Below are 70,599 nucleotides of genomic sequence, written 5' to 3'. Positions count from 1 at the left end.
TTGTGTGTTTGGTCTAAAGAGACAGAGACTTAGAAGAGGAGCTGCAGCAATGGACAGTAGGAGTTGGGTGTTTTCTCTTAAAATTATGAATCTCAACAAGTATCCGCCTGTTCGACAAGTAAAAGCCTGTAAAAAAATGTTCTTACCTCCCACATCCATCTTTTCAAACCTTTTCAAAGTTTGCAGTTCGCTGGCTTGGGTGAATCTGTCACCATAGCAGCAGTTGGCTGCGCGGCCCGGTCCAGTGCTGTGAGGGGCCACGTGTGTGTTGACCCTGTGAAGGTGGACGGCAGCTCGTTCCCCACAGAACTAGATTATACACACACAAACCGCATTTATCAGCTTTGATTTGTTCCTGTGCTTTCTTTTGAGGTTCTCGGGCGGGATGCTCTGCCTTCGATTGCATTACAGGAAGGTTCTTCTATTATTCAATAGTTTTGCTTGATCTGATTCCACACTGTCAGGCCTTCTATTATTTATGAAGTTGAGATGATACTGTGTGTGAGCTGCCTCGCAGTGCTTTCCAGGAAATTAGATTTGAAACTGTTTGCAGGTTAAACAACATTATCTTCTTTTTATATATATACAGTCTCCATCTCCATTCCACTTCATTCTGCTTTCTGAGCACGGCCTCTGACTCTCATGCCGTTATTTTGGGTGTCATGGAAATCCTCAAGCATGACGCCTCATTTTCTGGGATGTCACAGAGCAAAGAGAAATAAGGAGGGTTAGCCCCCCCCCACCACCACCTTTCCCTCTGCTCGGCTAGACGAGCGTCGCCATAGCAACCGGTCGGCACGCTTCCCGCTGCTTGTCAGGCGAAAAACCTTGCACCTCTAAAAATGTCAATGTAGTAAGAGCAGAGAAGAGACGACTTGTGAGACTTGTAAATTTCCGGGTTCGGACACGGTGTCAGCTCGACTTGCTTGTGAGAGTTTTCACCCAGAATCCTTTAGTGAAAGGTAGAAACTGCACGTACGAGGTTTTTACAGATGAGGTTTCCAGACTCTTTGGCGGCTCAGCCTTCCCAGGTAGATAAATTGTGCTCCTTCTCACCCCCCTCCCTCCTCCCCCCTACACCCGCCTTTAAGGCCTCCCCTGGGTAATAGCAGGGATTATATATTAGATGGCACCAACCTGCAATCTCTACTAGAGCTTGAGCACAGCATGCACCAGTATTTCCTCATGTAAACAGACCTACATTTTGCAGGGATCAAAATGGATATGTTCATAATGTGAGAAAAATAGGTTTGATATTTAAAAAAATCTGCAGTGAATCTGAGCGGATGTAGATATATCAAAAAAAACTAAATATCTTAGTTTGTAAATGAGGTTATCCTGGATGCAAAGTGACTTACACTCTGATTCAGTGGCTGCTGGATGTAGAGGACTAATTTGCATTGCAGGCGCACTATAAAAGCCCAGCCCCCCCCCCAAAAAAGAAAAATAAACCCACTGAACTGCTCAACTAATTTAAAGTCTTTTTCTTCACCATGGTTACATTTTGCAACCATCTGCATATCACCCTGGGGCCCCTTCTCAGACTTTGTCCCATCTCCACCATCTCGACACTGAGGACGACTTTCTGAATTTCCCTCAAAGCTTAACAGCCTCCTCATGTATGAAGAGTACAGACAGTCTATGCTGCTCCACTGGCAGGAACTACATCACACCTTACCCTTCCTCCCGCTGCCCCTCCCTGTCCGGCTCCTCTCCTTTGCCGTGTTATTAATCATCTAACATGCTGTCTGTCTTTCTCACTCTTGTTAAAGCTAAAGGTGGTGAGCAGCGTTCCCTCGAGACTCGCAGCGCAGCTCTACTTCAGGCAGACTGCTGAGCCGCTGGAAGCGAAGGCCCATAATTCATCGCCACCCGGATCCCAGGGATCGTCTCTCCTCCCTGAGCTCAGAGGCAGAGCTCGCCCCCCCCTCCTCCCCCCATCACCACCACCTCCGCCCTCGGTCCAAACCTCTCACCGAAGACGATGACGACAATGTGACCGCTGGACTCGGTCAGCACCATGTGACCGGCTGTTATGGATCTGAGAATCAGCACACATTGAATCAACGCTCATCCAGGTAATCCAGCACACCGCGGCCTGCATACACAACACGGCAGGAATCTATTCACTGTGGTCAGCTAGTCTCCCGGGCTCTTCAGGTGGAGACAACTTTTCTTGTTTCTTTACACATTGATGAACCTTTATATCTCTAGATCCCAGCACATTTTCTGCAGGAATTCACTTCCTCAAACTGTTGATGTTTTTCCCCAGTTTGTCGTCTCGGTCACCTGGTGGAGAGGACTGAGGAACAGGAAGTGTAACTATGGTGTAAAGAACCGAAAACTGCACAACCAAGGGCAGAGTAGTGAAAACAACATTAATTTAACTGTGCAGGGTGCAGCTTATTTAAACCAGAGGTAATGTTTGGAATATGAAATGGTTTGTGTGTGGGTGGGATTTGGACTCAGTGCTGTAGTTTGTGCTGATATTTGGATCCTGAGAGACCTTGTGTTGATTAGTTGTTGTACTCATTTTGTGGTGCCCTATAAAAAGAAAGCATTTGCATTTTCTCCCTCTAGCCTCAACCAAAGACTTAAGTGCAGTCGCCGTTCCCATGATACTTCTGTTAACATCACAGAGGCTTTTACTCCAAAAAGGATGTTGGGACATTTATATCGACCAAAATAATTACGACTGCAGACTAGCTTCCTACTAGGATCTCACAGGAGCTCACTCGGACATGATCTGAGTATTAACCCATTGGTTGACTGGAGAAACTCAGGAAAGCCCGGAGCCTGTCACATTTGCATTCTAGCATACAGCCCCTCAGGAGAAGGTCAGGAGATTCTCCAGATATCAGTGAAAGCAGCTTATTATCAAAAGCAGACAAGTGGAAGTAAATCCTAACTAAAACAATCAATGAGTGAGCATAATTCTTGTTATTACAAGCCAATGCTCAGTGGCTTATAGCAATTTCAATTCATATTTAGTGGTTTAACAGCTGCAAAACGCCCCTCGACACCCTGTTTTTCACTTCCTCCATTTAACAACCACCTTCATTGTTGTGTCAAATATTTGAGTCCCCACCAAGCGGTTTCATGAGTTACGGAGGTGTGAGATCACGATAAAGCGAGGACAAAGGCAGCGTACAGTAGACGGAGGAGCCGCTTGCGTGAGTTGTTTGTGTTGAAAAATGTGTGCGACCGAAATCGCTGCCTGTCTTTGCCGCGTCCGTGTCTGCGTGTGGAGCGTATCTTATCCAGGGTTTTTTCAGGAGTGTGTTGCGAGTCTTGCTCCCATTTCCCCTCCGGAGCCGAGCGGCACAGGAAGGCTGGTTGGCTGGCCGCACAGGAAAGGAAACGGTCTCTATCTAAGAGCAGATGGAGGACAGCATGTGCTTACACTGCAGAAACACACACACACATACCTACACCGAGGCATGCAGTCACACAGCCTTACACACACCCAAGGAACTATGCGCAAGTACAGTAGCTTTTATTAGGAGTGTGACCCAGATTGCACATCGCAAAAGTCAGCTCGGTAGAACGTGACGTTTTCACAGAGTTCTAGTGAGAGGAGAAGGGTCGAGGACACTATCATGTTTTAAATGAACTTTTCAAGTATTTTCACAACAGCCAGGACATTTGTTTTTCTTGCGTGGAAGTTGTTTTACCCTCTTGACTCCTCAGAAAACGACTTTTTCACCTCCATTGTATTTATACTTTGCATATTGCTGCAGTCCCTGGTAGCTCCTCAACCGACCTGGGAGTTAAGTTATTTGCACACAAGGTCTTGTTTTCACTTGCATGGATGTGCTGGCAGGAAAAATCGGATTATGTAAGGTGTGACTTTGAAACACTGGAAACCTCAATCCAGTGACCCCAATCTGCCACGTCCTTGTTGTGAAACAGGCAAATATTATGAAATTAGCTCCACTGTTAAGTTTTCTGTTTCAGCTCATAAGCTGCTTGCAGACATGCACTCAAGTCTGGAAATTTCCCTTTAAAGGTAGAGTGAGTAAGATTAAGGTGAAAGGGATCTATTGGCAGAAACTGAATATAAAATAATCCTAGCGATGTTCTCACTGGTGTGTTTCATCTAAACAGTGTTTCTTTACCCTAGAATGGCCACCTTTATATTTACATCGGGAGCGGTTCCTCTCTACGGAGGCCGCCATGTTTGTTGACCTGCTGTAAACAAAAACACATGATCTCCCCCTGCCTCCTGCATGCTCTACCCACAAGCCACTGCCCGCCTGAAAGTTTCCTGTTGTCTCGAAACACGTCTAATCCGCACAATCTCCTGCTGCTGTCTTCATATATGAAACTCTAGCAAATGTCTTAATCTTATTTGCTGTTTTCCGGAGTTTCTGTCTGAAGGCGGTTATAGATAAAGACGTTAGCAGAGCTGATATCTTGCCCCTCGAGTTACCTCTCTCGCTCCTGGATCGGCTTCGCTGCTGCTGAAATTTTTCGTGACACCCAATATGTCATCGCCTTGTCCTCCTCCTGGCTGGTGTGTATGTCCAGGATTTCTCATGCCCTTTCATGCCTCTGCCTCTGTCAGGAGCTATTAAGGTGGGACGGGTCTCCCCCAGCATGAAGGCCTTTCTTGGCTGCAGTGTGTGTGTGTGTGTGTGTGTGTGTGTGTGTGTGTGTGTGTGTGCGTGTGCGTGTGAAGACTGGATGTTGTACTTCCTTTTTCCAAGAGGGCAGCGAGTTCCCCGAGACTTTCGTAACTTGCTCTCGGTATGTTCTGCGTATGTGTGCTTTCTCATTCTTGCAATAAGCCTGCTTATGGGGAAGCACAATGGGGCTCACCATGGTGCCCAGGACGTCGCTGCATGACTCATATTCCTTTAGAATTCAGCAAAGAGCAAACAGCAACGTCACACGAGCTTAATCAACAAGGTACTGCTCGCAATGTGCTCTGCAGGGCCTGAGAAAGGATTGTAAAAAATGTGTTTGGGGCAACACAGCTCCTGATTTCGCTTCCAGTAGGGAAAACAGCTGTTGTTTTTGATTTTATACTTGCTTGTCAGGCTTGGTGTTTCTGGCAGTGTGATAGGAAGCACAAAGGCGTTGTTATTCTTTTTTGCTTTGGCAGCTATAGCTCTATATCTCTGGACATTTCAAGAACCGGGAGACGGAGTCCTCGTATTCCCTTTTTATTTTACAGCGTCACAGGTGGGTTTTTATAGGCTGCGTCAGCACCGGGCAGACAGACGGGTCCCGCTGTATCTCTGCAGAGCAGCACAGGCAGCGTGGGCCTGCTCACTCATCCCTCGTGGTCCCACATCTCCTCTTCCCTCTCTTTTTTTCCTCCCTCAGAGTGAAGTGGCTTTTTGTTCTCCAGCAGCGGTGCTTATCACTCGTTTCTCCACCGCTGGCCCCCTCCGCCCTCCTCTCAGGGAATGAAAGGATATTTTGGGCTATAGATCTTGTCTGTCCTGTGCAGAGTGCAGTTGTCTATGTCTGAAAACAAAATGGGTTTAAACAAGATCCCCCTGTTTCCCTGTGCCTTTCTGTGGGTGAGTCTATTCAGCTGCTGTTCTCGTGTCGCGCTGAAGTTAAATAAATCTAATGCCAGCAGAGAAACTTTGTGGATTGTCATCATTACAGGCAAAGACACGGCGATTTATTTTGAGTGATTTCATTTAAGTGAAGTGCGTTTCTTTGTCCCGCTTCTTTGTCAATGGCCTGTTATTCCTCCGCCTGAATAACATGACAGATAAATGAGCCATTCTCAGGGGAGACAGTCTGGTTGGTTGTAATAGTCTCAGATCAAGCCTCCAGACGGCATCTGACTCAGCTGTTATGATTCTGCATGGAACTGCATTTGAATCTGTCTAATCCTTTTGAGTGACCATAAAACTTCAAAACAAACCTAATGTAATCCATTTAAGTAGTGATTTACCCATAATGTGACAACCAGTCATCGTTTTATTTATTGTTTCCGGTTTGTCCTGATGTGTAAACTGAGTTTATGTAATTCCAGAGGCTTACGTTCAGAAACATTGTGGTTACTAAATGGCTAATAGCCTGTTTGTGCATGGTTTCCTGTCAGTAGATGCACTGAAAAGTACCCACACATTATAAACTCCCTCCATTAGAGTCAATATTTGTCAAATTATAAAGCATCTTGATTTTAAAAAGCTGACACATTTAAAGGGAAATTTGGTTTCCTGGATTTCTGTATATTTTTGTCCATTACGACGTTAGCTGATGATAACGATTTACTGATCGGAGTGAGAGTAGTATTAGTGGATCCATTTGCTTCCAGATACGAGTCTGCACAGTTTCTATTGATCAATAGAGCTGCGGTTGCCAGGTCCTGTTCATCATAATGTGTGTCCCTGTTTTATTGCATCAAATAGTTACTTAAAATCCAATATACTGGAACAATTTGGGATAAATATGACCTAAAATCAGAGAAACTGCTGGTAAACACTTTTTAGAAATCTTAACAATTGCCATAATGGACAAAAACAGGATCCTAAATGGATCCGACAGGAACTCAGCTCATGACGTCACTAAGAACTATTAAATCTATTTAGTCCATCACTATAGCTCCATCACCCAGCTATAAATTTCCCATATGTCAGTTTTATTCAAATCATTTCTTCTTCTTATCCCTCGTTCTCTCTACACGTCACACACACACACGCCAGTACCTGCTCGTCGCCGGGTGCCGGTAATCACAGGGCGCTGGGTGATAATGGGAAGTGTCACAACACTGGTTTCGTCATTTTCAGCCCAGCTGCCGTTCATTACGATGGCCGTCGATGGCTCGGATTCCTGGCCGTAATTGCTTTGCCTCTGAATAATTGAAAGAAGGGACGGTGGTAAATCCCAGAGGTATCAGGGGGGAGAGAAAGATGGATGCCTCTGTGTTCAACGCTGTCGGGCTGGGAGGTGTAAGGGGCTGAGAGGACATGATTAGACCCTGACTGTGGAGATTGTCTCACACACACACACATACACACACACACACACACTAGTTGCAGATGATGGACTACTGGGGGAATGATTTCTGCTGTGGTGGCCCTCAAACAGGCCCTGGTTCCTGTATTTCCCATGTTCCCCCGCTGTTGCATTTGTCCATGTGTGTATTTCATGCAGAGCAGACAGACAGTGGTTGTTGCTTTTCATGACAATTGCTAGCAGATCTGGTGTAGAGACATGTGCATGTTGTGTGTTTGTGCAAGTGCAAGAGGTGATTAAAAGTACAACTGTCTTACACATACACAACCATGCAAGCAGAGACCAAATGGCCCTTGAACCAGCCGACCATGTGTAAGCTCAGATGTGGTGTTTGCTTGTGCAGATTAGACTGTTGCCACTATTTGACACTACTGGTTTCCATGCCTTACTGGAATGCGATGGTCGCTTATAAATGCCATGAACGCTGAAGACAACAAGTTACATGCCAAATGAGAGCTGCTCTCAAATGTTACAGTTATGGCTGGATTGTTTTTAAGAGGATTATAATTAATCGCTTCTCATCTAGTAGCATGTTATTTTTTTTTAACTAATATGCACCAGCTCAAAGCTGTAATTTCTATTGAGGACTCCCGCTAATGGCAGAGTTTTCAGGGTCAAACACGGCTGCCGTCATATCTGAGTTGACAGGATGTTATGGCCTAAACCTGACAGCTCCCAGTTTTTTTCTACATTCCTTTGTTCTGTTATTCCGTAAATGTTTCTTCTCTGCATGCAAAACTAATCAGAGGCATCCATAAGCACATATGCATCTCTCTCGCACATTCAGCCAAGATCTGTGCGGGAGATGCTCCACTCGTTCCCATTGAGGTGGAGGGCTGACGCTGCAGAGCGGAGCCAGCGGGCCTCCAAGGTCATTACCAGTGCCACGGCGTCTGGGCGCCCTGGGACAGAGGCAGGGAATTGATTAATGACAATGCTCGGAGTGCGGGAGGGGACGAACCCGGAGTGTCGAGAAAGTAGAAACTCTGCAGCAGAGGTAGATTTGTTACTGTGGGATGAGGCTATAGATGGAGTTAGTGGGAAACACTGCAGCTTGACACACTTCTACAACTACTCCTGATAACAATAATGTATATAGCTCCAGCATGCTTTATTAATTTGAGTTGGATCTGCAATAGCGTGTGGATATGTGCGAGGTGGAGACAGGAAACAGAGTCTTGTGCTTGATCGTGGCCTGAACTGCTCTCTAATCTGATTGGAAGAGTTTCAGTTGGCGGTAAAAGTTGGGTTCTAGGTCTCATTCTCTGCTGAAGTTATCTGAGATGATAAAATAAAAAGTTTTTAGCTGCTCTCACTTGGTAATAAATTGAACACCCAACTCAACAGAAGTGAGTTGACTCAAGTCTTTCATGTGCTGGGGCTGCATGGTTCATACCATCTCGTTTTGTGCATTGTTGGATCAGAACTTGAGGCTTTGTCTTAAAACTTAATGCCAACTAAGTTTTTTGGTACTTTTTATTTCATCAAAATGAATGAATTCGTGAAAATTTCAAAATATGTATCCATCTCCTGGTGTTAAAGGAACTGGATCCGCCAACTCGTCAGGATCTGCCCTAAAATGTAATGAGTTCTTCTTTGTCCCATTCTTCCACAAAATTCCATGAAAATCCGATCAGTGTTTTATTGCTGACAAACAGATAGATGGGTGCGAAAATACCTCCCACACAGAGGTAATTAAAAACATCCAGTTGTCAAACCTATGCACAGTATTCTCTCATTTATGGTATTATGACATTTTTACCTGCTTAATCGGCTCTGAGAGCTTTTGTGTGTTTTCCTGGACCAAGGTTTATGTAACAGTATCACAGTTTTTCAGGACATGTAAACTCAGACAAAAGATGGAGTCATATCAGGTTTTTAGTGAGTCTGTATCATGGGTTTCCTTTTTTTTTTTTCTTGTTCAACATCCCACAGGTGCCACATTGATGGCCTGGTTACCATGGCAACACATTAAGAGGAACAGTGGTACGCACATTGAAACAAAAATATATCATTCAGTGTGTGTTTCTTTCAAACTGGTTTCCATCAGATCAAATGAATAATGTGTCTCCATTAGGAAACTGGTGTCTGTGGTTTTATTTTAAATAATAGAAACGTTCGCTCGGGCCACACTGTGATACAGTCCGATTGGGGGATGATATCTGTAGGAATGGTTTTTAGTTTAGAAAGAGCAAAACTGAGCACCTCGTCCAACTAGGTTATATGGCAGGGGAAACAGTCGCACATCTCTCAGAGCAGATGGACACCCAGCTTCATTTCCTCAGTCACGGCTGTGAGTGTACTGCCCTGTCCTTTAAATAGCTAACCCGGCCCAGGTTTACACACTGCAGCTCCCAGAAGGCAGAGAGCAGCGACAGAGACGCGGTGAAACGAGGACGACCTCCTCAGATAGAGAGAGCGTGAACTTATTCAACCTCCCACAGCGATCAGGTCAAAACTGACTGATTACAAACTTAACGTAGCAATCCTTTTCTTTTAGAAGGGGTTTAATAAAATCTCCCTCACTCAACACAGAATCTCTCAAGGAAAGTGTCTATAAAACAGGATATTTCACAAAAAACGACGGCTGCTACATTTCCTGTAAAAAACACAACTTACGAAGGTAATTTATTGAAGTTTTTAACTTAAGTGGAACACTGTCAGGTATGACCAACCACAGAAAATATATACAGTCTCCAGAACTAGAGGCCTTATGCTGAGAGAGCCTGACATTTTCATAATACACGACCAGTGGCGAACAGAAGCCAGGTGAACTGAGAGCAGATGCGTTTCAGTGCTGGAAGTGGTTGACTACCGCAGTGAGAAAATGCAGAGAAGGTTTCAGATCACTGGTCGTCTCTCCTAAAAATAAGCCGTCTAGCAGGTTTCAGTTATATGGAATAAAAAAAACCATGTGGCCTAAAGGGTAAACAGTCCGGCAGCTTCCTGCGCAGAGGACACAATGTACCTCCCTCCCGCTCACCCTGTCACATCGCCCCCTACACCCACAATCCCATTTTCCAAATACCCCAGCTGATGTATTTGAAGAGACAGACCGACTCTGTGCCCAGAGAGGCCGTGCGCAGTGGAACTGACAGCGCTCTGTCAATGGGAAGGCGCGATGCTACGGGGGGGGACGCTGCGTTTCCTGTCGGGAGGCCGAGACAAACCAACGCCTCTGTCTCACTGTGCGGAAGGTTGGTCCTGACTGACAGGGAGGTGTCTCTGGGTAATTAGTGAGACAATGCAGGGGTATCATTATGTCAGTGGTTGTTTTTTTTAACACACACAGTGAAAGAATGACAGAGCGGTGAAGCAAAACCACAAGGACAACACAAGTCCACAGAGAGGGATAGCTCATGCTCCAAAAACAGAACACAGTCATGGAAAACTATTTATCAGCTTCCTGCTCTGGGGAATATAAACTACAGAATTCCCACACAGCTTCTTTTTTTTTATGTTTGTGCCCAAAGAAAGAAGCAAAGGGAGGCCTTGTGTTCTCCGTGTCATGTGACATGTCCATATCTGCACACATACGTAAACATGTGTTTATGTGCATGAGGTATTCAGGTACTCAGAGGTGGCAGGTTGTAATCGCTGGAGACAGAGCCGTGAGTCACACAGTGCATACCAGGCGCCGGAGGTCTCACATCGCACATAACAGTGTTTAAGTGTTGTACAGCACACACACACAGCGCTGTGTGCAGGTTAAAAATAAGGTTGTGTGGTTGTGATCTGTGTTTGTGTTTCTATGCGTTGAATTCTAAGCATTTTTGGAGAAATGTTCTGTGGTTTCCCTGCTCTCAGACTGTTGTGTAATTCTGTGTCTTCAGGTCTCACTGCTGTTTGCCGCAGTGTCATACGAGACGCTCGTTCAAATCCCACACGAGGTTGATCTGGTTCTTGTTCTCCTTGTGCTGGTTCAAGGCTGCTGCCTGTCTGGCTCTTAATGCATCAACAAATTGAAAACTGTAAATGTCACTTAATGAAAGAACACTTTAATGGAACAAGTTTTCCATTTATGCACGTGGTCCCTGTTCAGACCAATGCATCCTGAAGGTTTCTCCTGTGACCACTGACTGGAGCTCACTTCCTCGCTCTATATGCAAAATAAACAAGCACATCATTCATCCACCATCATTAGATTAAGATCATATAATACCATGTAAACCACTAAAATTCAAAAATATTTTTCCCAAATATAGAAAGTGGGCCAGATTACGTTTTCAAATCTATCTTAAAACAATAATCACGTGCTCATATAAACACTGAGGTAGTTTTTGGAATCCAGCTTGGATCCTGCCCCATTCCAAAGAGGTCATCCCTCCACTATCAGTTATCTATGTTATAGATATAGAGTCTGACCCTGGCTAAATGATGTCTAACACTAAAAGTCTAATTTGAGACGTGTAGTCCAGGACTTGTTTTTGCTGAATTCGGAGAATTGTTGGGGGGGGGAAACAGATTAGATACCCGGAGGAGTAGGAAGCAGTGTTATTTATAGTTATGCAGGGGACATTTCCCCGCCAAGATAGAAGGGAGGAAGTCGGTGATCTCTCCGAAGAGATGCTGAGGAGGTCAGGCTGGAGAGGAGGGGGATGAACGGTCTGCGGTCCTCCAGGAGCAGTTGAGCGGAGGTCAGGGGTCAAACTGTGACGGGGGGGGGGGGGGGGGGGGGGACATCTTCAGTTGTGATGGAGAGGAAATCCAGGGATGCTTAAGCAGAAGACAGAGCTGTGGGGCTGGCTGCGAGCGCTCTGCTGGGTGTCTGTGCTGCAACACACACACTCACTCACTCCAAAAGGAAGCGTATATGAAATTCAATGCAGCCTTTGCAGGGGAAAGTCCCAAACGGGTCTTTCATGAGTGTATTTCCACATCAGAAAAAGAAGTCCTCAGGCCTCGCACAGAGAGTCTGACTCTAAGGATTCACACACACTGTACCAACCCGGCTCGATATCCTCCCCCTCACTCAGGCTTGTGACATTTGCAGCGAGAGCCTTAAAGAGGGAGGGATAAAGAGGGAGGACAGTCGGAGAAAGGAGCGGGGGGGGGGGGGGTGGTCCTCTCCTCTCCTCTCGTCTCCTCTCCTTTCCTCTCCTCTCCTCTCATTAGAATTCTCTCATCAGTCTTCCCCACGGAGCGGAGGCTTGACACGTCAGGGTTTATTAATCGCTCCAGGAAATATTATTGACCTGCACCTTCTGCTCGCCCTCTGCAGTCGGTGTCTCTCTCTCTCTCTTTCTCTCTCTATCCCTCTCTATCCCTCTCTCTGCTCAGCTGCCTACACATTCCTCCGGTGTCCTGGCTGGACACATTACAGGACACTGCGGCACATCGTGGAGGCTTCGACACAGTCTCTTCATTCATTTGGCTTGGCCTGGGTTTTCCTATTCACTGCAGCTGCAAAGCAACACACACACACACACCTACACACACACCTACTCACACACACCCACACCTGCAGCCTTGGTGAGACAAAGCACACAGCCCTGTTTCTTGTATGTGCACTCCGCATTGGATTCCAACTTTCACAGTTCTTTCGGCGTAAATAAAAGAAACATCTTTCATAACTGTATCTTGAGGCTTATGGGTTTTCATACCTAACCAGGAGGTGGAAAAGGAAAATAAGGATGCTTCAATTGGAGTGACGCTAGAGCCATTTTGAATGCTCACACACGAGAATCAATAGAAGATGCTCCTTTATCCTCCCACATATTTACTCTTCTACAAGAAGAAAATGAGGGGATGATTTATTATGGAGTCATTCAGCTAAGACTCCTAGTGCGTGTGTGCGTGCGTGTGTGTGTAAAGGGGCTCTGGACAGATATCCCCGCGGCTTGGGTGTTGGCGTGCACCTGCTTGTGGGTGTGTACCTGCTGCAGATCTTCATATGCATGTTTGATGGGCTGATGTTATCTAAGGGCGGAGTACGAGGGTGCGTTAAGCCTCTTGCCGCTCGACTCTAGATTTCCCTCTACATGATCTGATGCGTCCGGTTGAGCACGGCTTAAGCAGCACTCATTTGTCAGCTGATTTCCAGGCCTTTCCTTGGCAAGCGTGTTTGCATGTTTGACTGCGTGTGTTGTATTTTCTTGACATGTAGCACATCAACACCCTGCACATGCTATATCCTGGAAATCACACATTTCCTTGCGGCAGAACAGCGAGAGGAAAACAGCTGCTATTGGCTCCGGGTGGCATCTCTGATAAAAGACAGTTTAAAGATTGAGTTTATAAGCGTAGTAAAATATTGCATTGAGTTGGGGGTGAGGACATGTATGTCACATGCATCAAACAGCTTTTGCATTTTGATACAAATTTAAATCAGAAATTTTTAAAATAGCTTTTTTCTTTCCTGTCCTGGATGTTATCTTTGCAATATTTTCTCAATGAGTCTGAGGAGGCAACATGTTCATTGACTTGGTGTATTGCGCCTCCAAGTGGACATACCGGGCATTACACCGTGGGTTTTAAGACAGGAGTAATGAATGACCAGGATATGAGTGTGTTGTTCCATTGTGTCTCGGTGAACTTTGCACCGATGAGCACATTCCTGAAAGTGACCGTCATGAATAAAGTAATATGCCTCAGATCTGTCAATAGCTTTTGTGTCCCCCTGAATGGTGATGATTGTCCCGAGGGCCGTGTTCTCATGAATCCGGACTTTGCAGACATGCCTGGCGCAAAATTGAATATCCGTCTTCATTTTGTTTTTCTGCAGTCACAATGGTCCCACTTCTGTTCTTGGTGGCGACCACAACAACTTCCAATTCCACCGGCAATGGAAACCACACACAAGGTAAGAAAGTCAGGCATGCACCTCGACATGTGAGGCCGAGGAACGCTGAACAACGACATCTCTCTCTGCCACCCACCACAGTCATCACTTTTCCTGAATGATTATCATGTATCCTCCGCTGCACATGCTTGATAATAGCCTTTTTTGTGAAGCCTTGTTATTACTGCATCACAATGAACCTCTGCAGCCCCGGACAGCCATCTGCGGCTTACTGTGTCTTTATAAACACAGCTAATGGCTGCCTGCGAGGCTGTGACTCTTGGCCGAGCCTCCTTTCTTAGAGCCTCTCGTTTTCTGTTAGACAGGACGAAATGGGCTGATACTTATCGCTGTAGACAAAATACAGCTGGAGTCACTTATTAAATCTGTCCCGTGGCCAGAAGAGAAAATGGAAGGTGTGACGCCGCACTAAGTATTAATTTAGTTTTATCTCCCCGTGCAACACACACAGTCATGAACACAGCCAAGCGTTTGCACACACAAATGTATGCCAACCCCGCTTCCTGCTTCTGTGTTGACGCTGCTCCCTGACCCCCCCGCCTCTGCCTCTCCTTCTTCCTCAGAAGACGTTTCATCCCCCAGCAACGCCATCCTCCCCACCGTGCTGGTCCTGTCCCTGCTGCTGCTCATCATCGCACTGCTAGCCTGGTACTTCCTCAGGTAAAGAAAACTAGTTGTGAGAAATCCCCCCCCCCCCCCCCGTGCAAGGACTTACCCGCCTCACCCTCCGACTGGCTGGGCGTGAGCCAGACTCAAGGGGGGGAGGCAGAGCTCAGGGTGACAAACACTTCCTCCTCTTTAGTCATTGAGGCGGAGCCCCCGTCAGGAAGTGCTGCTAGTCCACTCCCTGTCATGCTCAGTTAGAAGAGAACAGGCTGTGACAGTGGACTTGGCAGCAGGAGAGGGTGAAGAACAAATTCAGAACCACATTCAGACTCAAGCTCTGTGTTTCCAAGACATCAGCTAATGAGAAAGAATAGATTCTCAAGCTTCAGATGGTAGGACGGACAGATTTCTCTTCTCTGGTATCTCGATCCTCCACTGCAATAATAAGAAAATGTTATTTCTCCAGGACTTCATCTGATCTGATCGTGCATTTTCTTTTCCCATTGTTTTCTAGACTGAATTTCATTTTATATTTTTTTCCCCTGGCAGGTTAAAAAACCAGACGAAACCAGTTGTCACGACAGTTGACAAGAAGATACCAAATGGCATCCTGGAGGAACAAGGTAACGTTGTTGTGAGTGGAGCCGTGTTGTAGGCAGAGAGACAGGCCGTAGATTGTGAGAGCGACAGGTCGGCGGATGCAAGGTGCCATCGTGAAAGACAGAAACACGCGGCAAAGAGAGAGAAAGAAAGAAAGTAGGAGACGAGGGGGAGGCTGCAGAGTTTCATCTGAAACTACTGCTGCAGGTTGTCCCACCATCGCTCTGTGGTCGTCTCATACTTCCTGTAGATATTTATATCACCGCAACAACTTTGAATAATTTTTTGACACTGCATGTAAAATGAGTGAACTGGTGCAATCGTCAGTGTAGTGCTCTGAGCTGCCTTATTTAGATGACATGTGTGAAGCATGATCGCAGCTGTTGGACTTCTACAGGAAGCAACATGCCTCAACGACCTGCGAACGTTCTTTAGGAAGTATTTTCTTATCTGACAATACCGAGGAATGTACAGAGCAGGTTGTTCTCTTTGGGAGAGGAAATATAACCAGGAGATTTGGCTTGAGAGGCACAGCAGAGTTACAAGTTACATGCCAACATGAATAAGATATTGGACAAGCTGCTGATCCCTTGTGATTGTAAATATGACATATTATCGTCTTAGGGATTTCTGTATTTGTTTTGCACTGGTTTGTTAGACTTGGGCAACATTGCAGTGAATTAAGATAACGTTTTTTAATCAGTTCAGGACGTTTTTGTGTATTAAATCTACAACAAAAAAAATCATAAAATCGAAAAGCACATATCCTAAAAAGGTTTTATTGAGAATGAAGTGCTACTTATGGTTCAAGTGACCATGTCTAGTTGATAAAGTCAAGTTGCATTGTGTCAAAGAGAATCAATTTGCTATTTTCAGTGATGGTATTGCTCTGTTCTCTGACACCTGTATGTTTGCTGTGTGTGTTGTGTTTTAGACTTTGGATACAGTTCTGAGTCCTTATACACCATTGTACCCCCAGGTCAGGTATCCAGGGTGTCGGTATCAGGAGCCCTCGTGTCACTAACCCTCTCTCAGTCCGTTTGTCCACCTCGTCTTTTTCCAAATTGTGAACGCTAACAGAATGCTCTGTCGGGGGTTGTAAGAGAAGTTTCCTTGGCTTTTCCCTGGGGTCCTTGGGTTCTCTAACACCTGTTGATGTCCATTGATTATCATTGTAATCGTTTTTTTTAAATGAATCACTTAGGTATTAGAAAACTCACAACAACCCGACATAAAATTGGAAAACAGTTTTGATAATTATAACTTTGTGTGTATAAATCCCTGCGGAGTAGTTCAATACCGTGATTGTCTAACTGACCGATTCCCAACCAGAGCTCCTTGCACGTCATGGTGACGTAATGTAGAAATGACAATTTGATTCGCACACGTATATCGAGTTACCTTAACACTTGTATATGAGAGTGCATTCAAACTTATTAACATGTGAACGTAAAGAACTGTGCATGATGGGCACTAACCTGAGGGGGGATTTGAGTTCATCTAACAGGGGAGTGGGTATGTCTGATAAAAAGGTTGGGACACTGGTCTAATTCAACCCGATGCCTGTCATCACTGTAACTTTAACTTAATTTATTAGCACAATTGTTGCCAATACTGAGCTGATTTTCTAACGTAGCAAGTAATTCACCATCACCACATTCGACTAGATTAATGCAGCAGGGTTGATAGACTGGTTGTTCTCCACCCAACAGAGCAACAGACGGTGGTCCTTCTGCCTCGATCCCCCTCCACCTCCAAGACCTTCTTCCCCATCCTGGTGGACCACCTCGAGGACGAGTACCGGCTCCGCTCTGCGGACGACGGCAAGCTCTTCAGGGAGGAGTTCAATGTAAGCATCCCCCTCACCTCCTCTCCTCCTGGTGGAGGTTAGGGGAACAGATGTTAAGTCACACAACAATATGCCATTACAAATCCAAAGCACTCTGTATCTGTAGAAAATAAGGAGTTCAAGGGATTTCCCACAATGTGCTGTGTGTTCATAAGTAGAACTCCATGACTAATACGTATCAAATATTTTTGAGGAAACCTACTTATAGATATGTGTCACATTGACAGTGACACATGCTTCCCTCGTATCCTCGTGCCCTATTTGTGATGGAGGATCTGAGTCAAATGAACGCGTGTGACTCAGGTTTCGTGTACCACACCTAGGTGAGATTTTATTCACAGACTGTTTGTCAGCACTGACAGAGGAAGTTGCAGGTCTCTGCTTTTGATGGAGCACTGTTTACTGTAGGTAGCAGAGGAAGTGCCTACATGGAGGCCGAGCAAAGCCCCTCCCCCTGCAGAACACAATGCGCTGCTGAAAGTGGAGAGTATTTTTCAGTATGTAAAAACAAAAAAACTTTGATTTTGTTTTGCAGTCGTTGCCCGGGGGTAATGCCAATGGCACGTACGAGGAGGCCAACAAGGAAGACAACAAGGAGAAGAACCGATACCCCAACATCCTCCCCTGTGAGTTCTCTGTGCTTCTATAGGAACCGACAATTAGTTTAGCTCACACTGCAGTTTCCTGTGTGATTGTGTGTACGCGTCTCTGAGTCTATTAAAGTAAAGATACAGTAGATCACCGCAAATAGCACATACACACATTCACTATGAAAAACTACTTTGCCCTCACCACTCTTCCTTTTACAGCCATTGCTAGCAGTTGTATCTGTCTCCATAATAAAGATCCATTGTTGACATTTTTTAACTATTCTATTCCTATGTGAAACTTAAAGGAAAAGTGCATTTCTTTTGAAAATAGGTTAAGAACGTTCGCTCTTTTAAATAGCCAGAATCAGGCCCTGTAGAAGGGTTATGCCAAACTTTAAATCAGTTAAAAATATCAATAACTCTAAACTGAGTTTGGTGTATTTGTTACAGTAGCAGCTCCTCTGGTTCAGGAAGCCAAGGGTCATGTGGTATATCAGAACTTACATATAACCCTAACAATAACCTGCATAGTTATTTAATCATGTAGCATTGACAGACTTATTTAACCTGTCCATCCTCCACAGATGATCATTCCAGAGTGGTGCTGACTCAGCTGGATGGAAACCTCTGCTCCGACTATGTGAATGCCTCTTACATCGATGTGAGTTATACTGTACTGTTTTCATGAGCAATTTAAGGGCCAATCATTCATGTAGGTTTCAAATTGGAAGTCAATTTCTTGATCTTGGTAAAAGTTCACCCCAGATTTATAAATCATCTTTAAAATAATCCTCTTTCCCCGACAGGGTTACACGGAAAAGAACAAATTCATAGCAGCACAAGGTAAAGCTATAATGTATTCGAAAATGACATAAGGTGTTCATAACTTGATTTTTTGGAATTTCACATTTAAATAAACGACTAAATGTGAATGTTTCAGGTCCCAAAGAAGAGACGCTGGCCGATTTCTGGAGGATGATATGGGAGAAGAAAGTAGCGACTGTTGTAATGCTGACGAATCTGAAAGAAAGGAAAGAGGTGAGTGATTTCCTTGTTTTTCTGTCCATGAGAAAAATTATTCCTAAAAGCTTCAGGGTTTCTTCTCCAGCCAAGTCCCTGCTCTGACGTAACTGTGAAGGGGGAAGATTTCACTGCTTATGGTCACATTTAAACTCAATTTCACACCTGTTATCTCCCCTTTGACATCTGTTTACTCCTGCTGTAGTTGCACAGTCTGCACGGTAAAACTGAAAAGGGTAGAAGAGTGAGAGAGGCTCAAACCGATCAATGAGGAGAGAATTGGAAAAGATTTAAATCAGCGTGTGGACGGGTTTAAAATCAATGGAGCAATAATGTGTAATAAAGTCCCCGAAGGCAGTTTCATAATCGCCAAGCACAGTCTCATATTGAGCGGTTTCAGCCGTCTTACTTATTAATCTGGACTGACTGGCTGTGAAATTGAAGCATGTGTGTTGTGCATGTGAACTACTTTGTCTCCCGAATGGAAAAGTCCTTGAATATGTTCCAGAAGGAGCTTCATTTTATGAAGGGTTCCATTCCTTGATTCATGGTTGTTATTTCTCCTCAGGACAAGTGTTGCCAGTACTGGCCGGATCAGGGCTGTTGGACCTATGGGAACGTGAGGGTGGCAGTGGAAGACTTCACTGTCCTGGTGGATTACACCATACGCAAGTTCTGTGTACAATATGTAAGTTGGCAATCGAAAACATGGCTTGCTGTGTTATGTGTGAGGGGGGAGTTGCTGCCCAGAGTGAAGGAGTTTAAGTATCTACCCCCACTTGTGGTCATGATTCACAAACTCTTGGTAGTGACGGAAAGAACCACATCACATAAGCAAGCGTTCGCAATGAGTTCTCAGAGATAGGGATGAGGAGTTAAAACATCTGGAGGAGAACCGCTGCTCCTTCATGTTGAAATGACGGTTTAGGTGGTTCAGGCTAGTTAGGATGCCTCCTGGGGGCGTCCTGTTAGAAGTTTAACGGGCACGTCCAACCGCGAGGAGCGTTGTTAGAGACCAGCAGATCCAGAGCCTGCTGGATCAGGCCTGGTGCCGCCTCGGGATCCCCAAGTCAGAGCTGGAAAAAGTGGCTAGGGAGAGGAACATGGCGACCTCCATGACCCGAGCCTGGATAACTGGAGGTGGATGGATCATTTGAACAGGGTGTCTGTGGGGTCTAAAAGGATGAGTGTGTGGAATTTAGTGACATCTAGTGGTGAAGTTGCAAGTTGCAGCGGAATACCCCTCACCTCACCCTCTTCTGCCAAACATGAATGTGTTTAGTTTGACTAGTTTGGACTGTAAAAGACATGGCGGCCTCCTTAGAGAGGACCCACCCCCGATGTAAATATAGAGTATTTAAACATAAAGGTTCCATTCTAGGGTAATGAAAGACAATTCGTACAATTTATATATAATACACACTCGTGAAAACATCACTAGGATTATTTTTTTTCTGATTTCTGCCAAAAGATCCCTTTCCCCTAAATCTTACACACTGGACCTTTACATGTCATTCACGGAAGTCTTCAGTTTAATTTTAACCGTGTGCCAGTTCACTTCCTTTTTCGCAGGAACCTTACGAGACTGTTTCTACATTAGAAGAGTAGTTCCTGAAAAAAGATTGTGCTTCGGGCCACAGGAAATGCATCCAAGCTGTTACTGCTGCTTTGATAGTGGAAGCTCATTAAACAGATTTATAAAAAACAAACACTGCCCGGGGTGAATTCAAACACACTGCTGCTGTGTTAAGTGTGTTGACGCCCGCTTGTGTTTGTGTGTCTGTGCAGCAGGCCGGCGATGCCGCTAAGACGCCGCCGCGGCTGGTGACCCAGCTCCACTTCACCAGCTGGCCGGACTTCGGGGTTCCCTTCTCCCCCATCGGCATGCTCAAGTTCCTCAAGAAGGTCAAGGCCGTGAATCCGCCCTTCGCCGGGCCGATCGTGGTTCACTGCAGGTACAAGACAGTGGCGACAAACTCATTGTTTATTGTTCTTGTTGTTGTTTACGAGGATCCAGACTTTTCATTCCTTCCAAATGAACATGACTCTTAGTGCTTTTCATTAACCAAATTGTTTCTATGGAGATAAATGTATTTAGGGCTTAAAAAAATCCTTGTTGTGCATCTGCAGGAAGAGCAAACGATAGCAAAACATGGTTTACGAGCACAGATGCCTCCATTTTTCCGTCCTGTTGTCGATGAACAGGCGGGTGTCAGCTGACGACTGTGGCTCATTCAGTCTGTGGCTCATTCAGTCTATGGTTAATTCAGTCTGTGGCTCATTCAGGCTTATTCAGTCTGTGGTTAATTCAGTCTGTGGCTCATTCAGTCTTTGGTTTGCTCTGTGTCTCTGCAGCGCTGGTGTCGGGAGGACAGGAACCTTCATCGTAATAGATGCCATGATCGACATGATGCAGCCCGAGCAGAAAGTCGATGTGTTCGGGTTAGTCACCAAGATCCGGGAACAGCGCTCGCAGCTGGTCCAGACAGATGTGAGTTCCTCCCTGTCTATATCTTTGGATATGTCCCATTATCACTCGACACTGAATGTGAAAACCTGCTGATAATGATCCATTTACAAGTGGATTACAACCCCCTCTTTCATCTTGAATTAATCCCTCTGTGTGTGTTCTCCCACCAGATGCAGTACTCCTTCATCTACCAGGCCCTGCTTGAATACTACCTCTACGGAGACACGGAGCTGGACGTGTCGTCTCTGGAAGGACATCTGCAGAAACTCCACGACACCTTTGTAACCGGCGACCGGGTCGGCCTAGAGGAAGAGTTCAAGGTGAGAAAAGTTATCTCACCTTCTGTCCCTTAAAAGAAAAATAAATCAAGCCTTCTGCACTACTGAAAGCTCAGGAATGATTATTTAGTTTTGTTTAAGAGCAAACTGGATTAAAAACAAATATTTGATACCCCATTAATAAGTAGACAAAACCTAGGATCTAGGATCAGAAATGGACATTTGGAGGTTGTTTAACGTTTTAACCTTTTTCTCCGCCCAGAAACTGACCAACATGCGAATAATGAAAGAGAACATGAGAATGGGGAACCTTCCTGCAAACATGAAGAAGAACAGAGTTCTGCAAATTATTCCGTGTAAGAGAGAAGGAAAAGAACAATCTGTCCTGGACTCTGAGGCATTTAATAACTCGGGCTTTGTTCTCGAAGAGTTTACCGTTCTGTTCCCATTTCAGACGACTTCAACCGGGTTATCCTCTCCATGAGAAGAGGTCAGGAGTTCACCGATTACGTCAACGCGTCTTTCATCGACGTAAGCTGATTGTTACTTTCTTCTTTCAAGCACATCTGTTTAGTTCATATTTGATTCTGCAAATATGAAGTGCATGATCAACCTGTGTGTTTCTTTTTTCCCCACACAGGGCTACAGACAGAAGGACTACTTCATCGCCACACAGGGCCCCCTCCCACACACACTGGAGGATTTCTGGCGAATGGTGTGGGAGTGGAAATGTCACTCCATTGTCATGCTCACTGAGCTCCAGGAGAGGGAGCAGGTGAGCTGTGCTAGCGGATCTCTTCAGTTACGACCGAGCAGCAACATAAACTATCCCTGTGCTGATTCCCTGCCTCTGTCACAACACGGCTCAGTTCGTGTTTGTGCAGTATCTCATTCTGAGCCTAACTACTTTTTTAATATATGAGCATCTAAAATATTCCAAACTGCAGTTTATGCGTCGCTCATCACCGCCGGTAAACAAACCCTATATTTCATGTCGTCTCTCAGGACAAGTGTTGCCAGTACTGGCCCGCAGAGGACTCTGTCACGTACGGGGACTACACGGTGGAGCTGAAGGGAGACACTCTGTGTGACACCTTCAGTCTACGAGACTTGGTACTCACCTTTGTCCCGGTAAGCAAATGAACCTCGTGCTATCACACACCAGCTGCAATGAGTCATTAAAACCACATAACATCAGCCTGTCGATAAAAAAAAAAACTGTTATAAAACAATTCAGTGGACTGTGTAACTGGGGCTGAGCAATAAAACAATAATTATCACAAAAAAAAATATCAATAGCAATATATAGTACTTTATAGTACTAAGCACAGTGAGGAGGTATACCACAGAATTGATTGATGAGAAGTGTTTTGCTCTTTATCAAATGCTTGTGAATCTCTGTCCACAAAGAAGAGTTCAAAACAAAAACCTTCTGTCAATTTTAGACTTAAAGGGTGACCTTGACCTTTGACCTCAAATAAATTAATTTTTTAATCCACATGAACATTTATATACACTTAACTTCTGACCATATTCAAATTCCCATTTTTTTGCACAGCTCTAACATAACTGTCTCATCACAGGAAACAAACAAGTGAGTGCTTAGAACTCTTTTTGCGGCTCCAGGAAAATATGGTGGGCAGGAAGTATTCATGATTTTCAAGTGGGAGCCTCCCATGTCCTATATTTCATTAAATTTGACCCACATCACCCCTCAGAGGTCCGGCAGTATATCCCGGCCTCCCGGAGCAGCACTTATCAGCCCCGCCACTTATCTGCCGCACACTTAACCTACACTGACACTGCACCTGCCATTACGCTGCTTATAAATCCGATTTGAGAGGTATCATGATCTTTTGTCTGCCGGTGCATTTCCTCTCACAGGAGAAGCAGACGCGGGTGATCAGGCACTTCCACTTCCACGGCTGGCCGGAGATCGGCATCCCGGCCGAGGGGAAGGGCATGATCGACATCATCGCGTCGGTGCAGAGGCAGCAGCAGCAGTCTGGGAACCATCCCATCGTCGTACACTGCAGGTAAACAGACAGATAGATCCCCCTGGGTTCTGCATAGGAAAAATTAAAAGCTGCGATGTTTTGAAACAACCTCTGTGTGTTTGTGTTTTTGTGCTGCAGTGCTGGTGCAGGGCGAACAGGTACGTTCATTGCACTGAGCAATATCTTGGAGCGAGTCAAGGCCGAGGGTCTGCTGGACGTGTTCCAAACTGTGAAGAGTTTACGCATGCAGAGGCCTCACATGGTCCAGACTGTGGTGAGTGAATTATCCACAGATCCAAAGAAATGTATCTTCCCCAGTTTATTGCTTTATCTCCACTAAACCCAAATTGACAGCCTAATCCACGTGCGCCTGTCTCTTTCTTTTCTCCACAGGAACAATACGACTTCTGCTACAGGGTGGTACAAGACTTTGTCGACATTTTCTCAGACTATGCCAATTTTAAATGACGAGATTTGCCTTAAACACGCGTTTATAATGTTGTTTTCTAAAGCCGGTTTTGTGTTTCTTTTAACCTCGGTCAAATGATCTTCTATTTTGCTATGCACTTGTCCCACAATTAACTCCAAACTCCATCCTCGCTGTAATATAGTGTATGTCAGTGAATGAAAAATTGTACATGGGAAAAAAAAGATAAATAATGTATATTTCACATCTTGTATGATAATTATTTTGTCATGAAGTGTGTCAGACATGGTCTCTCATTTCACTTTTGTTGTATAATATTGTACTTAAAAATGTTTATCTAAGTGTTATTTTCGACTGACCATGTCATATTCTTCAAAGTTGTAGTTATTGTAAATGTATTTATGTATTGACAATGACATTCCACTCTTTCTTGTTTGGAGGACAGAAGGTGGAATGTTCAAATTTGAGTTTGTCTTTCTTTGTGTGTGTGAAATGCATCGATTAATAGATGACTTCTATTTGAGATTAGAGGTGAAGCTGTTTTTCATCGTCCTCAAGCTCCATGCCCGTCACGACTGGATACTTTCTAGTGGAACTGTCGTCAGAAAACGAATGATTCACTTGAGCCATAATGCAGAAAAAAACAAAGTTATGCAACTTGGGCTGAGGTGACCATGCCGGGGTCGATTTCCAAAATACGTTGGTGTAGAGCTTTCACAGCTAAGACGCATCACGGGGTCATGAAACTGGTTTTTGTACCTGGGAATGTGGTGTGCAACTGCATTTAATGTGGATGTAATGCTACAACAGGCTGCCTTTTGTCTGTAGACGACAACAAAAAAGTATTTTGCTAAAGTGACTGCACATCAAAAAAGCACATGACTAAAGCCTTTTTGCCAAGAACATGCAATATTTATTGCTTTATTTCTACGATAGATTAGAGATTTTTCACAGCACCATCACCAGTGTACCTTTTTTAACGACATGGAAGAGTAGAACTACTCTGAATTGAAAGCACTGACGGGTGATCTAGGAAAAGGTCAACGTGTGGTCGCTAGACGATACAACCCAATGACAACCTGTGGCAGATGTTAAGATAACTCACAGGAACGTATAGATAGAGTCTTGAAATGGCAGAAACCTTAAAGAACCACACCAGACTCACAATGTTACTGGTTTTGGATTGAACAGGTATCTGAACTTCTCTTGTGCATCAAGTCTTTGCAGTAGTCACATCCATCTGGTACTCCGACATGAAACCAAACATCTTCAATGACCAGACCCTGCTTTGCTTTAATCCTCAATGAGGTGCGTGATTCTGTTGACTCTGTTTGTACATACTATATGACAAAGTGCTAACATTTTTCAAGTGGCGAGGAAACGTGGAGCGATCGCTCACGTTCTCTGTGCTTCGTCTGTGGGAGATCTGAGGAGAAGCACGAGAAGAAAGTAGAGACGTCAAAAAACGACCCGAGTCGGATTTCCCTCGGCTTCTACTCTGTCTCAGCTCTTTGCCTTTGCTCTCTCGCTCTCTGTGGGTGTTCTATCCCTGTTTTTGGATTCTCAATGTCTTTGAAATGCAAGTTGCAATATTAAATTCATCTAAAAATGCTTTGTTGTGCAGCCATTTTTCTCCGGAAGTCTTCGCTGCCGTCATAGAGCCACTGCAGCTGCTTGTACTGGTGTGAACTTTGAGGGGAGACATTATGGGGTCAACTCAGCCTGCTGCTGCTACCATATATAGACTTAAACCAACGTCCACAGGATATTCCTGAGTGATCCTATCCAAGGATACATCACCTACACTACTACGTGACATTTGCCAGAGATCATGACAGTTTCCTGAGAAATGCCTCTGTTAAATGACAACAGCAATAAAATAATCCAGTGTTCGTTAATGATCTGCAAACGTTTTTCATGATTAATTACTTTATTATTTGATCTATGAAAGGATGATTAACAGTGACGTCAACAGTCTAGCATATACAGATTACTCTGTTTACTACATAATACAAAAAAGTTTTCGACGATAAAAATATATTTCAGTGAATTAATAAACCATTAGTTTTAATAAACCATGAGACTTCCTCCTCTTTATCTTCTCTATTTGTTGATCAATAGTGGAGCCAAAGTATCCTCAGATTAGCCCCATGCAACAAGATGAAAACATGGGATTAAATACCAGCAATGAAATCAAACACTTGAGTATCATAATCATACATATGCACCTCCACTCATCAATGGTTATGTGACAATTTGAGACGAAAAGGCCCATTTCTCGATCTGTGTAAGTAAATGCTTTTAGCCAACAGGGGGCGATGTACGGCAGTCTGTATGTAGATGAGCAATTCTGTTAATTAAAAGCTCAAATTCCACCAATAACAAAATCAATCAATATCTGTAATGTCCAATACAAATATCAGTGTACTTTGACTGACTGTGATAATATGACTGAATAATGCAACATGATGAGACAGAAGTGTTTCCTCCAGATTCCACATAGCTGGAAAAAGCAGTGGCACCCAGAAACACAGTGAGCAAATAACTTAAAACAATCACAGAAATAGAATAGTGTCAAGGCTCTAGACTCAAAGGAACATCTCTGTATTGCATCGTGTCAAAAGTTTACGACACAGAGGTTTATTCACATTACACATTTTCATATTTATGGATATTTGCTTTTATTTGTCGTCATATTATTTTGGATTTTGTTAAAAAAAATCGACTCTGACAAGGACCGTTCTGTTATTGGGGGAAATCATGTCAGTTTAACTGCAATTGCTCAAAAGTAGCTCATGCTTTTACGAGCAAACAATCAAGTTTAGCTGATATCAAATTTCACATCAAGGAAATACAATCGGTCGCTTCTGTTCCGAAAGAAACTTTCTCCTTGTGGTCGCCACAGGATTCGTGAGGAGCACATTAAAAAGTGGTCTCCTGCTCCTAAACATAAATGTGTGTTCAAAGCCTTCATCCGTGTGACCGTCACCAGTCAATAACGGGGGGGGGGGGCATCTGGGCTATTTCTTGCCAAACAATCATGTTTCTCATCTTGCAGAAAAACACCAGCGACAAAAAGACTCTTTGTTGATAATTTCCACTTCCTGGTCCCATGGTAACGCTCCTCAGTGGGAGGGGCTGCGGCCCAAAAAAGGTCGTTATGAGTGGGGAGGTCATATGAATTATGTATTAACCCAAACCGACTCCCGTATTTTGATTGACCCCGTAACTAATTCTACTTTGTCATTCACAATGCTTCCCATTTTCTTTATAATATATTATGGAACATGAGCCTTTTATTGGCAGCGTGGCCCGAGCTGTGACCCCGTGAGGAAAGGCTTTCATGTGTGTCTTGGAAACTTATTCCTGATTACACTGTGAATGTCAAAGTCTTCTCACATGTTTTGCCTGTGACTCCATCACAAACACAATGTTTCCTGGACTACAAACAGAATGAAATATCATGTAGAATCCATCCTTTAAATTGTTTTTCCGAGAAATATAGGCCTACCTAATATGCACTAAGTCTTTTAATTTATAATCACAAAGTTGAAGCGGTGCCTGCTTTCTCCAAATTAAACACGCCATCTTCAAGACAATTTATAATTGAATGTGTTCTTTGGACAGATCACTGCAACACAAGAGAAAAGAAGTTATGCCAAAACAAACACACATCTACAAACGAGCGCGTCACTCTGTACTTACATTGAGCCAAAAGCTCATATGATCATGCAAACATACTCCCAATGGAATTGGTGACAAGCCAAAGTTAAGCAGGTACAATGTTTGCTATGTTTGCGGGGAGTTAGCCTGCTAATATATGCTAATCGCCACAATATACAGAAGCTAGCGGGAGAGTATTGAACTATTTGAGCAAGTCAATTGCGGTTTGGTCAACATGAAGGTTAATGCTACGAATTTTCATTGCAGTCCATCCATCACAAAATCACAAATGTCAAAATTATGTTCGTGCCGAAGGAATAGTCAGGGAGTTTTCATGGAAATCCATCAAATGTTTGTTGGAAATCTGTGTTTGGTCGGGACCATATGGGGGACTGATAGACCGACTCACAGGCCATATTGTCCTGCAGCTGCATGGCTAAAAACCTAAACACCCCCTTCATGGCAGATGAAATGCATTTATATATTTATACAGCAACAATCCTGTTTACAGGGATTCAATACACAGCCCTTTTTCTTTCACAGTCCAGTTATACTGGGGCAGTTAAGGGTTTCCATGTCTTGCCTAAGGACACTTAGGGGATCGAACCACCGGCCCTCTGGTGAGTGGAAGACCTGCTCTTACCTTTTGATGCCCCTTTCCGCCCAGAGATTTGAACAAATCCTGTAAACTACAAAAGTGTGGTCTCTAAGATATCAAGCCCGACCATGTGAGCCCACTCTCGTCTCCTCCCTCATTGCGGTTGTGGCTGATGAAGAGAGACAGACACGGCGTAGTGTCTCCGTCAGCCCCATGTTGTCCACTTCACATCTCTGTGAGTGCTCGTTGGCTTGATAATGAGTTATTGTCAGATCGGCTCCCCCACTCTCTTCCTGTCTCTCTTTCACGGTGCAGCAACTTGCTCCTCGGGAAACATTCTCAACAGACACTTTACGACTTACCATAATCCAATCAAACAAACTCTTACCGGGATGTTAAAATGACACGATGCCCGCAGAAATGCATTAGAAGTGTTATCCTATTCCTCTCATGTTCCATCAATATGCTTCTCAAGCTTCAGTCTCAGGAAATCCAGCTGCTGCTCTGAGGCAAGTGCTTGGCTTGGACCCAAAAAAAATGAAGTGGAGATTGAAAGGGAATGATATAAACAACACCACAATCGTAGCTGGTCATTCATGTAAAATGCTGATAAGCCTGACGCTATTCTTTAATTAGTTATTGACAGAAAACTTAATGAAAAGACCAAAGCCAACATTCCATCAGTCGATCTCTTTGCTTTGCCCCAATAATGGCTCCTAGCCACAATCACATTGATTCCTGCTGAAGAAATGAATCTCTAAAATGTGTCAAATATACAATTTTTTAGATAACATAATTTCCTGGAACAGCGGAGCATTGATCCCCTTCTTAGCGTTAATATGAATGGCTCCAAAGTTGATTTGAAATCCAGCCGATTTAGTTATACTCAAGGTGGCGCAGGAGCAAGAAGGCCATTCAGCCAGAAGGCCAGATGTTTCCCATCTATGAATGAAAAACATTAATGTACAGCTGGTTGAGGACACATCTGATGGAAGTTGTTTACAGGGCAATAAATACAGAAAACAGAATGAACGCTTATTGCTCTGTTAATACTGTTGATGAGATACAGCTTCGATGAAGCATGGAAACAATCAGACATATGGACACAATTACCAACGCCAAGGGATTTTGAATGCTGTTTGTTTGTTTTGTGTCAGAAGGATTACTCAAAATCGACCAAACCCATTTCCATTCAATTTTGTGGAGGGGCTGGGAAAAACTGAAGGCAGAACCCCTTCCTGTGGAGCTGATGAACAGGCATATCCAGGAAATGGTCCCACACTTCCTTTAACAAAAGCACATTATTTCTCGTATGTAAGTGAAAGCTTAAGTTGCTTCACAGCAAACGGAGTGGCTGACCTTAATCTTGTTAGATTGCACAGAAGGTGGCAAGAGTTGATTTAGTCGATATTAAGTATTCGTCAATCCAGATTGTTTTAGGATGAAGGACAATTTTTTTTTTTGTCTATAGTCACATTGGACTCTTTTTATTTTAAATTGTTCAAATCAATTTGTATCCGTTGTTTACTATAACTGTTTATATATCAAGGAAGATAATTGAAAATGAAAGTAAGACTAAGATATGCTGAACCCCTGAGGTCCCTCTATCATGCACATCATCACACTGCTTACTGGAAACACTCGAGCTTCCTGTGTTAAACAGCCGAGCATCGAGAACAGTCTGGTGCGGCGGTCTGACATCTCAGTCAGAGGTCTGTGACCACAGAGGAAGCACATCTCTTTGATGCATGTGTCATAAAGGGAGTTAATAGAAGCACGACTACAGCTGAGATGCTTCACAAATGACCCTGTCTAGCCCTCTCCTCGCTTCAGGAGAAGTTATGTCTCTTATGTCAATAAATACTTCCTAATGCAGTATTTTAAACCACAGTAGGAAATTACAATTGATGTGCATTTGAAATAGTTTAGTTAAGGTTTCCTGGAGAGAATCACTAGAGCCGGGAAAAAAACCTTATTAACTAAATGCTCTCTGATAAATCATCATTTGTGTTTAAAGCTAGCACCGTGAGATAAGAACCATTTCAAAACCCAGTCATCACTTACTCAGCTGTCGGTCAACATTGCACATGATGGCAGCAGTGACCCTATAGCAAGGACAGCAAGAAAAACAAAAGAAACGTCGACCAATAAGATGGGATTCATATGCCTTGAACACCAGCCACTGTCTGCTGTGAAATATTATGTGTATGACTCATCCCTGCTATAGTCTGCCAGGGCGTAAAGATTTCCCTGATTTATGGATGCCCTGTAACTTGTGTCGACAGCCTTTTGAAGGATGGCGATTTTCTTCTGCAGATTTAAATCATGTGCTGGGGAAAACAGCAAGAGATAATGGTGTAAAAACCTCCAAAAAGCAGCAGTCTGAAAGCCTGTGCTCCATCGCGATGGTGGTCAGTCAGAGGTGAGAGAACTTAAATCACGCATGCATGCATATCTTGCTTTGGCCTGAATAATTGCTGGAAAGAAATACATTGGTTAGGGAGTTAAGTTAGTTAAGTAAAGTGGTTATTTTGCAAATCACCAGATTGCTAAATTGTGCGTATTGTGTTGTGCTTGTGTAGCAATACACAAGATTGCTAAATTTGTTATTCTCCAATTTATTTAAAAAAAACAACAGAGCAAGTGTTACAGGACCTGCTGTCTCCTCAATCAAGTATTTCTGATGATAAAGTGTTGATTGTTACTGTTGAATTTTTGAACGTCCTCACACATACTAAACTGTATATGCCACTATAAATTATTGTATATTGTATATTACACATCATATCAGTACAGGAGGATAGTGCATATTCCATGGATACTCATTTCTATATCTAAGCATTACCCAAGGTCAGGTTATATATAAAGGACCAACCAACAATGCATCCTTATTTCTATGTTGAAGGACGTTCATTACTAATTCAGATGTGCAAGACAGAGAAGCACCAACTTCAACTCTCACCAATTTTATTTCCTATGTGTAGTTTCCCAGTGGCAAGGCATAAGGACACCATGTGATTTAGGAATGCATACTTTAGGCTTAACTATCCAATAGGATGCAAACACCTCCATGTTACATAGAGAGTGACAGCAGTACTAGCCATTCATGGATGTGCAGTTAGAATGGGTGACACCAGTAGAGGGAGATATACTGGGATGCTGTGGGAGACATCGTCGGTCTTCGGGGTGACAATTGCTCATATTGCTCTGTAAGCGTGTGTCTATTGTTCCACCTTCTGCTCTCCTTCATCCATCAAATCTACATTCAACTTTTCTGCATAAGACATCAGCTGCCACCTGAGTTCTTCTTTCACTGGCTTCCAGAAAAGTTCAACAACAGTTGATAATATTCTTTCCCCCCGATTGGTTATCTGCCCATAAAAACACACATCTGCGGTGTTGATGATGTTTACAAGATAAGCACATCAACAACACTCGGTAAATAAAACCAAGCGGGAAACATTCATTGACTCTGCAGCTCGTTGACATCTTGCCATTAGAGTGACCATATATTTACGACCTGAGTAATGCAGGGGGTTTGTTTTTAGGGGATCAGCAGGCGGAGAGTAACAGAGGACACTAAACATGAAATATATGTTATGGTTGCATTTCATTAAACACCACTCTCTGACTAAAAGCCATCTGGAAAAACAGGTCGGGAGAGACGGCCATAGCATGAAAAAGTTTGATTTACGATTCTCATGTTTCATTGACTGCTGATTGAGTTGTGTTTGTGGTCCAACAACCACCTCACAGGGCTTTCCTGGCAACCGCTCGTCTGTTGATCTGTCTGTTTGTCCCTGTTTCTCCGTCTGTCTTCCAATATGTCCTGAGGATGTTGCATTAGTTCGCTATTCATAGAAAGAGGAAACAATGAGCATTGTGAAAGGCCTTAAAAAAACGATCACTCCCTCTTCCACATTTTGCAAAAAAGGAGTTCAGTAAGTCTGTACTATTTCAGCAATGTCATTATTTACAATTCTGCTACTTTTCACGCTAAATCACCATCACATCTCGTTTTGCTGGTATGACTGGGAACTATTTTCTCTTAAATGCTGAGCAAGCCTTCGGTGCTTTACCAGAAAGGGTGATTCCAGTTGTCACGAATTTGCCTTCTTATTAATATTTTCTGTTTGTCTGTTAAGTTCTGTATACTAATTCCCTTGTCATTTCAGAACTCTCCCACTCCCCTCCCGCTCTGCACTTCCTCATTCCTCTGATCCCTTCACCGGCTCAACCCACAGACGCACCTGTCTCCCATCTTCTCATTGGTCTCCCCTGTATATCTGCCTGCCTGGTTACCTCCTGACTCTTCTCTTGCCTGACCTCCACCTTGACCTTCTCTTGCTTGACCTCCACCTTGACCTGCCTGTTTTTCCCTGCACTCCTCTTCTGCCTGCCACTTGTCGGATCTGTTTGTATCGGACTGACTGCCTGGCTCCTGTTCCCTGCTACGTTTCAATAAACCACGAACTTAGCTTATTCCCACTCTGCCTCATTGTCGTTGCTTCTGGGTTCACGCCTGCCATTCTGCCAGCCCTGACACCAGTAAGGTTAACACCAATGGCGTTTAGTTCAGCTTAAGCTTTCCATCATAACATGTTCATCGTCATAACCTAAAACCCTCACATATACACAGATCAAATATTGGTCCGATTATCTTTTTGCTTGTTTAAGGACGAGAGGGTGTGGTTTTATGTGCGGACACCAGTCTAAAAAGTTCCTCCATCATGAGTTGAGCTAAAACTTAACCTGCCTTGCTTTTGAAATGTGTTGTTGTCTGAAGGCTGGAAAAATCCCTGGTGCCAGTGTCTCTCTGCCTGGTACAGACACATCTCTGGCTAAGTGCGCACAATGTGCTGACTGGTTATATGACTGTGGTCCACCGTGTTTTCATTAACACAGTTTTAACCCAGGTTGCGTGACCCCGGGCTGTTGTGTTAATGCTAATAGTTGACAGTATTTCCCATGACTTTTTCAATTAGTTAAAATTGGAAGGTCATACCAGCTGTTGGAATGTTGCGTTATGTTGTGTGTACATGTCATTGTGTAACAGTGTTGCTTTATACCCAGAAGTTTTGCAAGGAGGGGAGCCCAAGTATCAAATTGGCAAAGGGGAAACCCATTGTGATGACATCTACTTCTTGCCCGCCCAGCTACACCTGCAACCTGCACCCATTGGACGGTATTAGATGTCAATCACAGGGTATACATGTCCCAGTGCATACTGTTCGTATTTGAAACTTGCAATTGAGAGGATAAACCCCTTGGGAACATTTTTACTTACTTTAAAATCAAGTGAGAGGTAAGGACATTTTCTTCTACAGTTACCGTAGAAGAGTTCTGAAATGAAGTCGAGCCCCTGCTGGTCATCCGAGAGAATACAGGTTTCAGACACTATCTATTGGCTTCACTTCAGTTACTGGAGTCCACGTCCATTTTTATTCACGTCTATGATCCTAATTTAAACTTAACAACTTTTTCCATTACTTTAATTGAGTAAATTCACCACGATGAGGGACACAAGGACCAATGGAGGGGATGTATGTAGGGGTGTTCCGACTCAAAGAGAAAGTAGCGAAGGCAGAAAATCCCCGGCCCGCTGAGCACAGTTATTTTCCTTGGCTAATGATGATATTCATATTTAGTGACAGACTGATGGAGCGTTGGTAGATTCAAGCAGAGCATTAGGACATTGCTGCCGTCTTGAAGGAGATACTTTGCATGTCCTTCAAAATATCAATCAGCGGGGATTAGCGTTGCCATAATAATGTGTGTTTCCATTCCCAGCAATGCACGAAACACTGGGAGAGGTCCACAAAGCATTCCACAACACCACTTGTGCAGATTGCTCTCTGCACATTAGCATGCATACTGATCACACCCATATATTAACCATATTCTGCTGATGGTGGCAGATTATTCTCATACAACCAGTGCTGAGGAGTGGAGGTTTATTACCAGGTTGTATCCTGCTGTGTGAATTGGAATTGGACTTAAAAACAGATTGTTCAGCCTTGATAAATATGTGTAACAAGCACGTGCATACACTACAGGTGGCAGCGTCCATGCCGCGTACCTGGACTCAAGGGATTCTTTATCATCCTGCACTGAAAGCCGCCTGCTGCTCCAGAAACCTTACTCAACAGCTCTTAAAACGTAACTTTAGAGGCTCTGCATTTGATCTCAAAGACTTCCTGAGAGCCATTAAGAGGCAATATTCCCCCCCTCGCAAAGTTAAGATTAGATCTATAAAAAATGAGGGAGCTGGGTATCAAGAATTGAAGCAAGAAGACTTTAGTTCGCCCGCTGCTTTTTCTCCAATATCCCTCCAGCTCCGGCTCCAGCTTCCATTCAGATCTAACACTGCTTTCATGTTTGACCCACTTTACAAGACAGAGACAATGACAGTGAGAAAGAGAGGCAGAAGGAGAGTGATAAAAAAGACTCGTGGAAGAGGAGAGAGATGCAGAAAGTATGGAGGGGGAAAAAGAGCAAATGCCGGGGCGAGGGAGTAAAAAAGTGACAGAATGACAAAGGTGTAGAGGGAAAGAGAGAGAGAGAGGGGGTGAGACAGAAGGCACAGCGAAAGGCGCTCGTGTAGGAGGGGAGTGGGCTGAGCAGGAGGGAGGAGGAAAGCCGGTGCCCTTAATAAGCGAGAGTATGTGAAAGGAGGTGCTGAAACAACGTTACACTGGGGAGAGTGAGGGCTGTGTTACCAGAGAGAAAGAGAGTGGAAGAGAAAGAGAGTGAGAGAAAGAGAGAGAGAGACAGAGAGAGAGAGGCAAAGAATAGAAAGAGCATTGTGTTGCTGCTGAGAAAGAGCCCATGTCCGCACAAAGAGGTAGGTGTACTGCTATGAATGGCACATGCACACATGCACACACATACACACACAAACACACAGGAAATCCGTATCTCCCAGTATCCAGCAATAGGATGTACCAGCAGTCATGTTTCAGGTGAGTGTGTGTTCTTTTGTAGAAGCAGTGTGGGGCAGGTGTGTGACTTTTCCATTGCATATGCCTGAGTGTGCGCACCGGTGACATAAGCAGGTGCCTGTGTATTTGTGTGTGTGTGTGTGTGTGTGTGTGTGTGTGTGTGTACATGCAGGATTTAGGAGGGGGGGTTGAGGGTCTGTGTTATTCTTTGACTCAGGATAACCAGAGCAGTTTCAGTTCACACGGGGGTTTATGGTGGTTTATCAGGTAAAGTGCATGTGACTGAGGGTAATTGTGCAACATGATCTGATTGATTCAATGCTTTGGGGGGAGGGTTAAAGTTTATATGTATCTGACGATCCATCAAGTGCTCCATAAAGCAATTAGCTAATTACGGTTCCAGATTTCATGCTCGGTATGAACCATTTGTTGACCAGTGTCAAGTAACATTTGTTCATCCAATCAGGGAAAGAAACAGTAACTCATGTGACGTCTGCGACCTCTAGTCTTCTGTGTGATCGACAAAAATGGAGAAAAAGACTATACCTATGTTTATTATTAAGTTAACTTTAAAAAAAAAAAATGGTTCACTTTTCAGCTGAAGGGATCGTTCTGTGAATTCAAGAATTGGAAGACAGCAAAAAATGCAAACGTATAAAAGTCACTTTTGGTCATTGTGAGCGACAGATGTCTGATCCAACCTGTCAGGACAAGGCATCTGGTTCCTGATGTAGGGATCAGTGCAGCAAAATTATAAAGATCAAATTTGTGTTTTGTTTTGTGTGACATTATTTTATTTCGTATCATTTTATTTAAAAAATATTTCTGTACCAAACCCAGAACAACATAGGTGAACCTTATAGCTGTGACCAATTCAAATTCAAGAATTTGAGGAAGAAAATTTCAAAACTTGGACAAATTAAACTTGGTTACACATCATTTTTCTGATTGTGCTGCCGCAATTTGGTCGACTCTACCCTTAAACACCATCTGAGCTCACCTAAAAAGGTTTGTTTTAGATAACGTGGATATCTATGAATTCAAGGAAGTTTGGATAATCTCAAACATGTATTCTAAAGTCAAACTTGCTTATATTACATGATTGATGACCATTTCTAAACTGTCAAGATAAAGCCACTGGTTCTCTTCGAAAGTAAACACCATTGTGGAAATTAAATCAGATGGCGGGGCTATTATTTCATCCCGGGGAGGGATGTTCAGCAACACACTTGAGAGAAACACAGTAAATGTGATTATTTTTCCTCTCTGCTGAAGCTTAGGGTCAGTGTGTCCTGTGGGCGAGGTCAAACTGGTCTGAACACCACTGGGGACAGGACCACACTTCCCTGTGACGAGCAGAAACGCTTCCCTTCGTGTCCCGTGATTCCGTCTAGAGGTTCCCTTTTTACAGGAAGTGTCCGACGGCTTTTCTCTGTGCGGTTTCACATCCGCTTGGTATTTATAAAGCTGCTCGGTCAGTCATGGTACAAACAAAAGCCTGTCTGATTAATAGGAAAAGGTTGAAAGGAGAAGCTCACTGACAGTTCAAGGACAGTGTGTTCCGAGGCACAGCGCTGTGTTTGTTAGAATGGCTGAGAAGTGCATACAACTTTTTATAGGTTTTTAAATTAGTGTAAGGCCATACTGTAAAGTCCTTTCTGTTGTAATTATTGTTTTATCTCCGGCTATTAATACAAATTAAATAAAAGTCTTGATCATTAGATTGTACCAACAGGTTGGAGCATGTAAGCAAAACTTAAATAGACTTAAATAGAATTCTACTCTGGAGAGCACATTCCTCTGACAAGGCCCAACAGTCCCCTAATGAAACTACATTTAAATTTACTAGATCCAGGTCTGGATCTGCACCAAATTCATGTGCACGCGCATTAATCTCAGTTTTTTTTTCTAATCAAGGTCCATACATTTAAGATTTAAATTCCTTGATCCGACCTGTGGCCCTTTGATCCTCACCAAAATTTATAACATTCTTCCCTGACCTGTCCCGCATTTGTCAACAAAATTTCATAGTAATCTGCCCAGTTTTCCTTGAGTAATCCTGCTAATACACAAATAAATCCTAGTGAAAATATAACATCCTTGTCGTCAATAATAAGTAACATAAGGAATAACCTATATTTATTCCGACTTTTTACGTTCACTCCATTGCAACTGTTTGACGACTGTTATTTGTCATTTCAGATTACGATTCGTTCTCCCATTGTTTCTAATTTAGTCCCTTGCACTAGTGCCAAATTACAACAAGTGGTTTAACTTGTACAAAAACAATATATGTCACGCTTTATGTCACAGAAGTATTTTTATACTCTGGTCTTGCTAATTTGGGGATTTCAATGCCTGCTTCACTGTGTTGTTTTACGGGACATGTGGTGACTCCGCCTAAGTAACACATCCAATAGGCCTTCAGTGTTCGTGTGCATGAATCCACTCACAGGCTCATGATTTGTTAGAGCCCAACCGCCAGAGCATGGCAGCAAATTTACGACCTGCCTCACAGGGACGTAGTTGTCTTGTTCTCCCATCATTATGAGGCCGCACAGTTGATCCCCTACAGTCTCGTCCTTTGACTCATCGCTGAATGCAGAGTAACAGCTCCGCGTAGGATGTGCTGGTTCAAAACATCCCCTCACTTCTTCTCTCGTTCTCTTCCTATGTTGTAACCAAATTATGAACTTGACTTTTTTACGTATATGTGTTGGCTTATATTTGGTCGTACTGGTGATTGTACGTCACTTTGAACTTTAGACTTGGTTTTTGTAAAGTTTAGAACACAGTTTGTACATAAGATTGGACAATGGGTCTCCACTTCCTCCTTTCGCCCAGAAGTTAATAGTCTGCACAGGACCGATTAAGGGATGGAGCCGCGGTATCCAGGTTCCATTATGTTCAAGCTCGAACCAATCGCAAGTAAGTCTCAGCGGTCAATCATGATGTTTCACCCTGTTTTACAGCATAGAATAACCATTTAAAACAAAACATCAAACACTTCAAAATACATTGTGATAAAAAAGTACCCACAGACAGAAACCAGAGATACATATATTTGATGTGTGCTCTGACTTTTAAGTTCTGCCCTTGTCCCATCCACTTTTCGTAATCTTAGGTTTCGTAATCTTAGGTCAAACCAAAAAGTGTAAAGCAGTTGATACGGCTAATCTGATTTAGAGTCTCAGCGGCTTCGTTAAAAAAAGCGGCCCAAAAAAATCAGCTTTTTATCACCACAGCGTGTTTCCGGTAGCATTGCTGCTGAGGACTGAGGAAACACGTAGACATCTGTGGTAGCACTGGTGCAAAATAGAATGATACATTTCCATGAACACAGTTAACCACAAAACGGGGGGGGGGGGGGGGGGGGACAAGGAGGCCATAGCTGAACTGATGTTAGAGACTGTGTATGCGTGTTTGATTCCGGAGGATGGGTTGGGTCGCAGGTCATATGTCAGAGGGTCCAGGCGGGTCAAGTTTTGACCTGCAGATAGTTGTGGGTAACTGGTAAGTTCTGGAACAGAGCTTCTCAGGTGCAGGTTGGCAGAAATAGACCAGTGCAGGACTCCTGACTGACTGCCAGACTGGGACCATCTGAAGCCACAGCAGTTGTGAACAGAGGAGCAGATATTCTAGAAGCTAATCTCTTTGCCTCTGACATGATAGTAGCCAGCTAGCTTCTTATAGCCGAAGGCTCCTGGTTGTTTGTGTGTGAAGATGTCTGTAAAGCATCACACACTTCCCTAGCAAGATTCCACTTAATCCAAGGGCACATTGGGGAAAACAAAGATGTTGTCTGTGGACAATCAAAATGATATTAAGATTCATTTTGAGGACGTTCCCAAATGTTGCTTTCTGTTTACATTTTGCAAACAGACTAAACAAATACAGGGTTAGGTTGTGGTAAACATTACATTCTGTGATGATTAAAGTCTAAGGATTAGGGGATGAATATTGTTAATGGTCAACATCAGGCAGGAAGAATGTGTGTATGTCGGTGTGTGTGTTTTTGTGGCCTTCTTAGGGACCTTCTGCAGGATAAACACTGACCTATTCAGGAACAATGTACCTCGTGGGGACCAAAGCCCGGTGATAATGTCGCAAAATGTCATTTCTGAGGTCCTGGTTAACATTAGTGGTGAGATGTGAATTGTGATTAGTGTAAGGTGAGTTAGTCATGACTTTATCATTCTTAAGGTGAGGGATTTGGTTTTGATTAGGCTGTCCACAATGAAAGAAAGTCAACTCAAAGTCCTAATAAGGATAGCTGCACGAACATTTGACACAAATGTGTGTGTGTTAAATGAAAATAGTTTCGTGCTCTGACTGGTATTTTGTGTGTCAGTTGTTGGCTGTAGTTTTTTCTACGTAAATACTCTAAATGTTCTTCATTTAAACATCCCTCTGCAAGCTATACGTGAATCTCGAGACCTGTACGCCTTTTCAGACTACCTGCTTCCTTCTAACCAAAACTTTGATGGACTACATACTTAAGCTTTTTCTTTATTCGCCTTGCTCACTAAAATACTTTTAATCCGTAGAGTTTTTCAATATTTGCATTACACTAAAGGTGTCAGAGAGATCCACTGATTGATTGCAGACGTTAGTATGTTTTCCACCTCTATTCCTCTGCTGGTGCTTTCCCACCGCTCTGTCTTCCCTTGACCACAGTGGGAACCATCCAGTCCTCACCTTAACAATACATTTTTGTTTACAGAAAGCTCAGAGATGGAAAGACTGTGGCGCGCATGAGTGATGTCGTCCGTCTGTGTTGACCAAAGGCGGCTCCAGCAGGAGAAGGGGTGGACGGGGGTGGGTGGATATGGTTTATAGATGTCATGTTTAACAGCACTTTTCAAGTCCTAACAATCTCTCCAAGCACTTAAAACTACGATACACATTCACCCATAAAAACTCAACTCTATCGTTAATCCAATGTCAGGTTGAAGTGTCTTGTCCGATGTTTTGAGTAGCCGGGAATTTAACTACTTACCCTACGTTTAGTAAACGACCAACACCACTGAAAAACTACAAACAATGTTGGACAGAAGTTTCATGATGCAGAGGATTAATAAGGGGGCTGTTGATTTATTAACGTGTCTCCTGCTGGAATAAAATGACCTAAAGACAGTATAAAGCAACTGTGAATCACAGATACATTCAGAATCTCATTACTTTATAAGACAATGCAAGTACTTTATTGGTTTAAACAATAGACTGCATAAAAAAGATGCACGACGCGTCTCCACTTCCTTCCGACGAATTCGTTCAATGTCAGACTTTGAGTAGTCTCAGTCAATCAAGACGTTTTGACCAGTTTTTTCCAAATGACTAATTAAAGCAAAACACCAATGTGATAAGAACTATCTAAAATTACAGAAACCATGTATTGAACATGTAATTTTACTTTATAGCTTGCTCCATGTCCCGTCTACTAACATGGAGGTGGTGGTTTATGAACGTAACTGCATCCAGCCACCTGGGGGGCAATCAAAATGATTTGGCTTCACTTTTGGACTGCTGACATATCCTCCATCCCTGGTTTAACAACATATAACTTTTAGTTTCTACGAGATCAAACATACTCAATTAAAATATCGTCTTTGCTTCCTATACTGAGAAAGATAAGCCACAAAAAGCTTCAGCATAAAATTCCCAATATCATTTTGGGGGAGTTAAGCCTTACTCGGCCTAACTCTTGCAGTTGTTGGTGTGGACTTGTTTAAATGCAAATCTGCGCGCCTGTGTATAAAGCGGTGTATTTGTGTGTCTGCATTTGTTGGCTGAGGACACCTTTGGGGCATTTTTGCTCAGCGCTCCCTCCTCCATGTGGCTCTTTGAAGGTTTCAACTTGTTTTTGGGGGTATTCAAGTAGATTTCGGATAAGGCCTGAGGTTAGGCACGAGGTTGTGATCATAAAGGAATGCATTGTGTCATTAAATTTCCTCAAGTACAGATGTGTGTTTGTGTTGTCTGTGAACCCGTTGCTGGAATCTCTGTTGTTCTTCCAAGAGAGTCACCCGATGATTTCATGCTCCTAATTTGGTGCAGGTAAGCCCTGTTTTCTGTCTCGACATGCGCTTGTGGCTGGGTGTCTGTATCTGTTTAGTCGGCTACCAACAACATTGCAATCGCATAAGGGATTACACAACGAGGTGAGTTGTCTGAACGCAAACGAAAGAAAGACTTTTGAAAGGAAGTGTGCCATCTGTTGCTTAACTCAGATTTAATAGCAAGCGGAGCGACGGGTGAGCCTCAGGTCAACTCAGGAATTCTTTACAGCTCTACTGTAACCACATTCCCAGCTCGTAGCATTGGATTTGGGCTGTAAACACCACGTGTTTCTTAAAGCTGCAGTCAGCTGTCATTAATGGAGTCATCTATTGTTCATATGGTTGTTGTTTACCTCGACCAACGGATATATCGCAGATGTTCTCATAAATTGTATATGCGCTCGACAAACAGCGTGTGAAAACGTTATATTACAAATCCTGGCACACATTGTTTGGCAATGCATTTTTTAATGGCTTTGTTTTCGCTGCATTGTGGTTGCAAGAAAATCTTTGATGAGTCCAGTCTTCCCACTGAAAGTCGTCTTGTCTGATGGTTTGACCTATGGTTTTGACACCAATAGCTTTCTCACTTTTTGTGTGAAAGAATTTTTAGATTTGTCCATTTTCAAGTAACTGAATTCGACAGGTTTATATTTAAGAACAAATTGCGTTTTTCAAATTTTGAACTTCTCTAAAATCTTTAGTTTTGATAAAGTCCTTTTTTCGTTCAGAGTACTTGTAAGTCCAAGTCGCATCAACAGTTTGATGTAACTGCTTTTTTAACACATGCATTTACTGAATAGTAATAAATGTAAAATTAAGTAAAGGAAATTCTGCAAAACTCTTAAAAAAGATAAGAAAATGATCAGAACAAAACAGCATGAATTGGTATTTTAGTTTAGATTTTCTGTGAAGTGAGCATGCTTTATGTGGATGGGCTTATTTGTTTGATTTGTACCAGTCAGCTCTGGTAATCGCCTCTTGTTTGACGTCTGATTTGTCCAGATTTAATTGCATTATCTGGCAACACTGGAGACGATCAGTGAACCTAAATCCAATCAGGAAACATCCACTTAGAAGCCTGAGAGTGACACCGCAACACATACCTGTTTTATGGCTCGTGTCAGAAGGGGTTTAAGTTTCAGAGGGTCGATCCTATGGAGGATCATAAATCATTTAGCGACCACACACACAGGTATACAAACATCTCTCTGTATTTATTTTGCTTATTGAAGTCTGATGTTGCTTTGAAATGTTTATTCTTAACATGTATGTCGTAGTAATTTAAAGCCCGGAGATACATTCTTGTGAATTTAACTTTCATATGAGACGGACAGGGATACTACGCTGGCAACTATGACAAAGATAAAAGAGTTCAAATTGGGACAAAGTTCAAACAGGGATTGGGGCGATGTTGAAGAAAGGATATGAACTTTGGCTGTTTACTTGGAAACGGTCAAACAATTATAGAATTCTTTCTTGTTGCTGTGTTTGTGTGAGTGCTTGTTTTCGTTACTACCTTGGGACCTTTTCCAGCATAAACACTGACTTTGTGTACGTGTGTGCGTGCATGTGTGTGTGTGTGTGCGTTTGTGTGAGTTTCCATTTCCTTAAGTCAATCAGCAGTAATAAGTGTTAAATTAACACACGTACTCCAGTGCATGTTTTAATAGTGTTTGTGAGTTAAGTGAGATGGGAAAGTAAAAGAATGGATGTGTGAATGGATCAACACATTTGCAGGCTGGTCATGTTTTGGGTCTGCACACACACTGGCTCTCCCGCAACCTCTTTCTTCTCACTCCAATAGGCACACTCACAAATACACGCACACACACACACACACACACACACGCATACAGTGGGAGCCTCAGAGAAAAGCCGGGGATCCCAATCCGTCACAGAGATGACATCACAGCCTGCCAGTAACAAAAAAATGGCTAAACAAGGGAGTCCCCCACTTCCCCTCCCTCCTACACATCCCACAGAATGAACAGAGGGAGAGAGGGGGAGGGAGTAGTGCTCTCATTCGTTCTCAGAAAGAGAGAGACAGAGACGGAGACAGAGACAGAGACAGAGACAGAGAGAGATCCTTTTAAGGGATTCCAAAACACTCGAGAGTGCACTGACACACGCAGAAACACACTTTAGCTGCGTCTCCATAGTGACCGGCTGCATTGCCCCGGCTCGGGGGGGAAATGCAAAAACTCGGTTCTTCAGAGCCGCTCGGCCAGAAATACACAAACACACAGCTTCATTCTAACCCTCTGTCCGGCCACGATGGAAAAAACAAAAATCTTTCCACTTCTTATCACCCGTTCTACCTCCCCTCCGTTCATTCTTTCTTCTTCCTGCTCTCACATTTTTTCCTCTCCCTTCCACTTCCACTCTCTCTAACCGTTCCTCACCCTCCCTCCCTCTCACTATCCCTCTCTCTCTCTCTCTCTCTCTCTCTCTCTCTCCCTCTCTCTCTCTCGTGCTCTTTTCTTTCTCACTCTCCCTCTCTCTCTCTCTCTCTCTCTCTCTCCCTCTCTCTCTCGCTCTCTTTTCTCTCTCTCTCTCCTTCTCTCTCTCCCTCCCTCTCCCCTGCCAGTGGTAAGTTCATTGAAGTAGACGACAGAGGTAAGTACTTGTCTCTCTGCTCTGCTCACTGTGGGAGCTTTGACGTACTGTACGCTTCAGATTGTCTGTGTTTTCCCACAGTAGACAAAGGTCAGTGTGTGTCTGTGTGTGTGTACTGTACTTTTATAGACAGCTCTGTTTCAACAATTTGTGTTTACTTCTGTGTGATGTTCACCTGGACACCGTCTGCCAGTATCTACCTTGGTAATTATCAAACAGCTGTGTGTGTCTGTGAGTGTGTGTGTGTGTGTGTGTTCGACAGAGACAGTGTGTGTTTGTGTAGCAGATAAGGGTTGTCCATCAGTCTTTTTTCTATCACAATAGCCATGTGCATACAGATTGCAACACCCTTATCTGTCCCTTAAGAAACATGCGGAAAAAAAGTTATATTTTTTGTTATATATTTATATATATATATATATATATATATATATAGTGTGTGTGTGCGTGTGTGTGCATGTGTGTGTCAAATCCCATCGATCAACAGTGGAAAGTCAATGAGTGCTTAGGAAGGAACGCAAACCAAACAGAGTAGCGCCCGAGGGAGTCAAATATATCAGAGATTAGAAAAATCCCTTTAACAGGATGTTGAGATGATTAATCACTGATCATGTCTCTACCTTGAATTCCAGTAGCTCTGCGTTTCCATTGCGCTACACAAGTTATCTTTTTGATTGAGGCCCGTACTTCTCATGTTTGTGGTGATAAAACCCTAGCGGGTAACCCTTTTAAACATTTTTAAAAAGTGGGAATCTCTGTCGATCTTTCAGTGTCAGAGAAATACTTTCAAAATGTCCTGCGGCTGCAATCACCTCAGCCCACCTTCAGAGTCAATGAGCAGCTTGTTGTGATTTCAGATACTCCAACCCAGAACTCCATCTGTAGTCCTGGGTTACAAAATAATACGGTTAAACACATTCTGCAGCCCCCACGACAGCCTCTCTATCAGACGCACATGCTGTGACATCACTCAACATCTGGATCCAAGACTTGCCTAACGCACACACCCCTTCCTCTGTCTCTCTTTCCGATTCGTACCCCCACCCCCCCTCCCTCCAATCCTTGTTTACCACGTCTACCCCCCGACGAACCCCCTCGCCTCTCCTTCCTGTCTGCCTGTCTTTACGCCCCCGCTCTCAGACATGAAAGAGAAGAACCCCTGGCACACGCCGGTGACCATCATCTTCTCTGTGATTGGTGTCATAGCGATCGTTGCCTTGGTGACGGTAGCAGTTTTGCAGAACAGGCCTCTCCCCCAAAAGTACAAGGTAAGGTATGGAGGGAAATCACCAAGTGGCTGTAGCCTGCTCTCTGTGTGTGCATTACAGGGGGATCTGACTCTAAAGTCCAAAAGCCACATATGGTCTCTTTGGCACTGGGACCTCAAACTGCAGCACTGGTTCTACAAACCCATCACCAGATATGGCCAGTGAATAATGATCAGGATATTAAATCAAAATTTGGTGTAGCCCTAAAATACAAGCCCAGCTGACTCTCACAGTTATATATTCTCTGTGGTGCTACTGTTTTATTGAATACGTTAATCACTTTGTTTATCTGCACAGATGGAAATATATCGCTGATATAGTAATAGTTCCATAAGAACTTTGTCATTGGATTATAGAGTCATCATTTGGGTAGGGTACTGAAATTCGATGCCAAAACTCTCAACAGCTGATATGGTAAATTTCAGCTTCCAATAAGCCTTTCAGCCTCCAATAAACAATTATTATCTTTAACCGTGATCTTTAAAAAGTACAGATTTAGCACAGAAAAACCCCAAACACTACTCAACTCTTTACTGTGCTGATGAAATCTTCCTCCGTCTCATGATGCATGTTGTGCATTGTGCAGGGCTGCAGGCCAATGAATCCTGCCTTGTTGCACATACACAAACTTTATTTCACATCTGGCATGAAGCATACCGTAAAGTGGAGGATCATCTCCCTCATATCGTTCTGCTTGGCGTTTGATCTTTATATCTGAACTGGAGTCAGCCTGGGTTAGCATTCCTGAGCAGTGAGCTTGGATTCCTGACAGTCTCTCTCTCTCTCTGTCACAGTATGGAATCGTGCTGGACGCTGGATCCTCCCACACGGCTCTGTATATCTACGAGTGGCCTGCAGAAAAAGATAACAACACTGGCAGAGTTGAGCAGACGCTCTCCTGCAAAGTCGAAGGTAAGAAATTTGCTGCACACAATGTGTTACACAGAAACCCACATGCAGGTGTACAGCCACTAAAGCTCACTGATGCAAATATCCAAGTGAGATTACATTTACATAATATCTTGTGATATAAATGTGTTCGTAGCACCTTCTAATATGACAAACTTTATAATGGATAATTAGTTGTTAACGATGGATTTATTATCACTGTTTCATGCGTCATAGATCACTAATTGAGCATTTTACTTTTGTTGCTTTACTGTATATAAAGACTAACGACACATGTCCACTTCCTCCAAGTAGACAGAAATTACTCTAAAAAATTCCACTGCCACACAACTTTCTCCCCCAAAAAAAAATGTTCACTTTGAGAAAGACGGATACTTTGTTTACTTTATTTATCTTCCATCCACTAACATGGAGGAGGCAAGGTTTATGACCTGTACTGCAGCCAGCCCCCAGGGGGTCATCAAGACCCTTTGGTATCAGTTTTAAGGAAGCTGTCATGTCGTCCATCTGTGTTTACACACAAATTAAATCTGTACAGTGCGACTAATTATTTTCTGGATTAATGAAGAAATAATTGCTCAACTTCATGAAGCTCAAGGTGACGTCATCAAATGTCTTTATTTAGTTAAACACTCTGGAACATTCAGTTCTCAAAAGCAGAAAATCCTCACATTGGTGGAGCTAGAGCTGGATAATTAGTAGTTTAGCTTAAAGAATGATGAACAGATGATTATTAAAATCATTGCAGATGAATGTTCCTGTCCCTTCACCAGTCAAATATTTGACTAATCATTTCGGCTCTAAACTGTTTAGCTGTAAATCTTCAGGGCCATTTGAAACTCATTAGCATTTCAAAATCCAGACCTGATGGATTATTTTACAAGAATATGAAAGAATCTGTTTATTAACAATTTCCTTGCATTTTGTTTCAGTTCATTATAAATTCATGACACAAATGATTTACCAAAAAGCAATTTTCAAGCTGAATTATGAACAAGTTGTCTTGTCTGCACTAAATATTCATGAATTCTAAAAAAGATTTTACAGTCCAGATTTGATTTTTTCATTATTAATTAAAAAACAAGCAAGTTAGACAATGAAAATGATTGCTGGACTTAATGTACTCAAAAGAAGTTTTCACGACAACCCAACGTTTCCTCCTGCTAGGTTTAGGGTCACTAAATAAAGAATGAATGAAAGACTTCACCTTACTGTTTTGTTCTTCGTGCAGGTCCAGGTATTTCCAGCTACGCGTCTGCTCCCTGGAAAGCCGGGGAGTCTCTGACAAAGTGCTTGGAGCATGCCAGGCAGAAGGTGCCTGTAAAGAGACACAGCGAGACCCCTCTTTACCTGGGTGCCACTGCGGGGATGAGATTACTTAAGTACGGTTCACTTTTGCAGTCATCCACATAATCAAACCTAAATCATGCATACAGAAAGAAAGAAAGAAAAACAAGAGCCACCATCGGCCTGATCATGTGACACTATAGTGCGACGTTATCCAAGGCCTCACCTCCGTAAGAGTGGAGGTGAGACCTCCTAGAGTGATTTCCACCCCCGTTCTGTGATTTATCTAAACGTGAACTTCACTGCCTGAGCCCTGAATATGTTGCTGCCAAGTGCATTACATAAGAGTCAGACTATTTATTATTTATGTGCTGCTGTATTGATTGACTTGTTGATGTGAATCAATCTAATACATTTTTGTTGTGGGTTCATGCAGTTTAGAGAACAGCTCGGCGTCGACGAAGGTCTTTCAGGCTGTGGAGGAAGCGCTGCAAAAGTTCCCCTTTTCCTTTCAGGGAGCGAGAATCCTCAGCGGCCAGGAAGAGGGCGCCTTCGGCTGGGTCACGGTCAACTACTTGGACGATCGTCTCAAACAGGTTTGCACACAGACACACACACACACACACACACACACACACACACACACACACACACACACACACACAGGATGTATGTCCCATGCAAGCTTGTCCCCTCTCTCTTGCCGTGCACTGACTTCCCAGCCTTTATGTCTCTGCTGCAGAACTTGCAAACCAGAGGCGCCCTCGACCTTGGCGGGGCCTCCACTCAAATTAGCTTTGTATCCGACAATTTTGACGGATCCGAGTCCCCCGACAACGGCGTCGCCTTCCGGCTCTACGGTAATGACTACAACCTGTACACCCACAGCTTCCTGTGTTACGGGAAAGACCAAGCACTACGGAAGACACTGGCACAACAGACTAAGGTAAACTTCAGACATACACTTCTCGAATTCAATCTGAGATTATTCGAGTTTCACATGCAAGACTTAATATACAAGAATAGGGTCATTCTGTATGAAATCAGGACATGTCATAGAAACCAAAATCATGTGTCTTGCACCCTAATGTAGGGAGATATGGGCTAACCCGGTTTACAACTTCATTGGTGGACTCAAAATGTTCATGACCAACATAAACAATCTTGAGCAAAAACAAATTTGTTGCATCAACGTCTCAGAACGGCAGAACATAGTTAGAGTTTGGCATCTATAGGCTGGGCCTTCCTCACTTTCCCAGCTATGATTGCTAAGAGATAATGCGGAGGGATGAGCATTACATTGCCGGAGCCTATAGGTGGTTGCTTGGCTGGTGGAGGGGCTGAATCAACAGGAAGCAATACTGACGTAGGGAAGCAGAAGTATTGACTAGCAAATGGAGAGATGGGAAATCTTTGCAGCTTAAATAGAGCGCCACATCGGGAGGGTGGGTATGATATAGGATTGTGGAGTGTGAGGCATGTCCCACGATTAGAAAAGGGCCGCTCAAGTTGGCCGCCCTATTAAAACATGTATTTTCTGCAATACAACTTTAACTGATATAATCACTCATAATGCTGTTCATTTCATATTGGCATTTGCAAACTGTTACTATAAATGTGGAGCAGTAAAAAGAGCTTTTAAAAGATGTGATAACAATTTCTCTGAGAAATGACCTGTCATAGCCCATGTCTCCTTTAATTGGAATTCGAGACCCATATAACTTTGGTTCCGTTGGTTCGCATGTGATCAGCATGCCAAATTTCACTAAGATCTGTGACCTTGTGGCCCAAAGACGATTTGACACGGAATGACCCAGCACAGACAATAAATTCAATTAGCGTCTTCTCTGTATCTCACTCTCTCTCCTAGTCAGGTCCAGGAACAATATTAGATCCCTGTTTCCACCCTGGTTACACCGAGACAAAGAACTACTCCGTCCTCTATGACAGCCCCTGCGTGTCCGACAGGAAACCCCAGGGAGCTCCTGCCACCTTCAATCACACGGGGAAAGGAAACTTCTCTCAGTGCCAAGAAGTCGTCAAACGGATCTTCATCTTCACAGAGTGCAAATACAGCCAGTGCTCTTTCAATGAGGTCTTCCAGCCACGGTTGCAGGGGCCATTTGGGGTAGGGTAACACAGCTGTCAGTGTTTATTTATCCATGTATCAGTGGGCGATGAGGCGCTGGCCCGGGTGCTGTTTGTGGACACATATCTGTATGTTTTGAAACCCCTCTATCTCTTGTGATCTTTAAATCCCAGTCGGCCAAAGCTGCTTTCAGACGTGCAGTGAACTGAGGATTTTCTCTTGAAATTTTCCGGAGGGGTGTATTAGATTACTTACTCTGAATTAGCTTCACTGTGTTCACTTGCATTGGAACTGCTTTCAAAAACCAACTACATCCAATTGCCTGTGGCCATGAAGAGCTGTGTGAGTCAGATACTGAGAATGTATCCTCTTACAGCATTTATACACTGCTTATTTTATTAAGATGTTAATTTTCCTTCTGCTTCCTTTTTCTTCTCCCCTCCTGTCTCTCCCTAGGCATTCTCTGCTTACTACTTCGTGATGAACTTCCTCAATCTGACAGACACATCCATCCCTCTAGAAGTTGTCACGGAAAGGCTATCACGCTACTGTGCTACCCCTTGGAACCAGGTCTGGAAATATTTATGCACAAATAGAGGAAGACATTAATCCATTTTCACACCTTATCTGTGTCCTGACTGAGTGTGATCTTTTGACCTGCCTGAACAGATAAAGGAGCAGCATCCAGGAGTCAAACTGAAGTACTTGGCCGAGTACTGTTTCTCAGGCACGTACATCGTCACCTTGCTGACCAAAGGATACAACTTCACCTCAGAGAACTACCACAACATAAAATTCATCAAGAAGGTCAGTAGATCACATTCCACTCCTTTCCTGCGTCTCACAGTAAGGTGGCATGACGCAACTGGAGGTCATATCCTACTGACCAGTTTCTGTGTGTTTGTGTGTATGTGTGTGTTTGTGTGTGTGTGTGTGTGTGTGTGTGTGTGTGTGTGTGTGTGTGTGTGTGTGTGTGAGTGTGAGGAAATCCAGAACAATCAGTGATTTTAACCGACCCTTGTGTAGGTTTATTTCAAGACTTGCAGGGTTTAGGATTAAGCTTGGCAGGTTGCTATGCCAGTTCCTCAACCTCAGAGTTACCCTTTGGCCCAATACCTCATTCCTTACATATTACTCGGAACCTCATATCTTTTTAAATAGTAGTTTAAGAATTAATTATGGTGGCATTAAACCTTTTAATCGGATTCTGTATACCAGAGAAAACTAAATGTCACTCAAGCATTGCCTCAGTCTAGAACCCCCCCAGAGAACTAACTTTTGCTACTTGGTCATTAAAGTAGCCAAGCATTACACATTTACATATTTGCATGATTGAACAGCATAGGCACAATATCGCTAATGGACATGCTGGAGAGACAAGTTTAAATAGTTCAAGTTATATTCTAAATCATAACTACCTCCACCGAGAGCCAACATCAAGCTAGGCTGCACCAAACTGCACACACTCATATATCCCTCTAGTCATTATGCCTGATTCTTCTAAACTAATCCCTTCCCTTTCTCGCAATGTTAGAGGAAGTGAAGGGAACTCGCAAAACAGTAGGCCGAGGGTTTGATCCCTGGCTCCTCCCATCTGCATTGTGAAGCGTCTAACGACATGAATGTATGTGTATGAATGTTGTGTGACTGGATAAAGCTCTATAGAAACACTGTGTGAATGTGAACATGAATAAAAAAAGTGCTGCAGAGGCATTGTATGAATGTGTAAACGCAACTTGTACTGTAAAACCCCCTGAGTGGTTGATGAGACTGGAAAAACATTATATGAATTCAGTCCATTTACCATTCTTTATTAATATCATGACCTTTACAGTTAAGCAGCTACATATGACTCAGCTTTTGTCTATTTAATTATTTACATCAGTACTTTTCCCACTGTAACGTGTCAAATGTCTCATTCTTTCATGAAAAAGAAGAGCATTACCGGATTGAGCTGCCGATCGCATAGTTAAGGATTTATTGGATTTAAATAAGGGTGGGGTTAGGATAAGGGTCACGTTTAAACACGTAGGTTGAACATTCAAAGGTTCTTTTATGGCCTCTATAAAGTTAATATGTGGAAGAAGTCCTGCGTAATACTCCGCCGGTAGAACAATGCCATGTAGCTGTGAGAGTGACATGGCATTTAGATATACATATGAGACATTTTCAACCTACATCTCACCCCTCAGTGAAGTCTTCATTTTCATCCCAGCAGCAGTGACGCATGGTGATGATGGGGGATTAAGTCTGCCCTGCACAATGGAAAATTAAACTTGTGACTGAATTGTTTAAATATAATTCAGGCCTGGATTAAATGCCCGTTAATCATCAGTTAATCAGTTCTTCTTGTTTCAAATGGGGTAAAATATCAGTATGTATTTATTTCTGTGTATATTTAGATGGATGAAGATGAAAGACTCTATCTCTTGTGGTTGAAATAAGTAAAATCATCTTCCAAAAAAATTAAAATATTTAAAACCTTCACAACAGCTTCCCCAAACTTTACTGGAGGAATAAATGTCATTGTCAAAATATATGGTCTAAAAACCACCCATAAGTTTTCCGTAAGGCTGACATCTAGTGGCTGTAAAAGGCCATGGCAGATGATTTACAAGACAATTTTCCTGTTTATCAGAGCGATCAGTTGTTGACAATCCCTCTCCTTGTGCACGTTCAGATAAAAGGCAGCGACGCAGGCTGGACGCTGGGCTACATGCTGAACCTGACCAACATGATTCCAGCCGAGGCCCCAGACTCCCCGCCTCTGCCCTACGCCGGCTACGTCTCCATAGTCACCGTCATCGCAATACTGCTCTTCGTCCTCTTCATCTTCAGCCTGCGTCCCCTCTGGCCCCGGTGCTCCAAGCATCCACAGATTATATAAAACACACACACACACACACACACAAACAAACATATATAATGTATGTTTGAGTGAAGGTGATTAAGGGAATATGTTGGGATTTGTGAGTGTGCCGGCATGAGCTATTTTACCAATTTGTGAATATAAAGATTGTCAACTTGACACTTTCCAGCCTTTGTGAGGATTTCGAAGGTCGATCTCTGCTGCACGACAAACAGTCCTGCAGATTCACACGGACTCAAGGACATTTCAGGAGGACAATTGTTTTCTCACACTGGGGCTGTGAGATCTGCTTCCCGGGTTGAAGGACGTTTACTGTGTTTATGCGTGAGTGTGTTTGAATGTGTGCACCCACATCAGTCTGCATGTACAGTGTGTGCTTCGAACTGTAATGTGAACGTGATACTGTATAAATAAAACAACCCAAGTTTATATAAATTGTTTGTTGGGGAAATTATATCATGTTTAATGCTGCGTTAACTTTTCACACCTCATCCAGAGGGATAGAAAGTTCTGCTTTTCATGCTAAAACCCATAAACGTAAAATTACAACTGGGAGAGGCGATGGTCTAGTGGCAGAAACTTGGACTATGGGCAGAGAAGGTCTCTGGTTCGTCTCTGGTTCGACTCCACGGAGAAACAACAAAAAGACGAACCTGGATTGATCTGTCCAAAAATCCAAGAGGATTCTCCCTACCCTGTCTACTGCCCCTGAGCAAGGCACCTTACTCCCCCAACATCTGCTCCCCGGGTGCCGTACATGGTCGCTCACTGCTCTGTGTGTCCTGCACCAGATGCGCCAAAAGCAGAGGTTAAATTTCCCTACATGCATGAGTATGTCTGTGCATGTGTTTGGGACTAATAAATGCATCTTAATCTTAAAACAGCAGCAAAAATCATGAAGCACAAGTCATATCCTAAAATGAAACGAATCAAAACATCCGCCACCATATCATTTACATTCACTTTAGCTTCGAGACAACTTTGCCAAAATATAATCTTTACCAAAAACTACTACTACTCTTATTCTTGCATCTTAATTGTTTTTTTCAATAACACAGTTTTGTTTACAACAGGAAAGTGCTGCCCTCTAGTGGCCACAAGGAACATTTTCCAGTGTAAACACCACAATGTAAACGTGCCATCTGGTGCTGAAGGCCAATCATCACCTGTGAGCAATAAGAAAAAAGGAATGTATACATCCTAGCCCTTATTTGATCTGTTACTCTGAATTTTTCCATATAATGTACAATATCCAAAGTGATGCTGTGCCTCGTTCTGCTTGTCACACTTCAAGGCAAATTTCCTATGCAAATACCGCTGTAGATTATACACTGTGCAAAAAGGGAGTGTAAAATCCTGTGCTGTGCTGAAATGACTGCCTCAAGACCCAGGCAGGAAGTGGAAACTCGTGGGGTTTCCCTCCGTTTGGGGGCCCGGCCCTTCCTCTGTGTCACAGATACAGGTCTTATCTGCAGGGAATGGGAGCAGCAGGGGAGAACAAGAAAACAACGGCATCCTGATAATCTGTGGGCGGTTCCTGCTGCTACACAAATGCGTGTTGATGTTGGCAACTGCAGAAAGCAATCACTTTTTAAGCTATTAAATGGCACAAGCAATGGCCAGAGTGCGTATAAAGATTGAGGTCATTGCCGGAATGTCCAGAGCAGCAAAATATGTGGCAATAATTCATACACCAGTCCCTTGAAAAACAGTCTGTTATCTCAGTTTTCTGTTATCAGGCGACACTGGGATGTAAGGGGCTGACTTGCTGAGTTGTCGTAAAGATGCAGCCTGCTCGGACACAGAGGAGATGACCGGCAGGGTATCTGTCACATGATCCGCGACGCCACGTAGCTGGTCGATCTTGTGTTCCCGGTCGATGATGTTGGTGGTCTCGGAGTCCAGCTCCCGAACACTCTCTTGGTAGAACCTCTGTCGGAGGCGTCTCATCTGGGGGAGCTCGCAGCATGTCTCCAGCACCACCAGGGCACACACCAGGCCCAGCAGCAAGTAGACTGGGGGAGCGCACACACACACACACACACACACACACACACACACACACACACACACACAATGGCAGCATGTTACTGATAAGATCTTACTAAGGTTTGGCCCAATAATAATGGGTGGGGTGGCAAACAGTCACGGCTTTGTTTGAACTTGTCAATCAGGGAAGGCAAAATGGTAAAATAGCATGAGCTGGTAGATAACGAAAAAATTGAAATATGTACGTAACCTTTTAAAAATGTCATACACTCTAATAAAAATATTGTTAAGAATAAAAGTATGTGCAGAACAGGTTGTCCACCACAGGGTTGTCAGTTCGTTCCCAGAATGACGATGTGTCCTTGTGCAAGATATTGAACCCTTAATTGCCCCTGATGGCTGTGCCAATGGTCTGTGATTGGGTGGGATGGAGAAAGTGCTGCACAATATAGATAAACTGTACGAATGAAACGGTGAATAGGAAAACTGTCCTGTGAAGCAGTTTGTGTGGTCATCAAGACTAGAAAAAATAACTACTTAGCATTTATTTAGTTAAAACCCCACATGAGGTGTAAGGTCAGATCATGAATCATTAAAGGGTAATTTAATTAAGAATTAAAGGGACTCAGTGTATTAAATAAGTGTTAAAAAGAAACGGGTGTAGAGCTCTTAACATTTTCGTTTTATTGTGAAGGGTACGTCGCAGTGACAGGAAGTAGTGTGAGGGATTTAGAGTAATACTGCTCTCTCATTGCCTGAAGGTAACTCAGACGGGCGCAGTGACCGGAAGTAGGGTGGGAGTGCGATGTTGACACTTGACTCACTAATAACTCCGTCTAAAGTTTGCTCAAACAAATGTCTTTTGTGTTTTTAGTGGTAAAATATTTTCCTACATATTCTCTGAGAGAAACTCGAGAAAAATTCTACCCGAACTTGTTCTGAAGTCGTGTTTGTAGCGAATGCTTTTAGCTTCAGGTGCGTGTTAGCTCATTAGCACACAGAGTTAATTTAGCATTAGCCCTCTTAACCATTGCTAAGCTAACACAACTTGTGCCGGAGGCGTCAGTTCATCGTCTTAAAGGAGGAAAACTGTGAGCATTTAACAGACCAAGAAGCTACACAGCTAACAGCTAACACCAGGGACTTCCAGGACCAGGCGGAAGAGGAAACGTCATGTCCGAACACCTGGTCACGTGAGGCCGACAGACATCAGACACGCAACTGGACCAAGGTACCTCACTTTGAATTTACTGCTCTGGAACGTGAAACTAGTTTTAGGGACTATCATGGCATTATGTGCTGGCTTGTGTGTGAGTTGTGTGTATCCAAGGGAGATATCATATGGAATTCAATCACACTGGGAGCCTGATTCAGGTTATTGTCTTATTTCCATTTAAGGGGAATTATTTCTGTAAAGGGAAAAGGGATGAAGTCTCAAAGAAATTGTGTTGTTACATTTTTGTTCATATTGATTTCAGAGACGTCTGATTACTCGTTCAACACAGGTTTTTGTTGACATGATGCTACATTTCTCTCCTGATAGATTTGGTTGTGTAAGTGTTTGCAATACAGATTGCTAAAATATTTAAGAGACGTACATAATTCTAATAGTGAAGTTGCAGTTCATTAAAGGTGAAAACAGGATCTCAGGACAGTGAAAGTGAAAGTGTGTTGTCAGAAATAAGAGAAACAAGATAACCACACCTTCAACATTAATTACTCAAGATTGGGCTAAACAGATTAAAGAACTAAGGGCCCTTCCCTGAATAAAATCTGTATACTTTGTTAATTTTTACATAAGTGTGGTTTTTATTTTATTTAATTTAAAGGATTATTCTGACTTTTCCTCTAGTACCACCATTAAGTCAAAATTGCAGGTTGGTAGTGTTGTTTTTTTTTTTTTGGCTTGCTTCCTGGATGTTTGGAGGAAGTGGCGACGCTCCATTCAGTTTGATTTACAGTCTATAGTTGGGATTCACTGTTGTACAGAATTGGACAATTCAGCATTGCTCTGCCTCGTGAAACCTGTTCTAGACCCGGGCTACAATAAAAACTGCTGCAAAAGCCTGTTGTCCATAATTGCTCAATATTTTTACTCTTGGAGATAAAAGTCTTCCGCCTGACAGCAGTGGCCATATATATTCAGCCATCGACTCACCTGTAATAGTCAGCCTGTATAGCTGCGGGTGTGGGTTGGCTTCTTTACTGTGAGTCTCTCCAGGGACATAATCTCCGAGGCCAATGGTTGTCAGAGAGATGAAACAGAAATACAGAGACTCCAGAAAGTTCCAGTCTTTCTCCAGGCTGATGAAGATCCACGCCGGGATGATGAGGAACAGCAGGGTCATCAAGATGGTGAGGCAGGTGGCGTGGATCAAGGCAAGCTTCGATTTAGACATGGCCCATCGGCGGTGGAAGTAGGACACCGGACGTTGCGTCACCACAACCATGATCCTCTGCACCACGGCGGAGAGGAAGAAGAGGGTGAAGGGGATGCCGAAGATGGAGTAGAAGATGCAGAAGGCCTTCCCTTCATCTGAGAGAGGAACGTTGTGACCATAACCTGAAAACGGAAATGAAAAATGCAGCACAGTCTTAAATATAGCAGTGAGATTCTTGCAGGCGCCATTTGGACTCTGTGAAGCTTTACAACGAGAAAGACAAAAAGACTGAATCTCAATCGAGAGCAGCATGTCTTTTCTGTCCACGACTTTAACTGTTGATAACTGTGCTAAATAAATAAGTAAATTATTCATGGAGTTTTAATTTACATTTTTTATGAAGTTAACCTATGTATGTTTACACGACAGGGGGCTGGAGGGTGAGTGGGGTCTATGTGGATTTTAATGAGTTCTTCTCAGCAGAACTAACAGCTAAACAGCCACATGGGTTAATGGAGCTCCAGGGATTTTAATTCTCATTAAACCCACAATCATTCCCCACCAACATTTCCAAACCCGCATCTATTTAGTGAATAAGAGCTGCTGCAACAACTAAAGCCTCACAAGATGTTCTTAAAGTAAATTTAAACTTTTAAACACCCTAAAAGATAACTATGTAAACTGTTTACTTTCTGTCCTTGACTGGTGACCCACAAATAATTGTTTCTCACTGACTGCTTTCCATGATAAATATAATACAACCACATAAAAGTCGGTCTTCACATTAAGTCGTTCATTTATGGCATACAAATAGTTTAATAATTCTTTCTACGATTTAAGTGTTGATCTTTATTATTTACTTTCACTCTATTAAACTTAACTGACCTTTGACTATCTTAAAGTGTAGTTTATTTTATTAGGTCACGTTTTGTTTTTTTGCTTTTACTGTTTGTTTTTACTACTATTTGCAAATATTGTACTATTGTAACTTTATTTTATTGTTGTCTTTTCTATTATTTATTACTGTGGTAGGCATTAGTCTAAAAAAAAAAAAATTCTAATTCATTTACACATCCTAGTTTTTGTTAATAACCTGTTAAGCACTTTAAATTGCAATAAATGTAATAAATGTCTATATAAATAGATTTTCGATTGATGGGAGAAATTCTACTTTATCTTCCTTCGTCTCCTTTTTTAGAGCTTTAATGTCAATGTCAATTTTATATAGCTCATTTGAAACCACTTGGGTTACAGGTGGAGTGATACGACCAAAGGACTGTTAAAACCTACTACATTAAAGTTCAAGTAATACAAATAAAATACAATTATTAATGTTAAATAAAAATATATAAAAAAGATGAATTTCTTAAATGATTCTCAGATACCCATACAGACAAGGAAACTGGTTTTACTTGCTGCAGTCACTCCTATTTAACCTGCTTTTGTTTGTCCCTCACTGATGCAACTGCTCTGTTATGTGATGAGGAACAAAATCCACAGTCCTTGTTTCATGCATGTTCTGAGTTTATCATGAGCTAATGTGAAGCCTGAGATATTCTGAAGTTACAGATTTCTGGTACATAAATGTCTTGTTGTCATTTGTACTTTATTCACTGCAGCTTAACAGGAGATCACTGTTGATGGAAACACAAGTTCCGACAACATACTTATTTGACTAACTCAGACGGCAAAAGTCTCTTATTAGATCAAGTTTCAAATACACTTTTTAGGACATTTTCAAGGTTTTGTCCTCTATCACTTCCATTGTAAGCACTATAGGGAACTTTATATAGTCCGTATAAAAAGGAGGAATGATAACAACAATCAGAAGCTGTTTCAATGTTCATAGGCAAATGTCTATTGCCTTTTATGTAGTCTTAAAGAAACGAGTTTGGTCATTTATGGTCACAGAGTTATTCAAACTTGTATTAATGCAGAAGTGATATCTTACTGTATTCTAGTGTATTATCACCATTTAGAACAAATAGATAAATTCCCGGAAGAGGTATTTTCTATAACCTGAATCGACCAACAAAAAGTTGGGATTAATGGCTAATAAGCTGTAAATGTTCCATGAAGAATAAATTATTAATCGAAATCCCCCTCAACTCAGAAATGAGACAACTTTTAATGGAGGAGACAACCTTTGTCAAGGTTGAACTTTTCAAACAACAATTATAGATTCTAGAGAATTGTTATTGATAAGTAATGTTGGACTATGAAAGATGTTTATTGAACTTTTTTGTAGAAAATAAAACATTGCTGGTTAAATTAAAGGGGGGGGGGGGGTCTTAGCCTTTGAGCCATTTGTTAGACTGAATAATAAAAACTCTTTACAAAGGCTGTCTTCACGAGGAGCTACTAAACACCTACAGCTTTGGGTTTTCACTTCCAGCCCAAGGACTATCCTCACACCGCAGTGTCTAAGAGTTGGAGCCCCTCACCTGTGTCCGGGCCTCACCTGTTGTGGTCAGCACGGTGCTGGTAAAAAAAAACGAGGACGCGAAGTCCCAGTTGCGGTCGCTTTCGTTCCCCAGCACCGAGACGCCATAGTTACTGGCTTCCAGCGCTCGGACCAGCAGCTCCTCCAGGCGCGCGTCGGACACACAGGTGTTGTTGCGCAGGAACTCCTGGCGGGCCTCCTGTAGCTGCTCCCGGAGCTCCAGCTCGTAGGGCAGCTCGATGGTGGAGAAGATCCCGGCGCCGACGATCAGGTATAAGGTGTAGCCGGTAACCAGCAGCACGAAGTTCAGCGCAGAGCGGTGTCGGTCCACGAACCCGGCGCACCAGCCTCCAGCACAGCAGCGCGACATCCTCCTGTCTCCAGTGATGGTTGACACCTGGTGTATCAATGACTTACTCTGACACGACTTTCTGCTTAGTGAGGGCTGTATTCTCTCTGTCCCATTGATGACTCCTCTTCCTCATTCCTCATGTGCCATTGGAACCGGGTTGTGACGTTGGCCATTCACTGCGCCAGGTAGTGTGAGTGCGTGTGTGTACCTGTAACTAAAAGCCCCTGAGTTGGAGTCAGAAGTTGTTTGGGATCAAGTATTTGGTCAAGTATACAGTCTCTGGAAAGGAATGCGAGACTATATGAAGTCCCAGAATGTGACTATGGCAACTTATTTGTGTATTCGTGTGTATACGTGTGTGTGTGCGTCAGCTGCATTCTCCAACAGGTTCAACAGGTTTGGTGTTTGGAGTCATAACAAAAACAGGCTCTTGACTCTTCCGGAGGCTCAAGGTCAGATTTTTTCAGAGACACAGATTTATCACTTTAGAATCTAAACTATAAATAAATAATGTTAACACATACAAAATAAAACCACAACGATAAAACTAAGTAAATACAAGAATTTAGTAGTATTGACCCTTCTGTTAGAATGAACATTGTTACTCGTAATTTGTTAAAGTAGTAGGAAAATGAGTTGCAAAATGTATTGTTTATACATTAGCCTGCTTATTATGATCATTTCTGCTCTTATTCATTGTTTATGCTATCATTAATATCTTATTACAATTATATATATTACCATTATTTCTGTTTTTATTATATCAATCAGTCTGACCAAGCTTAAAAACAACAGTTACCTACTGTGACGTAATTAGGCATATTTTCTGAAATACTCGATTGTACCTTTGTAGCCTATTAAGTATCTCAATCTAGCCTCACCTTAAACCAACTCCAATATTTAAGTACACTTGTGAGGACACACCTAATGCTTTGTTTCCCATGCATCACTTGTGCTGATAGCCTTCACCACTAGAAGCCGCTAGAGACCACAGTTACACAAACACACAGTACCAGTGTCATCAGAAAAGAAATGATTGGATTAAAAATATTTTATTGATAAATTACCAGACATCAGCTCTATTTACTTCATCAGTTTATCCTCACATGTCTCCTTTTCATATTGGGTATCTGGCAATAAATAATTATTTACAACCTTAAGAAAAGCACAAATTAAAAGCACTAAGAAGCTACTGTCATTATGAGGTGCTGAAATAATGGCTGTTGAATAAAAAGCTGATAGATGATGACATTAGCTGATTGGCTTGGCTGGGTCTGGTGCATCCTCTGATTTTCTGAAAATAATGTGGGTTGTTGTAGAGTTTCCTGAATATCCCGGCAAATATAATTCAGTTATCTGAGGGAAAACAAGATATTACATAAGTTCATCAGAAGTCATCTTATATGATAGGAATGAGTGAAAGTAACTAATAACAATTACTCAAGTACTGTACTAATGGCATCTATATTTTACCTGTGAATTTCAATTTTATATTTAACTTTATATTTATATATTATTGATAAATTGATAAAGTGAATGATCTGAGTACCTTTCCTTAACCGCTGATCAGTGGACAGGAGAAATGTTTTGCTGTCTCACCTCTGCACTCGTATCTGAGGTCCGAGAAGATGACGTGTTCCTGTGAGAAGACAAACAGTCCCAGTCGGCCTCCAGCCAGGGTGTGGTCGTACACTGCCCCCGAGTCTGTCATAATCTCCCTGCCCTCATACACCACCACCCTGAATTAGAGGACACAACAGTTTTGATAATGGAAGTGTGAGATGTTGCTTTTCCATAAAACTAAAGAATATCAGAGATTTCCCTCTTTATAATCATATGTATTTTTGCTTTAAAAATGGTCTTTTACTAATTAATTGTTATTGTAGGTTGTCAATTACCCTTTTATCTTCTATTTCAGTGGATCAAAGCATTAGTGCATGATTGGGGCCCCTGATATCTGTGTCAATTGTAATCAAACAAACGCAATATTAGGTGAATAAGCTGACAGCTAATATTTCAGTTTTAATTAACTCCTGCTGTCTCTGTTAGAACAACACAGCTACAGCTTATACAACTGATAATGGATGTATTAAATTCATAGTAAATGTGGGAATGATGCAGCACTGACAGTATTTAAAGGCACTGAGGCTGTGGGGACACTCAAATAAAATTCTGCTTGTGGCTCCATAAAGGTTTGGGCCAGCCCTGTAGGTGGATAATAGTGAGGAGATGCATTTAAAGCACTTACAATGGATCTTTGTAGCACCCATCAGAAATATTTCCGTGTCGTTCACAATCAAAGAGCTTCTTTTCAGTCTCCCATTCAAGAATCAAGCAGTCTTACAGTGCAACTGTTCAGTTCCCAGAATGCAGCATAGCTAATGCTTGCGTCTCCAAAGATGGCCTTTTTTAAAGGTACCGGAACAACTGCATTTGGCTCATACCATTGTTGTTCTCATTCCGCCTCACTTTTTCTCAGCTTGGAGGCAGAGCTTTAGCCATGCTGTTGTTCTCTAAATCCACACACACATAAACAGCATAGAACACAGGAAACTTATTGCTTGGAGGCCTTTTTTTTGTTTTCAAAGTCCATTAGTGGGAGGTGCAACTAAGCAGAAGTAGATGTGACAGGTTGAGGAGAACTGGGTACAACGAAGAGAGTGAATCACACTGTTATCATAAAATAACTCTGGGAGATTGATGATATCCCTGAGCATAAGGACATCTGAGGATGAATTATTCCTTCAAGGGTGATACTGAATGTGATTTTCACAGATTTAAGAGGTTACTCAGCAGATTGTTGCCTCATGAAAATCCACATAACCTGAGCTGGTATTGACTGAGCCCCAAATGTGTTATTTAGAGGAAAAGGCCACTTTTTTTTGTATGTTCTTTTCCTCATTTTGTACAAATCTCATTTTACCTTTCATTCGTTTTGTTTACTTCATTATATGATGAAAATCTACTTGCAGTCACTTGCAGTTATACCTGTGGTTATGAAATCACTCATTTAAGTGAAATTTACCTTAATACTGCTAATACTATCATACTGCTCATCATCCAGTTGTAGAAATGACACTTTCTACCATACAATGATGTGACTGTGACTGTCTTTGTACCTGATGAACCCAGTCTTGGGTCTGTGGGTAAGGTGCATGCGATAAGCCGTGAAGTCCTTCCAGCCAGTCTTATTGGGGTCATGCCACAGTGTTCTGACCTGAAACAGACACACACAGACGTCAGAGGAGTTAAGAATCATGTCTTATAGTATGTGATGTGTCGTTCTAACAAAGGATGATGTGTTCAGGGTTATTAAAGGGAGGGCCTGCCTCTTCCTAACTGTAAAGTGGTTTATGATGAGCAGACTACTGTGAAATGAAAAGACAAAGGGACAGAATTGCCTGGTGTCTGGTATTTCCGGTGTGCCAGAGGGCATTGCGGAGATACTCCCCTGGCCCTGTGGTGGAATTGACCAGTTTAATGGAAACGCCCGCTGTTCCAAAAGCTTTGGACGGCTTTTTCTCCCAATAGGCCTGAGACACCTGCAGAACGTGGAGGATAAAGAAGTGCACCGGTTAAGTTGATGTATATACAGTAGTAGACAGTGCAAAGTGTGATACTATAATTTTAGATATTATTGAAGGGACAGGGGAGGTCCAGTTGGCATGCAAGCCTCACCTGTTTCCACATGACCACGTAGAAGCGTTGACTGGACTGGTAGGCGAACACGAAGCCTGCGTAGTCGTCATCTCGGTTGGTGTTCACATAAAAAGTTACGCTGAAGTCCACAGCACTGAACTTGTCGTATCCTGTAACCAAGGGGACATTTTTTTTTTAACACTCCATCATTATTCTTGGAATGGGTTTCGATTTTTCTGCAATCATGAGCAATCTGACCTAAAGCGATGCCTGGGTCGGAGTTTGCTGTCTGCAGCAACTCTGTGCCCTGGCTGCGGATCACCCAGAAGGGCTCAGACTGCGTGGTGCCTTTCGGGTCCAACAAAACAACCTGAAACCTCCTGAAGTCTGTAGAGCTAATGTCTTGGTTCAGTGGACACGGATCCAGCGCATCTGGAATGCTGTCATTGTCAAAGTCGTCAAAACATGCTTCTCCGCTGCCATCACCTGAGAGAGATCGAAAGAGAGAGAGAGTGAGAGGAATAGAGAGTTTTGAGTGTAAAAACCGAGGTGTTGAGAAAATATTACTGCATGAGAAAATGCAATAATTTGCATTTGTATCATGAAATTAGAGGTGGTCTCAGTCCTGTTAATGGAGTTTCAGTAGATCAGGTTTAGGTTTCTGCAAGTGATGCCCTTATTACCTTTCAAAACCTAAAACAACACTGACCATTCAAGTCCAGCTGGTCTGTGTTGGGCACTAGTCGGCAGTTGTCCCGGTCATCAGGGATACCGTCGTTGTCATCGTCGTGGTCACAGGCATCTCCCTTCCCGTCATTATCATGGTCGGCCTGATTGCTATTGGCGATGTAGGGACAGTTGTCTAGAGAGTTTTGGAGGCCGTCCTCATCGATGTCATCGTTGTCGTCGCACATGTCCCCCACTAGGTCACTGTCAGAGTCAAGCTGCTTGCAGACACACACACACATACAAAACCATAGAATTAATTTCATTAGTGTTTCTGCGGGGGGGGTTCTTGGTTGAAACAGTGTTAAACCACATATCACCCTACATGACACGTATGCTTCTGAAAAAAGCATAAAGGTTTTCAGGGACCTGCAGTGGGTTGTGTAGAAGGGGACAGTTGTCACACTGGTCTCCGATACCGTCCATGTCTGTGTCCCTCTGGTCAGTGTTGTAGATTAAGGGACAGTTGTCGCGGTCATTCAGAACCTCTGAAGAAAGTGTTACATACACACACATACTGCAGGTGAGATGCATTTCATGTGGCTTTTACCATTTTATTACACATAAAAAGACACATTAACCAATATAAATCTAAAATGTGTTTGGGTAAATGTTATTTAATCCATAACTAAAGAATGATTTAACAGCAGGCTTTAGCCAATTTTAAAAATGCACATGATTATTATTTTTTGGACATTCATTATTTATTGTTTACATATAGACAGTTGTTTCCTTCTTTCCCCCCATTTGTTTCCCCTCTCCATCATTCTCAAGGCACTATTATCGAGTTAGTTATTTAAAGAAGTTAACTTGCTTCAACTGATATTCAAAGTTAAATACACTAGATTAAAAAACAAGACTGCAGGGAACGATTAGCTTAAGCCTAAGTTTTGGGTCATGTAATGTTGTTCTTTAGTTAAATAGAGGAAAGGGTGCAACAACACATTGGATATGTATCTAAAAGTAAGTAATAAGTTCCACGGTTCGGTGAGTAGCTCCTACCATCTCCATCTATGTCAATGCTGCAGGCGTCTCCCTCTCCGTTGCCATCGGTGTCTGCCTGCAGTGGGTTGCTATCAAACGCACAGTTGTCACAGCTGTCCCCGACCCCGTCTCTGTCAGAATCGTACTGCCGAGGGTTGTACACCAGTGGGCAATTGTCCTATGTCAAACAGTAACACAGTCATTCAACCATGCAATCATACACAGGGATGTCAATATACACCTGTTTTTTAAGACATGGTATCCTGAGAGTTGATCTCAACTGGCACCCCACCCTCTCATCTATGATGCCATCGTTGTCATCATCGGGATCACAGGCGTCTCCCTGTCCGTCCTTGTCCAGGTCTTCCTGTCCAGAGTTTGGTAGCCTGGGGCAGTTGTCCTGCAACCAATCACAGCTCAAGTTAAGTGGAAGCAAATCCAACCAGAACATTGCTTCAAAATCTGTGATATTTAAATTTAGGTGTATCTGTTTTTACTTTTTGACAGTGATAGGTCGCATTTTGCTTGCAGGTCAATATGTTGTTGGGCCATCCATCCAGGTCGGAGTCTTCGCCACACAAAAAGCCATCCCCTGCAAACCCGGTCGCGCACACACACTTGTACAAGACCTCAGATGCCAGACCCAGGTACGTACATACAGCATACTTGTGGCAGGTGTGTGTCTTGTCTTTGCAAGGATTGTATGGTTCACACACCTACAACAAACAACCAGCATCTGAGATTACACAAGCAAAGAAAGTAGTTCATACAAAACATATAAAAAATATCCCAAAATAAGGCTCAAAGAGTAAAACATGCCTGTCTGGTTTTCTGGGCTTCCTGCAGTCCGAGGCCATATGGCTGTGTGCCTTTATAACGAGGAGGACAGGGCAGGCAGTAAAACCCTGGGTCTGTGTTGACACACTCTGTAACACACACACCCTCCACTTCACACTGAAGAGATAGATAAAACATGTTCAGATAATGTACAACTGTGTGACAGGTGTTGTGTACAGAAGGAAGTTCCTGCCAGGATCAGACAACAGAGTTATAGATTAGATGTTTGATTTGACAAACATAGTATATATGATTTGGGTCTTTTACAACTTGCAAGATGTGCCAAAATTATAAAAGTTTATGACGATTCATCAAATCCATTTTGAGACATTTTATTTAAAACCAGAAATGTCAAGCGCGTGGTGGCATGACAGGAAATGTGAGGGAATCCTCAAAGACATTGGGGTTCATCCTCTGGGATCTATTAGGTCTATTAAAAGATTATAAAAATGTATTTTGAGAGATACATTTCAGTCTTGACCACAGTGGTGACAATGACATAATAAATCAATAGTGTTTTAGTTCTCAGTTCGAATTATGTTTCACATGAGTCGTTCTGTTGGGAGTTTGCACATTCTCCCTGTGTCTGTTTTATTTTTTTCCTGGTTTTGTCGTCTCTCACTATTGTCCTATAGTCTGAACATGTCCCTACCAAAGGGATAGATTCTCACTTCCGAGTTACAACCAGATTTCTGTTTATTACCTCATTTTCATCTTCACAGTGAGTACCATTGCCATTTGAACCCACTGGACAGCCTTCACACTCCCACGATCCATCAGTATGTGAAATGCACGCCACACCGGGAAAACATGGACGTGACAGCAAGCACACGTCTGAAAACATACAAGTGTGTGCACATTAATGCAGTTTGTCTGATTGAAATCCACTTTTGATTTATTTATTCTGCCCTAAGCCTCAATAATTTAATTAAGCTTATTTGTAGAATAATATCTGCTATCACAATTATAGCCTGAGATTTGTGGACATGGTTAAGTTTACCTATAGGACATGGTTGTTTGTGACAAGCGTCATAGTCCACAGAGTCTCCAGCACAAGTCTTCCCACCATTCTGGGGGGCAGGGTTCAAGCACGCTCTCTGGCGACTTGAAAGACCTCCTCCGCAAGACTCTGAGCACAATGACCATTCAGACCATGTTGTCCAGCCTCCAGCAACTACACACATAAACACATCGTTTAGTTTCAAGGCAGTTAAGCGCCACAGTGATCATGTGCAGAGGTTGTGTGGGCATTGGCACTCCGGTACTCACTTGGGCAGAGTGTGTTGTTGCAAGGTCGTGCCTCCGTGGCCCCGCCTGAGCACCCTCTGCCCCCCTTCGGTGGCGGAGGGTTGTTGCACAGATGTACCCGTGTAATGCTTCCCTCTCCGCATGTGGTTGTACAAGGAGACCAAGGAGACCAAAGACCCCAGTTCCCGGCAGCACGCACTAGACATGAAACGTGCATATAAAGTCGATTTTCATGGTATAGTTGCCTGGAAAATGAATTACAGGCCACCAACACTGTGTACACGTTCAACTAAAACATCATGTTTCCAATTATGATTATGTCTTTAGTCCAAAAGAGCAGAGGGTTTCATCTTTCTACTCTTACCCTTGGATTGGTTGGGCCCAATAAATACAAAATAACATTAAAATTAAGTCTACACATGTCCTACCCTTGCGGTCACATTTCATCAGCATGCAGCTGCGGGTTTGAACCGATGGGCCGGCACAGGACGGCATGATGCCGTTGCATGATCGGCCTCTTTGCTGCCCTCCACGTCCACAGGTGACAGAACAGTGAGTCCACTCAGACCATGGGGACCAGCCGTCTTCGTTATCTTTATACACATGGACACACATTCGCTGTTGCTGGACTTGCATCCCACTTAATGATCTAATCACGCTTCAATAATAGTTGCTGGCAAATCACACTTACCGACACAGACGGGGCAGCAACCTCCATCAATAAAGGAGGTGTAGATGCAGGAAACAGGGGGGCACGACACCTGCTGACACACCACCGTTTCATCCTTAATAAGGGAAAGAAGAGTCATGACCAATTAGTTAGAACAATATAGTCGATATAGCTATACCGTGATATTTGAACCAGATGTTTTTCCTAGATGCCAGTCCTTGCAGAGGAAAGGTATGACTCATTGATTCGGTTACTCTGCTGATCGATCTACAACAAAACCAATGAAATTTTATAAAGATATACAGAAATTAAGCTTAGCATATAGAAAGAGGCCTACAAAAGCAGTTCTGGAAATAAATTAAACCACATTGGATAAAGGTGAAACTTCCCCAACTGGTAAATATGTGTTCAATGGATTAATTTGTCTTGTTGGGAATTAAGTGTATATCCTTTTTAGTTGAGAATTAGACCAGAGGATTGATGTTACTCTCATATACGTTATATATTTTGCTATATGTGCTAGAGCCAAGAAACCATTAGCTCAGCGTTAAGAATCATGGGAAATAACTAGACAGACTTTGTCCAACTTAGCTTATGGTTCTCAGCTGTGAATATTTTGGCACTCAATGGGCCATAAACACACAAGTTTATCTTCAAGGTTTTTGTATGGATAAATCAAGATACAGGTAAAATTGAGTTTTGCGATATGAATTGTTTTTCACTTCAAAGACAGAGAAGCTGTTTCTCCATTGGTTTTTAGTCTTAATGCTGAGTTAAACAAACCATGTCCTTCTCACCACCTCTAAAGCTCACACACATTAAAGACTATAAACCAGAATATTTCTTGGCCGGAGCGCTGATTTCCTGGATGTGGTAGTTTGTTTTTACCCCTGAACAGAGCCAGGCCAGCTGTTTCCCCCCTCTTTGCAGACTTTATGCTTAGTTAAGTTAATGGTCCCCTACCTGTGGTGTGACAGCTCATACTTGGAAGGACTCAAATGAACTTGGCGAGCAAGAAGGTCCTAACAGGTGGGGAATAAACGATCTACAATCTGTCTTGAGTGTAGGTGGGAATAACTGAGAAGTATTAAGAAGTAAATGGGCAATGAAGAACTGCCGAGCTGGTTGGCAAGTTTCCCGAATTTAAAATGATTTCTTTAAGGGTTATAGGTTGCATGGGAGACGAAGACTTGAGACGTAGGATTCTGACTCTTCTTGTTCAAGGATCTTACATCAAAAGTTGAGACTTAAACATTCGGGCAAGGTTTAAATCAGATATTAGAGGCATGCTTGAATTGGAGTGTTCTGCTGCTTCTAGTTTTCTGACTGAAGAAACTAGATTCAGACGAAAGCCCACAAAACGAGGAAGACTTTGACTTGACTGATGCGAGACGTCGAATCAAAAATGTAGAATGATGTGAGACTTGACTCTGGGCCACAAAAAGAGTTAAATAATGTTACAGCCTACGCTCAGATGATAGATCTTAGACTCAATCAAAGAAATGCTCTGTGCTCTCTCATGGGTACACCTCACTGCTAATATGTCATAGTTTCATCAGATTTGTTCAACACAGACCAGACAGGTACAGGAGGTGCAGCTGTCAACCTCCCAGTCCTCTCCCTGCTCGTACACTCGTCCGTCCTGCAAACACCAGAGCTCGCCGTCTCTGTCCCTGTCAAGATCACTGTCATCACCGCCGCTGCCAGCACCACTACTGATGCTGCTGATGTCACTCTTGCTCGTGTAACTGCTGATGCTGCTGCTGTTGCTCAGCTCATCCAAAGTTATGCGCATCTCTTCATTTTCTTTAGTCTGAGAACACAAAAACACAGCATTTTGGATCACAACGTGTTTATCTGTGTTTGTATCTAGACGTATCCTGTGTTCATGCCAACATTTTAACACTGGATGTATTCTCCTGCATCCAGAACTACCATGAAATTTAACTCAAACCACAGTACTTCCTGCCAGAAAAAATTTGCTGCTTGTTCCACTTTTTACTGGAAGCTGCTCCCTGTTGGTTTTGTCGCACAGATTTTTCCCACAAGACTCAACAGCGTCACATTTAATGAACAGAGCATTAAAGAAAATGCTTGTACGTTTACAATGTTTTTGTAAATTGTCTCCAATTATTAAATAATATTGCACTTGTTTCTTAACATGTTAGTCTGACCAAGCAGTAAGATTAAATACATCTAAACCATTTTTTTCTTTCTTATGGTTTTACATCTGGTTTTTAGCCCATGTTTCATCAAAACTAAAACTTGTGTTTCTCACCACTCTCTCCAGGTCTTCGAGCAGGTTGCCAGTCACAATGCGCAGGCCGTGGATCTCCGTCAGCACACCCACCAGCTCCTCACACGGATGACGACAGGTCGACACATTGTCGACCTTTGCACTGCCTGCACCTACATAGGAGGTACAAGTGTGTGTGTCTGTGGTAGGTTTCAAACATGAGTATGCATTAATGATATATACAGATAGAAAATGCATCTGTGCAGAATTCACATGCAGGTAGATGGTGTAAGTTTTTTTAGCAAATACACATGTGAAAGCAGTTTGTGGTACCTGCATAGAGGAACATCAAAAGCCAGGAGAAACCCCTCAGCAGACTCATTCCTGTTCATACATAAATCATATATGTAGTCATCATGAAATACAGCAACCATACTGCTATAGTATAGTTGCACTACAAGCAGGACTAAAAGAGATTAAAGAAAATAGGGAATCAACCTTGCGTACCTGAGTTATTCTCACAGCTCTGCCTTTCTCCACAACTAGAAATCACAGCTGGTCGGCTCGTCCCTGCTGCTCTACAGGGGCTGTGATGGAAACTCTGTCTCCTCTTCCTTATTCCCTTGTCTCCTTGTTTCCTTCTTACCTTGGCATCAGGACCGAGATTCACCAGCGCATCTTCCTCAACAATTTGACGTTGGGCATCCAAAAGAAACAGGGAAGAGGCTGGTGAGGGAGGAATCTGAGTGGAGAACATGCAGAGCTGTCCTCTGTTAGTTAGGTAGAGAAGTCTAATGTTGTTAAGTATTTGTTTGAGAGTGTGTGTCTGCATGTGTGTGTGTGTCTGTGTGAGGCAGGAGCGGGGGCCATATATTACCCTTCTGTCTGGCGAGGAACTGGATTGCATATCTCCCAGCGAGAAGCCCAGCTGGATGGAAGGAAACGTGTGTGTGTGCATGCGTGTGTCAGTGTGTGTGCGCTGACATCTCATGCAGGCTTTCCCAGACAAATTATTTACACTCTTCACCCTCCAAACTTAATCACACACACAGGCACACACTTATTGGCGGCAGGAGTTTTCCAATATTTTAGGAGAAAGAAAACTGGCACCATTGCAAATCACTGGTGAGACGAGAGGCTTGATGTTTGTGTTTGTGAGTGGGTTTTTC

General features: G+C 42.9%; 4 protein-coding genes across 6 annotated transcripts in view; 2 read left to right on the top strand and 2 right to left on the bottom strand.

The window, feature by feature from the left end:
* The window catches only part of ptprea (protein tyrosine phosphatase receptor type Ea), a 47,461-nt gene extending 22,227 nt beyond the window's left edge, over positions 1-25,234 (top strand). The window contains exons 2-21 of one of the 2 annotated variants that reach the window (XM_062414353.1): positions 1,773-2,078; positions 13,709-13,786; positions 14,350-14,446; positions 14,942-15,015; positions 16,705-16,841; positions 17,377-17,467; positions 18,016-18,092; positions 18,238-18,274; positions 18,372-18,469; positions 19,020-19,139; positions 20,240-20,406; positions 20,807-20,942; positions 21,092-21,241; positions 21,462-21,555; positions 21,654-21,730; positions 21,840-21,974; positions 22,205-22,330; positions 23,084-23,235; positions 23,335-23,470; positions 23,590-25,234. In XM_062414353.1, coding sequence (XP_062270337.1) covers positions 13,714-13,786; positions 14,350-14,446; positions 14,942-15,015; positions 16,705-16,841; positions 17,377-17,467; positions 18,016-18,092; positions 18,238-18,274; positions 18,372-18,469; positions 19,020-19,139; positions 20,240-20,406; positions 20,807-20,942; positions 21,092-21,241; positions 21,462-21,555; positions 21,654-21,730; positions 21,840-21,974; positions 22,205-22,330; positions 23,084-23,235; positions 23,335-23,470; positions 23,590-23,664 — 2,052 coding nt within the window. In that variant the 5' untranslated portion in view covers positions 1,773-2,078; positions 13,709-13,713 and the 3' untranslated portion in view covers positions 23,665-25,234. Of the gene's footprint in view, positions 1-1,772; positions 2,079-13,708; positions 13,787-14,349; positions 14,447-14,640; positions 14,785-14,941; positions 15,016-16,704; positions 16,842-17,376; positions 17,468-18,015; positions 18,093-18,237; positions 18,275-18,371; positions 18,470-19,019; positions 19,140-20,239; positions 20,407-20,806; positions 20,943-21,091; positions 21,242-21,461; positions 21,556-21,653; positions 21,731-21,839; positions 21,975-22,204; positions 22,331-23,083; positions 23,236-23,334; positions 23,471-23,589 lie in introns of those variants that run through there. The other variant, XM_062414354.1, reaches the window with a different exon arrangement.
* A 9,318-nt stretch (positions 25,235-34,552) lies between these two features.
* Positions 34,553-52,381, top strand: entpd1 (ectonucleoside triphosphate diphosphohydrolase 1). 2 transcript variants are annotated; one of them, XM_062413942.1, is made up of 10 exons: positions 34,553-34,728; positions 44,644-44,771; positions 45,566-45,683; positions 46,912-47,062; positions 47,404-47,563; positions 47,710-47,913; positions 48,838-49,095; positions 49,513-49,626; positions 49,726-49,863; positions 51,737-52,381. In XM_062413942.1, exons 1-10 carry the CDS (start codon positions 34,713-34,715, stop codon positions 51,941-51,943), a joined length of 1,494 nt encoding a protein of 497 aa, XP_062269926.1. In that variant the 5' UTR covers positions 34,553-34,712; the 3' UTR covers positions 51,944-52,381. The 2 variants fall into 2 exon arrangements, with proteins under 2 accessions (XP_062269926.1, XP_062269927.1); XM_062413943.1 differs by lacking the exon at positions 34,553-34,728 and adding an exon at positions 43,405-43,503.
* A 79-nt stretch (positions 52,382-52,460) lies between these two features.
* Positions 52,461-59,346, bottom strand: LOC133975918 (potassium channel subfamily K member 1-like). Its single transcript, XM_062413944.1, has 3 exons — positions 58,757-59,346; positions 56,073-56,477; positions 52,461-53,940 (listed from the first exon to the last, which is right to left on the bottom strand). Exons 1-3 carry the CDS (start codon positions 59,106-59,108, stop codon positions 53,642-53,644), a joined length of 1,056 nt encoding a protein of 351 aa, XP_062269928.1. The 5' UTR covers positions 59,109-59,346; the 3' UTR covers positions 52,461-53,641.
* A 754-nt stretch (positions 59,347-60,100) lies between these two features.
* LOC133975919 (thrombospondin-2-like) lies at positions 60,101-70,317 on the bottom strand. Its single transcript, XM_062413945.1, has 21 exons — positions 69,938-70,317; positions 69,764-69,814; positions 69,473-69,603; positions 68,771-69,007; positions 67,216-67,309; positions 66,953-67,117; positions 66,546-66,722; positions 66,277-66,450; positions 65,980-66,110; positions 65,259-65,393; positions 64,937-65,155; positions 64,732-64,839; positions 64,458-64,617; positions 63,825-63,943; positions 63,439-63,673; positions 62,988-63,215; positions 62,769-62,899; positions 62,492-62,632; positions 62,210-62,307; positions 60,690-60,829; positions 60,101-60,446 (listed from the first exon to the last, which is right to left on the bottom strand). Exons 1-21 carry the CDS (start codon positions 70,260-70,262, stop codon positions 60,439-60,441), a joined length of 3,207 nt encoding a protein of 1,068 aa, XP_062269929.1. The 5' UTR covers positions 70,263-70,317; the 3' UTR covers positions 60,101-60,438.
* Positions 70,318-70,599: the final 282 nt, after the last annotated feature.

This window comes from Platichthys flesus, chromosome 20 (assembly GCF_949316205.1).
Source record: "Platichthys flesus chromosome 20, fPlaFle2.1, whole genome shotgun sequence".
In the NCBI taxonomy this organism is placed as follows: Eukaryota; Metazoa; Chordata; class Actinopteri; order Pleuronectiformes; family Pleuronectidae; genus Platichthys; species Platichthys flesus.
Note: the sequence above shows the minus strand (reverse complement) of the source record. Positions and strands in the feature narration are given on the sequence as shown.

Coding starts and splice junctions, on each gene's coding strand:
- LOC133975918 (XM_062413944.1), bottom strand. CDS start 59,108: ATGTCGCGCTGCTGTGCTGGAGGCTGGTGCGCCGGGTTCGTGGACCGA. Junction 56,478..58,756: donor CACCGTGCTGACCACAACAG/GTGAGGCCCGGA, acceptor TTCCGTTTTCAG/GTTATGGTCACAACGTTCCT. Junction 53,941..56,072: donor ATACAGGCTGACTATTACAG/GTGAGTCGATGG, acceptor GCGCTCCCCCAG/TCTACTTGCTGCTGGGCCTG.
- entpd1 (XM_062413942.1), top strand. Junction 47,914..48,837: donor CACTGGCACAACAGACTAAG/GTAAACTTCAGA, acceptor TCTCTCTCCTAG/TCAGGTCCAGGAACAATATT. Junction 49,096..49,512: donor GGTTGCAGGGGCCATTTGGG/GTAGGGTAACAC, acceptor GTCTCTCCCTAG/GCATTCTCTGCTTACTACTT.
- LOC133975919 (XM_062413945.1), bottom strand. CDS start 70,262: ATGCAGACACACACTCTCAAACAAATACTTAACAACATTAGACTTCTC. Junction 69,604..69,763: donor TTTGATGTTCCTCTATGCAG/GTACCACAAACT, acceptor CCTCCTATGTAG/GTGCAGGCAGTGCAAAGGTC. Junction 63,216..63,438: donor AGACCAGCTGGACTTGAATG/GTCAGTGTTGTT, acceptor GATCTCTCTCAG/GTGATGGCAGCGGAGAAGCA.